Genomic DNA, 70,771 nt, shown 5'->3' on the forward strand with positions numbered 1-70,771 from the left:
AAGTTCTCTAGCCAGGTAATACTGGCCCCATCAATTCTAGATGATACCGAATTGGACAAAAATGTTATTTTTCAGAACTCTTTTCAATAATTAAAAGCCCAATTTTCCTGTGACATTGTCCTGGTAGTTTTTTGAACAATGTTATGTAAGTGGCATGGAATTATACTAATTAGTTGGTTATGTATATATATAATATTCTTTTATGAGGAGTATAAATTATAATTTTAACTTGATTGTGTGTACTGAATGCTACATATAAGAGTGTATTGAGCAAACATGCAAGATTGTAGCATTTTGGCTTGTTTGAAAATAATAAAATAATGAAAAGGTAAAATAGCATAATTTGTTAGAAATCTGACGAATCGGGATAGGATTTGGTCAGATGAAGATCTTAGGCAATATTGGACAGGAAAAGGCTACTTTTATGCCTTTGATGATACTCTCCCTTTAATTAAACTTAGGACCGTGAGGTTTATAATTGTTTTCCCAGTAGTATATAGTCTAAGTTTTTATGTGCTGTACTTGTTTATATCACCAAACCTTCAGAAAATTTGTATTGGCATTTTCCCAATTTTCACTGCTAATCTCTTTAATTGCAGTTTGTGAATAAATTGCGGTATGCCAAAGAAGGTGCAAGAGATATCGTGGACAGAACTTGTGCTGGTTTACCATGGGAAGTGAGCCTTCAAGTTGATGGCAATGACATTAAAATCCCAGAGGTGAAAATTCTTCTCTTTTTCCTTCTCTCTCTAACATATAATTTATATTAAAATCACCATGGACTTTTCGTTAATCAGGACGCAGAAGGTGTCCTCGTGCTGAACATTGGCAGTTACATGGGAGGTGTCAATCTCTGGCAAAACGAGTATGAGCACAATGATGATTTTGAGCTACAGTCAATGCATGATAAAGTGCTTGAAGTTGTTTGCATATTCGGAACATGGCACCTTGGTAAACTTCAGGTTTGTTTCTTTTTCTTTTTCTTATAAACGTCATGTTTCATTTAATTTGACTTAACGTTCTGGTATAATTTGCAAAATTTAGGATTATGTTGGTTTAGTTTAGCACCATGAAAGGAATTGAAATGTAATGCAGAAACCATTTTCGCTTTGTTTTTAATTATTTTAATGTGCTCTACATCTATTACAATGATATTAAGCTGCATAATAGAATTTAGAAGCGTTTGCTTCAGATAAACTGACATAAAAACGGTGGTAAAAGCAAACTAAATTCTCATTATCGCATTTGCCATTCTTGACAGGTAGGACTTTCACAAGCTCGAAGGTTAGCCCAAGGGAGAACAATTAAACTGCAACTTCACAGCCCATTTCCTGTTCAAGTTGATGGAGAACCATGGATCCAGCAACCTGGTTGCCTGGAAATAACACATCATGGGCAGGTAATCTTTCTTCTTTTGCATCTTAAGTTAACAATTACTACAATAGTCAATTGACAGTCAACCTTAGCACACAATAAAGCACTTGTTTGATGAGCGCTATGCAACTGAAACTTCATGGTGAAAACTGAGTTACTCTCATGTTCTGAAAACTTTTATCTCACAACAAAGAAACTACACTCTTGGATAAACCAAAAGTTTATATAGGACAGGAGACCCAAACTTATATATTCATATCATATCACGCGCGAGACTAGTTTAACTGATGATATTACAATTACAATGTTAGGTGTAAAGTAAAACATAATATTTAGGATCAATGTAACCTCAAAGTTAATTAAGCTGTCAGGATCAAAGACCCAAATTTATATATTCATATTCATACTTACTGATTTAATCGATATGAGATTAATACCTTCTCTAATATACTATTTTGACACAGTAGTAGTTTTTTTTTAGTTGGTCGTATTGCAAACAAACCAATTAACTAAGTTTTGCTACCATATTATATGCAAGTCACACATGTAATGTCTAAGCCTGACTTTTATAAGCAAGTCACACATGTAATGTCTAAGCCTGACTTTTATAAGTACTGATGTGGGACTATTAGTTATTCTAATGCGCACAATCTAATCGGTACATGATTTTATAACTGAATGCAGACATTTATGTTAAGGAGGGCATCTGAGGAGCCTACTGGGCATGCTGCTGCTATAATGACAGAGGTTCTTGTCAATGCTGAATGCAGTGGCCTGATCAATGCTGGTCAGAAGAGAGAGCTCCTCCAACAAATGGCGCTTCGTCTCACCTGATTGCAATGTAACTAAACCAAACATGAGAAGATCAATACACATTCTTCTCCTCTTGAGTCAAGAGATTGCTTGGAGTAACACAAAACACAGTATGTATATGAAAGAAGAGGTTCTTGCTCACTGTTTGTATTTTTGTTGCTGTTGATTGTATATTAGAACTTAAGTTTTTGTTTTTTTCTTTTCTTTTTTATTCAATTTTAAAGAGGTTTTTGTAGATCTGTGGAGATAAAATAAAACAGAAAGAGGAATATCTGGCTTCTGTACATGTGAAGGAACAAAATTATACAGAAAGAAAAAGAAAAAGAAAAAGGAATAGAATCTTGTTGTTGTTATGCCTTGTCAGCCTTCTGTTTTTTTGCTAATTGGATCTTGTGCATTTTGATATTTTTATTTCAGCCTGCTCTGGTTTTGCTGTCTAATGTCCTATTGTGGAAGTTTTAGCTTTTAAAAAAAAAAGTTTTTACAATTTCATCATTATTTTTTAAAGTTTTTAGGAAGAAAATTTTCTGCATTTTCCCTTTGAAGACAATACATCCTATATATATATATATTATGTATAGTGATAAAAATACAACAAGTAATTCTATAAGGAAAGAAAGAATAATTTATAAAAATAAATAAATAAATAATCATTTCTACAAATTCCAAAATATTATAACAAAATCAGGAATAGCTTAAAATCTCTCTAATTAAATCTCCCAAAAATAGAAATCTTCCAACATTTTTTAACTAAAAGATCTATTTAAAATATGAATACTTTTAAAGTTAAATTTACCAAAAAGAAAAAGAAAAAAAGGAAAGAAAAATAAAGAAGAAGAAGACCCAATTTTAATCATTAAAAATAAAATTAAAAAAAAAAATCTCATCAACAAGACAGTGAAATGAAATAAGGAATTCCTCTAAACTTGAGGGTCATTCATACACCTCTAAATCAATCATCAATCAATCTCCAAAACTCGATGTTCCATAATCCCAATCAAAATTATAAACACATTAAATTGCAATCAATCAATTATATATATTCATTTATATTTATATAAGCTCAAATTAACTTCAAGAGCTCATGAAACTGATGAAACATTTTTTTCCATCAAACTGAAACAAATTATAAAACATCTTCAATTCATAAAACATAAAACCTACCACCTTTTACCTTCAACGTCCTACAATTAAGCATCACCTCCCATGCATGCAAACACACGTTCACGGTAACTACGAAAGCCGAAATCCTTCTCCGGCCGCCGTTGCTGCCGCCGTAGCTTATAATCACCTAATTCAATCGAACACAAGTCATCGGCGATCTCCGGCATCGACATACGTCTCCGGTGAATCTTCTCCTCCTTTAAACCTCCTCCAAGTTTCTCTATTGGCTCAGTGAACACCATACTTCCATTTGTATCATCAGTACTGTTTGACACGTTAAACATCTTTGCATGGTCTGTTGAAAGACACTCATATGATCTTTGAGTATTCTTTCTTTTGATGACTTTGATAACAAATGGAATCAATCCTTCCATCTTTGCATGCATATCATATAAAAAAAATTAACAAGCACAAGAACAACAACAAGAAGATCAAGAAGGATTTATTTGTAGGATTTATTTATATATATATAAATATAAATATAGAAAGAGAAAGGAGTAGAAGAAGAAGGAGAAGAAGAGGAAGGAGATGGTTTTTGGATAGAAGTAACAAAGATTAGATCATGGTTTTCTTATAGAAAAGGATGATGAATGTAAGTTGACTTGATTATTTTTATTTAAATTTATAAAGTTTTTCTTTTTTTAAAAAAAATTTGTTTAGTGATGAATATTTTAATATGATTATTTTTGTTGGTTTTAAAAAGAGTGATATTTGATAGTGATGCTTGTTGGAGTGGGTGATCAATCAAATGAAGAAAGACATCCTGAAAAAAACTCTAACCTAACCTTAGTACGTTTCTTTGAATCATTGGAGAGGATTAGAACCTCTTGTTCTTATGATTTTTGTAGGTATTGCTCAATAATAAATAAATAATATTTTTTTTTTTAATCTTGAATTTGTTATTGAACAACAGCTTAGGTATAAAATTTATAGAATAATTTTGGAATAAAGTAATGAGAAATTTGTCTCCATTTCTTTTTTAGCTTCTCATAATTTTGTTAAATTGTTAAAAATTTTAATGTGAATATAAACAAAAATTTTATTTGATTTTAAATTAATAATTTTAATTTTAATTTTTGTTTTTAGATATTGAAAAAATTAACATAAATAAGAGATTATAAGTTCGACGATTATTTTTTAGGTGCCATTATCATCATTCATTTGTGTGTGGGGTAAAACCTTATTTTGATTTGTGATTTTGTTATTTTTTTATTTTTTATTTTTTGTATGTAATGCCGTTTTTCTATTTAATAACGTTATTAAAAAAATATAAATAAAATAAAACTTCGTTTATACAATTTTTTATTAATATCATTTTACCCATATGTTTTTGGTTTTATAAGCTCAATTTACACACATAATAATATAGTTAAATAATTAAGTTGGTTAAATGGCGGCTGAGAAAGATTCAAAGCATGACTTGGTTTTCCATACCTAAAACACCACTCACATAAACAAGTGTATAATTATAATCCAATATAACAAACAAGGTCTTCTCTACAATGATATTCTTGCCTACAATTCCAGCACTTCACCTACTCCCCTTGAAATTTTATCACTACATTCCATGTTTTTATCAAAATTAAAAAAGTGGTTTTATTATTATTTTTATTTTATTTTTTTTGAAAAAAAAATAATATAGGGATCAAAATACAGAGATATATATCGAAGAATAGAGTGATATAAAGAGAGAATTGAATACAGAGAGATCAAAGTAGAGGAGAGGAGAATAAAAACAATGGAAATAAAAAAAAAATTCCACTAGTGGTGAAATGGAAAAAGGATTTCTCCTAACATCAGTGCGCGAGATTCCAAAAACTCGAGGCTTTGTTTTAGAGTCACAATACTACTTTCTAATTTAGCTTTTTTCTATTTTCGATGTGATTCCAATATATATTGAGAGGCAGAGCATAGTGATTTTATTTTATTTTTTAAAATAATCAAATTATAATAAGATAAAAAATAATAATCTAATTATAATAAGATTTTTGTGATGCAAACTCATCTTCATTCATATTTATTCAATTAAATTAAGAAAGGTCATTAGCCACCTTTGACTAATCACAGTGAAGCTTTGGGACCGTTGTTTAGTTTTGTTCACAATCTTTTCACAAATTCACAAATTCACATATGTTTTAATAATGCTAAGGGTATATATGTAATTTACATTTTTAAAATGGTGTATATGATTTTTATTTAACCTAATTGGTCTTTTCATTAATTTCATACATTTTCATATTTGAAATTAAAAATTTAGATTTTGGGAATAAATCATAATCTTGTGATGAATTTTTTATTCATAACAATTAAATTTTGTAACATGTGAGACAGATTTGTGAAATTGCTGCACATATCATGCCAAATCACACACAAAGACCAAAGTCTTTAAAAAATAATCATTATTAAATGAGAACAAAGATAAAATCATAAAATACATCAAAAATAAGAACTTTGATGCATGACACTATGATTAAATAAACATGAGTAATGCTATATCGTGCGAATAACTTGGCCGAATTCTTGACACGAATGAGGTGGCAGCCAGGTGTCATCTATTATTATCTCTCCTAATCAGTAATTTTTTAAAAATCAAACCCTACATCCTCTTTTCTCTCTTCATCTTCACACCGTCGCCATCACACACCCCCCTACCGAACTGGTCACCCGCAGTCGCTGCCGCCACCGACTCCGACGAACCCCCATAACTATAACTAGTCGCCGGTAAAAAAATATGGTCACCCAGCCATCCCGTCTTCGCTCTCACCCACAAACGAACTTGTCGCTCTCACCCACAAACGAACTTGTCGCTCTCACCCACAAACGAACTTGTCGCTGCCATTACCAACGCCGACGAACTCCATCACTAGTCCGCAAACAAACTTTATTGCTCACGCCATCCCATATGTTTCTACAAGTTTTTTTTTTCCATTGAGAATTATTTTTCTTTTGTCTCTAATTCACAAATTGATAGAGAACATGCTGAACTAACAAGGACAAATCTAACCTTGTTGAGGAAAGAGACTCTTACTTCTTTCATTGAAGTGTTCTTTTCTTTAAATCACGATTCTTAAATTCAATAGATAATTATTAACGAAATTATGTAAATCATACATCATCTGCAAACAAATCCCAGAATTTATTGAAAATTCATTCAAAATACTGATGTCAACGGAGGAACCAGTGGATCCAATTGCAAGCAATATCATCAGAACAATTTCTATCGCCATCCCCAAGAGGATGGTCTACATTATTTTACCCCACTGTAAACACTTTGACATCAACTTTCGGTGTGAGTGAGTATGTCTTTGAGAGAGATCAGAGAGAGTGACAGGGTGTGTTGGCTGGTGAAGATGCAGACGCAGACGAAGAAGAGGAAGAAGAATATGGGATGGCGCGTGCGATGGGGTTTGTTGGCGGCGGCTAGTGATGGAGTTTGTCGGTGTTAGTGACGGCAGCAACAGGTTCGTTTGCGGGTGAGAATGAAGACAGGATGGCTGGGTGCTCATTCGTCGGTGTCGGTAACGGCAACAATATGTTCGTTTGCGGGATGGCATGGGTGAGTGACCATATTTTTTTTGTGGTGATGGTGGTTCGTCGGAGTCGATGGAGGCAGCGACGGCGGGTGACGAGTTTGGTAGGGGAGGGTGTGAGATGGCGGCGGTGTGAAGACGAAGAGAGAAAAGTAGATGTAGGGTTTGATTTGTTTTTTTTTTTAAAAAAAAATATTAATTAGGAGAGATAATAATGGATGACACCTGGTTGCCACCTCATTCGTGTCATGAATTCGGCCAAGTTATTCGCACGATATAGCATTACTCAATAAACATTGCCTCTTAAATAGCAATGTTGTTAATTATTTTAATATGTCACAGAACTTGTGGCCAAGGGCCAAGCATAAATAAACAATATTGTTATAAACAAATATTCTTTTAATAGATGCCTACTGTAGCAATATTACTGTAGCATCATCTAGAGAACACTGTAACAGCCGCCCATGTGGTTCTGTAGCAGCCGCCGGTACTGTTACTATTCCACCAACTAGGGTATTTTGGACCGTCGGATCAAATCGATCCTGACCGTTCATTCAACTCTTGTAACCCTATAAATACCCCCTCATTTGTATAATTTGAGATATAGAGAAGAGAAGAAAAAGAGAGAAATAAAAGAAGAAGAAGAAGTCAGGGTTTTTTGAGTTTTTGGTAAATACTCTGGCTCTCTATTCTTATTACTATCTTTACATTTATAACATATATTTTTAACACGTTATCAGCACGAATTTGCTCATATGATTTTAATTTTCTTTGGCTCATCTAATATATATGTTATATATGTGGAATCCATTTCTAACACTGAATGCAGGAAGGTTCGACGGGTAAATATAATACTAGCAAACCATACATTTTATTTAATACATAATTTCAGTCAACCATACATAAGATTTTCTTAGAAGCATACATTAAAAAAAAAAACATACAGTACTAAAGCCACTAAGGCTAATATTACCAGTACTTTTAAAATAAACAAGAAAAACAATAATATTATTATTACAATGAGGTTTTCCATCAAATCCAAATTATCAAGCATCATCTTTTCCTAAGTTTTCGCGGCGACCCTCCGATCCCGGCAATCGTTGACAAAATCAGGTAAAAATCGGTCGGGCCCTTTTTCTCTTCTCCGTCGCTTTCTCTCTACTCCGCCGGCCCCTTCGAGTTTCTCTGTCGGCAACTAGGCCGGCTTTTCTCCTTCGGCCCCCTACTTTCTTCTCTCCCTTATCTTTACTTCTTCTTCCCTTTTAACTTATAATCAGTTTCAAACAAATTTTAATTCCCAATGCTGCAATAATTGAGCGTATGAACAGTACCGTATATATGAATAGTACCATATATATATATGAATAGTGTCGTACATGAACAATACCGTATATATGAACAGTATAAATGCTTTATATTTTATTCTGTACTCTCTATTCTAATTACATGCTATATTATTATTTTGAAGAAAATGGCAAATATTGCAAAAACAGAATTCGATGCCCTTCAAATCTCGGGGAGGAATTATATATCCTGGAGCCTCGATATCAAGCTCCATCTGAAAGCAAGAAACCTGAGTATAACTATTGAGGCTAATAACAATGAGCCTAGTGATAATAAGGCGAAGGACTTAATATTTATAAGGCATCATATTGATGATGGCCTGAAGAATGAATACTTGACTATTGAGAATCCACAGGAATTGTGGTTATCCCTGAAAGAAAGATTTGAGCATCTCAGAATGGTCTACTTGCCCAAAGCACGTAATGATTGGTCAAGCCTTAGGTTTCAAGATTTTAAAAGCGTGCAAGAATATAATTCCGAGCTATTTAAAATTGTTTCAGTACTACGTCTCTGTGGAGAAACAGTGACAGAAGGAATGATGCTCGAGAAAACATTTACAACATTTCACGCACGAAATATTATATTACAACAACAATATAGAGAAAAGAATTTTACAAAATTCTCTGAATTAATTTCTTGTCTCTTTGTGGCGGAGCAAAACAATGAATTGTTGATGCAGGATCATCAATCTCGACCATCTGGATCAGCACCACTGCCAGAAATTAATTTTGGGCAAAGAAGATGGCGTGGTCGCGGTGCTAGTTTTAAAAACCGCGCGATAACAGAATTGATGTACATCAACAAAAACAACAAAGCCACAAGATGGGATCAGAGACAAAGAAGGATACATGCTATCGTTGTGGCCTGGAAGGTCATTGGTCCAGAATTTGTAGGACCCCTAAACATTTTGTCCATCTTTACCAAGAATCACTTAAAAATAAGAAAGGTAAAGATATTGAGACAAATTTTGCTGACAACCCCATAGTTGATCCAATAGAGAATAATTCTATAAATAATTCAAATGTAACTGAAAATACATATTTAGATATGTTAGATTTCATTATAAACTAGTTTGTAATATGTCTTTATGTTTTATTAAATTATGTTTTTCTTTTGTTTTGTTAGAATATGGCTGATGATGAATGCATTATTGATTGCGGGACAACGCATACTATTTTGACAAGAAAAATATATTTTATATCCTTATTAATGAGAAAGGCATGTATAGCCACAATAGCAGGGTCATCAGACCTGGTTGAAGGTTCTGGAGAAGCAGCATTGATGTTGCCAAATGGAACATCCTTGCAGATGAAAAATGCTCTCTATTCCCCTAAGTCTAGGAGGAACCTTTTAAGTTTTAAAGATATACGTCTCAATGGATATCATTTAGAGACGGTTGATAAGGAAGGAAAAGAATATCTTTATATTACACAAGTTATTTCATGCCAAAAACGTGTACTTGAAATCTTTCCCTGTATATCTTCAGGATTATATTTTACACGTATTAAAGTGATGGAATCACATACAGTATTAACCCGGAAGGTTAATGACCCAGAGATATTTAAAATATGACATGAAAGACTTGGACATCCGGGTGCTATTATGTTGCGCCGGATTATTACTAGTTCTCATGGACACCCACTGAAGGATTATAAAATCCTAACACATAATGAATATGCATGTTCAGCATGCTCAATGGGAAAGCTAATAACCAAACCTTATATAACTAAGGTGACTGGTGAATCTCCTAAATTTTTAGAAAGAATACAAGGAGACATATATGGACCAATACATCCATCATGTGGACCATTTAGGTATTTTATAGTTGTAATCGATGCATCGACTAGATGGTCCCATGTTTCACTTCTGTCTACAAGGAATGTAGCATTTGCAAGGTTATTGGCACAAATTATCAGGCTTAAAGCACAATTTCCAGATTATCCAATAAAGACAATTCGCCTTCATAATACTGGTGAATTTTCATCAAAATCAATTTATGATTATTGTATGGCAGTTGGAATACATGTTGAGCATCAATAGCTCATGTACATACCCAAAATGGATTGGTGGAGTCATTAATTAAAAGACTCCAGATTATTGCCCGTCCAATGTTATTAAGGGACTGAAACCGCCTACAAGTGCGTGAGGGTCATGCTATTTTTGCATCTGCGAGCTTTTAATACTGGATCCGACCCACTACATGTAATTCATATTCACCACACCAACTTGTTATGGGTAAAGAGCCTGATATTTCATATATAAGAATATTTGGTTGTGCAGTATATGTGTCAATACCACCACCAAATCTTACAAAAATGGGTCCACAACGAAGACTTGGTATATATGTTTGTTTTGATTTTCCTTCAATTATACGATATTTAGAACCATTAACAGGGGATGTATTTACTGCAAGATTTGCAGATTGTCATTTTGATGAATATGTCTTCCCCGCATTAGGGGAGAAATGATTACTCAAAATGAGCCAAAAAGAAATTGATTGGAATGCATCACGATTACATACATATGATCCTCGTACTCAATGAATGTGAACTTGAAGTTCAAAGGATCATTAAATTGCAAAATATTGCAAATGAAATACCGATGCATTCATCGATACTAAAATGATAACCAAATCATATATACCGACTGCCAATGCTCCCGCAAGAATTGAGATTCCTAAGAATCCATTGAAAGAAAATCAAGTAGAAAAATAAACCACGACAAAAAGCGTGGAAGACCAATTGGTGCCAAAGATTCGAGCTCCTAGAAAAAGGAAGCGGAAAAAAATAAAGATAAGGATCTCCCATATGAAAAGGGAGAGGAAATTATAAAACCCTCGTAACAAGTTAATGAAGAATCGATGGGGGATGATATTTACGAAAAATGTTGAAAATTCAATTTGCTATGTAGATGATGGTCGAAAGATTGAATCGGCATGAGACCGAAAATAAATGATATATTCATCTACAATGTGGCTATAGATATAGAAATAAATCATCGATAATGATCCGAGCCACGATCCATCGAAGAATGTCGACAAAAGAAATGATTGGCCAAAATGGAAAAAAAGCTATCCATGCTCGAGCTAAATTCCCTATCAAAAGCGTGAGGTGTTTGGGGTGATAGTGCCAACACGGAAGGGATAAAACCGATCGGTTATAAATGGGTGTTTGTGAGAAAAAGAAATGAAAAATAATTAAATTATGAGATACAAAGCAAGACCTGGTTGCTCAAGGTTTTTTCTCAAATGCCCGGTATTGATTATGAAGAGACATATTCTCCTAGTAATGGATGGAATTACTTTTTTTGATTTTTTTAATTGCCATGGCAAAGAATAATAAATTAGATATGCGATTGATGGATGTTGTCACAAAGATATCCGTATGGATTACTTGAAAATGACATATATATGAAAATCCCTGAAGAATATAGAAAAATAAACATTACAAATAATCATCATTTATACTCTATTAAATTACAGAGATCTCTTTATGGGTTAAAACAATCTGGGTTTATTTTATCGACAAGAATCTTCATCCAACCTCACAGGTTTTGCTGGTGCTGGGTATCTGTCTGATCCTCACAAATGGCGATCTCAAACTGGATACATGTTTTCTTACAATGGTACAGCTATCTCATGGCGTTCCACAAAACAAACTCTTACAGCTACTTCATCAAATCATGCTGAAATTCTAGCTCTCCATGAAGCAAGTCGTGAATGCCAATGGTTACGATCTATGATTGGGCATATACAGTCATCCTGCAAATTACCATCAGTAACAACAAATGCTACAGTAATTTATGAAGACAACAGTGCTTGTATTTCTCAAATACAAGGAGGTTATATTAAAGGTGATAGAATGAAGCATATATCACCAAAATTCTTCTACACTCATGATCTCCAGAAAGAAGGTGTTATAGAAGTTCAAAAGATTCAATCCAGTGAGAATCAAGCTGATCTATTCACAAAATCACTTCCTAAGTGCATTCACCAAAGACTTATACACAAAATCGGGATAAGAAGACTTAAGGATGTAAGTACTTCTGATATAAGTTAAAAGTTATTTATTTGAGGGGGAGACTGTACTCTTTTTCCCTTCGCCAAGGTTTTTGTCCCAATGGGTTTTTCCGAGGCAAGGTTTTTAATGAGACAGTAACTCTCAAATGTACCAAGGATAGTGTACTCTTTTCCTTAGCTAGGTTTTTATCCCACTGGGTTTTTTCTAGCAAGGTTTTAACGAGGCATATCATCTAGAGAACACTGCAGCAGCCGCCAGTACTGTTACTATTCCACCAACCAGGGTATTTTGGACCGTCGGATCAAATCAATCCTAACCGTTCATTCAACTCTTGTAACCCTATAAATACCCCCTCATTTGTATAATTTGAGATATAGAGAAGAGAAGGAAAAGAGAGAAATAAAAGAAGAAGAAGAAGAAGTTAATTCTTCAGGGGTTTTTGGGTTTTTGGTAAATACTCTGGTTCTCTATTCTTATTACTATCTTTACATTTATAATATATATTTTTAACAAATATAAAATTTTAAAATAAGGATATCTTTGAATTGTTCTTAAATTATGTTTCATTTCCATATAATTTTTTTTTCTTGATGAAATCAATGTGTTTTGGTATCGGTTTCCTTCAAAGCATTATTTATTACTTCAAATAAGTCATATATTGTTCAAGCACCCAATCACTTGGTTTCACTTAACTAATGGGTTCCTTTGTTTAATTTTATAAAAACCCTTGACAATATTACGTTCTTTATTTTTTTTTTAATTAATTTTAAATAATTCCCATAAATGAGCAAACAACCCAACTCTGATAAGAAAGGTCATGCTCTTATGCCAATTCTAAATAATAAATATATTAATACTCAAACATATTTCTTTTTTTTTCTCAAATTTAATTTAAATCTCAATTTGTTCTAAAAAAAAAAAAATGGACATAGCTTTAAAAAAAAAAGGAATTATGAGAATGAAAATGAAGAGAATAAAATAGTAAAAACCCGTGTTTGGTCGGAAAAAAAAAAAGAGTGAAATGAAAAAAATATAAGAAAGAAATGCAGTGAGGTCATTATTATGTCCCTTAATATAAACAAATGATATTGTATATAATAATAGATGATGTTTACTAATAACTAAATGTGCTAGATTATAAAATAATTTAAATAATGATTATAATTAAATAATTTATTTTAATTATCTTTTTTAATTTATTTCAAAGATAATATATTTGCCATAAATATTTTAGTTAGCTATTTTAATTAATAATTTTTATTTAATTACATATCAACCAAAGTAAAAATATCATTTTCACTTTAATTATTATAATGAATTGTATATATTAAATAGTTCTTATTAATTATTATAATTAATTATTTAAATTAATGATTATTATTTAATTAAATCTTAATTATGGGGAAAATTATCATTTCATTATTAATAGTATTTATTCCTCCCTATTCTCCCAATTTTGGGGTAATAAACTTTTTTTTCCCATTGACAATACTACCTTTTTCCAATCAATAGCTAATATCCAAACATGGGTATTGATTACTATTAATAATCAATCCCATTCTAATAGTCACAGGTGAGCAAAACCGGGTGATTTTGAAAACATATTGTTTACCTGATTTTTCAGATTGACAAAAATTTGGCCTATATCCAACCTGGTTTAAACCGAATCCCAAAAATTGGGTACCAGGTGGATCCAAATTTAAGTTTTATCAGTCTTATGAAATTTTTTTATAACATTATATAAACAATAAATATATCAAACTTATAATTTAAAAAAAAAATTAAAATCTTATATTATTTTCAACACAATAAAAATAATAAAAACTTTTATCGATCTTAAACAATAATAAAAGAAAACAAATATTTGCATAAATGTGTTATCAATAATGAAGCTAGGGAAAATGAGAGAGCAATGAAGCTTAGAAGAGAGGAATTAGAAAAAAAAAATATATATATTAAAGGGGTCCGATTAGAAAATTGGATTTTGTTTTTCACCTTTTGCCCTGAAAAATTTAAAAATATATATATACTAAAACCTTATCAGAAGATTCAGATTCGGGAACTTAGTTTTTATTTTCTCTTTGACTTGAATCCGATCCGATTTTCATGTGAAAAGTACAAATTAGATACCCAATTTTTTTTTTGAATCCAATATTCCCAAAATTCGGGTTCAAAATTGAATACCGATCATCTAATCAGGTTTTTTTTACTCACCCCTATTAATAGTGCCTAATCCTTTAAATCAAACACCCTCTAAAGAAAGTGAACCATTAACCTATTGCATCGGAGTTAAATGTTTTAATCGCTTAGCTATTGCAACGATCACCCACTCTAGTCACACATTTGAAATACTCAACACATTTACTCACTTTCTGGTAAAAAAAAAAAACATTAAAACAACAAAATATTATATTGAACAAGTACCAAATTAAAACCAAGCTTAATTCAAATCAAACAAGTTATAAGACTAGAATCATTTGGCAAGAACACCAACATAAATGAAACAAAAAGTTTCGATAAATCGAAACCATTAAATCCCCTACAAGAAATCACAACAAGACTTGAAATCTGCATTTTATTCTTCTCACATTTAGTTCTAGAATTGAAACCAAAAGGCATACAGTAACAGTAATGCAGACACTTAAATCATCTAATAAGTAGCCTTATCATGAGCATAATGAGTGAGGTAGTACCAAGCTCCAAATGCAACTGCAAGAATGAACAGAGGCAAAATGTAGTCCAGGAAGTTGGATGATGGTGGCCCTCTTTCCTGCATTGCCCTCGCTCTCATTGCCCCGCCTTCTCTGGCCTTCGGCGCGCCACCGCTGCCGCCGTTGTAGCCTTCCACCACCCCAATCAAGTAGCCTTCCATCAGACTGGTTGCGGCCGAGCTGTGACCGACATCCTCGAATGATTGTGTTGCATCTCCAGAGGCTTCACATTCCAAAGCAACATCGAAAAATCACAGATCATTTGAGAACATACTATTTATTTTCTTATCACTTTTAATCAAGTATAGGCTTGAAGATGAATTTAAATCAACAAGTAACATCCCAAACCAAACACTGAATAGCAGGAATTCTAAGAAATAAATTGTTTACAGAATCACTCAATTATTTCCATTAGAAAAGATACATTCTCTCCATGTTTTCTCTCATATATGTGTATATTATATATCTTGAGAACATGTTATTTGGTTTACCCTTTCTACAGTACACTGTTATTGAAGTCTTTGCATCCAATCTAAATCAATTATGAACTAATTAATTCATCACATTGTCTCATTTATCATTGTTCTGAATCATCTAGCACTGAAATTTATAGTGTAACTGATGTGAATCATTTGGGAGCAACAAGCAAGCATATATTATATATACACAAACACAATCTTCATCAGGATTACTGAAACTTAAGAACATGAATTAGATCAGTTGTGAACTAAGTTGAGAAGTGAAAATGGAGATGAACCTGAAGCATGGAGGAGCACATCTTCCCCTCCAGGATGATCTTCCAAGAAAGTGGTCACATCATAAACCTGCAAAAAGATTGAGTTGAGATATACAAAGATGAACTAAAGAAACACTGAACAAGATACAAAAAGAAAACAAGAAAAAAAGAGGAGGAAAAGAGAGAAAAACTGAACCTTGCCATGAATGACCAGCCAGCAATCTTTCTTGGAGGTGTGCAGGGTGATCTCAGAGTGTGAATACTTGTTAGAGATCTGCATGTTTGGTTGAGATTCAACAAGTAGAAGAAGAAGAAGATGTAGAAGAAGAATGGGGAGGAAGTGGGACAAGGTGAGAGGAATAGTTTAGTGGTGGTTGGGAAATGGAGCAACAGCAGAAGTAAATACTCATGTGGTCAGCTCAGAACTTTAGAAAAATACACAAAACTTGAATTCAAAGATATTTTAAAAGATTTTTTTTTATTTTTTTATTTTTTAATTACCGTACATGTCTTTATGATGATGTAGTTTCTATTTTTTAGTCTTTTTAATACTTTTAAATATAATTAAGTACTCATATTTGGTTGAGTTGGATCGTTCTGCTCCACAGTAATATTTTTAGGTACAATTAAGTCCTTATAATTTACACTTGCCAATCTACACCACGGACTAAAATGACCCAATTCGACTAAATATGAGTACTTAATTATACCTAAAAATATTATAATGACTAAAAAGGCAAAAAATATATAATTACAGGGACTTGTATAGCAATTAAACCTTTTTTTTTCAATAATGAAGACATGCCACACCTGTTCTATTATGTCTTAATCATATCAAGGAAGTTAAAATTTCAATCTTCTAATCAAATAGTCACCGCCGCTGTAATAGATGAGCGGTGAGACATTCGATTTATGGGGTGTTTGTTTGGTAGTAATTAAAAATGCAGTGGATTTGTATTTATAAATCCTTGTATTTGAAAAACCAGGAGAGTCAAATCCAGTGTTTGGTTGGATGTATTTGTAATGCTGGATCATAGAATTTTGTGTTTGGTTGGAGGTATTTGTAAATTTGGATTTAGAAAACTGGTTTGATGTAATAATTAATATAAATTATTTTTATTTTATGTAAATATGAATTTAAATATTAAATATTAAATATTAAATATTATGAGTAATTAATATAATTAATATATACTTAATTTATTATAATAAAATATAATATATTAATTATTTTATAATTAATATAATATAATATATCAATTATATACCACAAAAATATCATTTATCAAATTAATTAATTAATTAATTAATTATATAATTTTATTTGTTTGTATTCTAACTATATTTTAGTTTTTTAAAAAATAATTTTAATTGGAATTCCAAATCCACCAAAATCCAATCAAAGAGGATTTGCAACTCCAGTTGATTTTTTAAATCCACCAAACCAAACAACTTACTCCAAAAAATTTTGTAATTTCAACTACAAAGAGTTTTAAATACTACCAAACAAACACCCCATAAATCAAATGTCTCACCGCTCATCTATTACAACGGCAGTGACTATTTGATTAGTGATTATCATCAATACTATTGGGAATCATTGAACAATACTTGAGATATTCAAGAAAGTTACAGTTCATAATATTGTAATAATTACTATTCACAACATTATTTACGGGAGTAGCATGTATATGACTATTATTACAAGAGTAAACTTGTTCATAAGTCTCTCATGTTGTGGTATACGACCACTTATACATGCGTAATTGTTCATACAGCTAAGTTTATGGGTGTAATTTTACAGGTGATCACCTATACTTTTAAACATTACTCCAAACAATTTCAATCCCCTTTTATTTTATTAAATGAGATGAAAATAAGAAACTAAACCAACGAAGAGTTTTTTTTTTATGAAAAATCTCTTCAAATAGAGGGCAGGAGAACCACTAAACACAGTAGAGCTCACTAAATTGGGGAACCCAACAAATAGTTATAATCAATTTAAAACCTATTTAAATATATTTTAAAATTTTATCATCATAAAATAATTTTTACATAATGAGTCACCATTATACTCAATTTTTAACATAATACATCATCTTTTTTTCATAGTTTTTTTTTTAATTTTCAAGTTTTTTTATGTAAATATTTAATCATCTTTTTGCTTACTATTCATCAGTTTAACAAAAAATGTTTCATAAAAATATAAATTGAAAATTTTTATTAAATTGGAGAATTTTTTTATTAGATTAAAATTTGCTAAAATTGGTGAAATCATTTTGAAGTGTTTGATTCAACAGCTAAAAATGTAAAATAAATATAAAAAGTTTATAAAAGCATGTCATTTTTTACTCTGAATGATTTAATTATTTAAAAAAACTTATTTACTTTTTTTTTTAATATTTAATCTTGAGATCTACATCATAGGTCTAAATAAAACAAGGTTGATGTTGAATTTAAATTTTTAACATTTAAATTTCTGTTTATCTTAAAATGTTTTAATTTTAATTTTTATGTAAGATGGAGAAAGTTTTCCTCAACAATCAATGGAAGGTGGGGCTAATGATCATTGAATTGTCTATTGAAATTTGAAATAAATGGTTTTTAAAAAATGACATATTAAAGTTAAAGTAAATTTTTGAGTTATAATTGGCGCATTGTGAATAGTTCAGATTTTTATTTGATAAATATAAATAAATTATGATTTATTGAAAAAAAAAAAAGCACAGAACAAGAAGAGACCGATGAACGGTCGAGTTTCAATTATTTGTTGACAGATTCACCCACACAAATTACCCAACCTTTGATCTATTCCAAGCCCTTATTTTAACACATTACAAAATTTTTATTTTCAAAATTATTAATCTTTAATTTAATTAATAATTTTTAGAGTTGTCATTATATTTTTTTATCTTCACCATCTCCATCCTACGTGAATGTATTATAAAATAGCCACTTTTTTCTTCATCGGAAAAGATATTTTGTTTCTTCTTATATTTTCTTTAGATATATATAAGTGTGTAACTCCTAATGGAGGAGGAGGAGGAAGGCTGGGACCCTCCTAGTTTCATCGAGGAATGCGACATCATTGATACCAACGTGCTCAATTTTGATGTCGATTATAACCTGCCTCCCTCGCAAACACTCTTGAACACTAGATTAGTGTTCACAGAAGACGAAAAAATTGTCTACAAACCTTTGTCCTACCTTGGTAGTGGTGAAGAGTGGTTGAGCCATACAAGCTGCGCTTAGGGGCACTCGCAATCTTTAAGTCTTGTAACAAAGGACACTCGGTCCTTAGCGTCGGGGAACAGCTAACAACACACCAACGAGATTCCTTGGGAGCTAAAGGAAAAGCATGTGGTTAAAGATGTTGCGTGTGTGGCCGGCTTGTCAAAAAATGACCGCCTTAAGCGTCGCTCGGTGGAGATGTCGAACTCCCGAGTTGATCAACCCCAACAAGGTTTCTACAACTCTTGGGCTTAGAAAGATCCTCTGGCAACAAGCTCAAATATAGTTAAGTTTCATACGATTATTGGTAACGAGGTTCCGATAGCTCCTCGCTACACTCACAACATTTTGAAGACAAGGAAGCATCCAATGCTCGACTAGTCTGCCATCAATTAGATCGGGTTCTGATTTGGGGGTGGTGGAGCGAAGCTCCCGACCCAACGGCAAAGATCCGAATGATGCATAGTAGGGGCGATGAGCTAGAGTGCAAGCCGCGACGGTGGATTCCGACTCTAGGTTTGGAGACAGGCAAAGATAGTGACGTTAATTTGTTGAGGAGGAAGGGAAGGCTTTATGTTGAAACTCCAACTGTGATCGTGGAGTTTTCTCTTGTAATAGTGGTAATAATGGGGTTCCAGCGTGGCGGTTTACTCTTGCCAAGCTGGTCGATCGGCGGTGGAGACTGTCTCCCGCCATGACGAAGGAGCTTGACATTTAAGACCAGTGAGCCAAAGAATTGTTGGACACTCAGAGAAAGATGCTGGGGACCGTTGGATGAGCGTCTCCCTATTTTGAGGCTACTCAGATGGACATAGGAGGGTTCACTTCTGGAAAGCATGGTTAGGCTTACTGACTTGACCAATGTGTCGAACGACCCCTAGTATAGCGTGATGAGAATTCTTATAATTTGCATGGGGATCTAGGCATGCACCCATGTAGTGGAGGGACATGTGCCGCTGCTAGAGCGGTTGTAGTTTCACAACATGTGGCTAAGTCCTCACAGCATGCGTTGTGGGATATGGGCTCCACCCAGTTTGACCGAGGGGGTGGACTCAACTCATAAGCTTTTTAAGAATGAGGTGAGACCTTTAGTGAAGGGGAATATGAAGGATTGTGGGTCAGGCCAAGCAATCTGCATGTTTTTACATCAGGACGTGATAGGCTATCTAGGTTTGGTGGTGGGTCAACTGTCAGAAGCTGAGTCCATGAATATTCTATAGCAATTAGAGGAATCCCAGTTGAGGATTGGGCAAGACTTGACGATTTCATCTCCATTATATGATGCAACTAGTTGTTGGGACATCATGTAGGGACTGGGATCGCAGAGTTGTGAACATAGGTAAGGAGCCCACTCAGACCATGGGATAGCTCCAAGGTGATGTGGAATCTTTTTGTTTCATCCTTAGTTAATAAATTTCGTGTTTTGTGTTTCTCTCTTTTTATTAATAAATCTAGTTTATTCAATTTTTTTAACATGTAACTCATATATGTAAATATCGACAATATCCACCATGATAATCCATTCCAATGCTTTTTTTTTTTAAATTACTTAAATACACATTTTTATAAATATTTACTAAAATACATAAAAAGTATTATGTATAGTTTTTTTTTGTATTGTACTTTTTTATATAAAAAATTAGTAAGATTTAAACGTAAAATATTATATAAAAATCTCATTATAAAATTTAAATAGAATTACAAGAAAAAATTTAAATTAAAAAATTTATAAAGACTTAAACATAAAATATTATATAAAAAATTTATTATAAAATTTTTAAAAAACTGAAAAAGTATCCCGTGTAAAAAATACCAGGTACTTTTTACGTATTTTGGTAAATATTTATAAAATTGCGCATTTAAGTAAATATTTTAAAAAAGTTAGTATATAAAAAAAAAACCAATTAAAAATCTTAAAGCTTAAAGAGAGACAGAGAGAGAGAGAGAGAGAGGCAGTGACCGCAGTCTCAGCTTTGGAGGAGAGCATGAGCGCCCCTATCTCGGGGGCCTTCGCCCTCTCCGCCTCCTTGGCCTCTCCGTTGTGCCGGCGTTTTCAGCGTATGGACACCTTTCTGCTCGTTTCTCTCCTTCTTTTCTGCAATCCCGCTTGTCCTCGTTGATGCATTGGGGCCTTTTTTTTTCGGTTTTTTTTCTTCTTTCATTTGTGCTATTTTTTTTGGTTAATTTTATGTGTTGATTTGATTTAATGTATGATTTGAAGTCGTAATTGTATAAAAAGATTCGATTTTTGAAACTCATATAATGTTTAGGTTTTGTTTTTGGTTCAATTGTTTGATTTCGCTTCTTAATCTCGATTTCCTTTGATGGTCATCTTATTTTCTCTTGCCGATAAAGCTTGCAGTTTCCTTCTGTTTTTTTTTAAAGAAATATATTTGGTGTAAATTTGCCTGTTTTGTAGTTTTTAGGAAGTTATTTATGTGTTTTTGTGGTTCTGTAGTGAAATGGACCAGTTTCCTTCTGTTTTTTTTTTAAATAAATATATTTGGTGTAAATTTGCCTGTTTTGTAGTTTTTAGGAAGTTATTTATGTGTTTTTGTGGTTTTGTAGTGAAATGGACCAGTTTTCAAGCACACTCGTGTCGTGTGAGAGCGTTCTCAGCTGCAAAATCAGATAGAGTTCCTTTGCCGAAGAAGTATGTGTCACTTGTTAATTGCTATTCTCACTTCATTATCGCTGGAATTAATTTTTATGATGAATATGAGTTTCATGTTGTTTGGCTCTTGATGGTATATGGGTAATGGATTATTATAGATATATATTATGGTTATGAACCTTATATGCAAATAGAAATGCGTGCTTAATATATGCAAAACTGAAACATGCTAATCGTTGAGATGAATGCAGCACCTTCTGACAAGTTTTGACTAGTTGAAAAAACAAAAAAAGCAGAAAAAGGAAAAAGATGACATCTTAATTGATCCTTTGATCACTAGAAAAAGAGAGTAAAGCTAGTTCAATTTCTGATATCTTTGTAATGTTTTCATTTCTGTTTGGCAATAAACACACTAATTTGATTGTAATTTACAAGCGAAGTCTTCCTTATTTTCTCTTGAGGGTGTCTTTTTGTGCTAAGGTAGTATATAACTGATGTCATTAACTTATTATTATACAATTATGACTCTTTAGAAGAAAAACACCCATTTAGTGGGTTTCTTGGTACAGCAAAGTGCTCCTTATTTTCTTTTGAAGATGTCTTTTAGTTAATTTTATGTCATTATAACTGATGTCTCCTGCATTTTTTTAGAAAAAGGAGGTTGGATGAGATATGCCTTGAAAGGTTTCAGCAATATAGCAGGACGTACATTCAGTCATGGATTCTGCAAGGTTAGTTTCAGTGTGAGCTTAATGCCTTTTTTTTCTTGCTGAATAGCGTGATTGGGTAGTGGAGATGTGATGCTTCATTCTATAGTATATATAATCATGTTTTGTCTTCTTCTCTCATGTCTTAGCTGGGGTGTGAGATAATTCTTTTATGAGACATCATGTACTTTGCAGTGAATTTGCATAATTTTTGTGTACTGTAGTCTAAGATGGTTTCTTGTGGACCAATGCTTGATCAAGATCATTGGCTTAATGGGGTTCATCTTGTTGCAATTTTTCATTACAAAGAACTAGCCAATATGGGTTATCTTTAAGGTGGTTGGAGGGAGTTTACAGCGGTTGTTTCCTGTCTTGTGTGCAGCCACTGAAAACTTACAGCACTCTAGCAGCCTAGCTTATATGTCACAGTACTGTTTACAATTGTTCATGTTGTTGCATGTCTGTTTGCCAATCTCTTCTGTCAAAGCTCTTGGATTATATCTATAATGTTTATACAGATACAAAAGCAGTTTGTGTGCATGTGCGTGTGTGAATATTATGCTTCATCCTTAGGGATAGAAGATGCAGCATATTTCCTTTGATCCTATCTTATTGTTACTTCATTTGCAGGCAAAGTGCTTGTTGATGGAAGAGTTGTGAGCAAAGCTGGAACTCCTGTATCTGATAAATCAACTGTAGAAATAAAGGCTGAAATTCCAAAATATGTATGTAGGTGATGTTTCTGGAAGAACCACCCATTTAGTTAGTTCGTTAAACTCTTTTTTTTTTCCACTTTTATGGTGTTCTCTTTTCAGAGTTTCTGTAGATATCATTATCTTGTGGAGAAAAAAATATGCTTTTGTTGCAGCTATGAATGCCTTGTGATGAGATTATGAAAAATTTCTCAGTTGTCCATTCTCTGCTTCATGTTCCTTAAATCCAGAGCAGGATATAAGTTAGAGGCTGCTATAGAACAACTTGGTGTCGATGTTGTTGGGAAAGTTGCACTTGATTCCGGATTGTCTACTGGAGGATTTACAGATTGTCTACTGCAGCATGGTGCATCATTTGTTTATGGTGTTGATGTGGGTTATGGACAGGTATGATTATTTCTATTCAAGACTCCCTGGTTAAACATCAGTTTATTTTAATATATTTCAATTGCTTCACTTATCAGCAGTTGCAAAGTACCACTGATTATATTCTCAGTATAATCTCACTAATAAGCATACAAAATTCCGAGTTTTATTTTATTATTTATTTATTTATTATTAATTTTTTATCCCCAGTGAAACATTGTTCATTACTGATGTATGGGTCAGAGGCCGTATAGCAACCTATAAGAAGATATTATATGCCCTTTATATGTTATTTGTTTTTGTTACTCCAAGGTGTTTGGCTTTCTTTGAGGAATGCCTAAATGGAAAATTTTACCAGAATTAATATATGACTTTTACACTCTTGTGTAATTATGTCCAAGTTAGCGTGTTTAGTTGCTAGCCCTCTTCTTTATCAGGGATGATTTTGTATTGACTTTTAGGTGGCTGAAAAAATTCGTCGAGATGAACGTGTTTGTGTGGTTGAACGCACAAATTTAAGATATCTCTCTGCTCTACCGCAACAAGTTGACTTGGTGACTCTCGACCTGTCATTCATTTCTATTCTTTTGGTAAGCTCCCTTGATATCTTGTCATTTATACTTGTTTAATTTGCACCAAGGATTTTTATTGAAGTTAGCATTAATTTTGGTGCATAGATTTTATTTATAGAAATACATAATAATAGAATGCTGGATTTCCATGTTCTACAAATATTTTGTGTTATTGTTGAATCTATTCAGGATTGAACAAGATCACCTTCTTTTTCTTTTTTGGTATCATCTTTGCATTCTCGTAACCTTATTTTAATTTGTTATATTTCAAGTACAAGACCAGCTATTGTGTTTTTCTAAATTGTGTTTTTTCTCTTCATACATCTTTGGAAGTTGTAGGAACTTTTTTTCCATTGAGGCCTAGCTAGTTTTGCAGAATTTTGCCTGTTTTCTCCAATTTTTTTTTTACAGAACTTAAACAGATGTATACAACTCTCATGTTTACAACTATAGGTGATGCCTGCAGTGGTGAAAGTCATGAAGACAGAGTCAACATTAGTGACACTGGTTAAACCTCAATTTGAGGCTCATCGGTCCCAGGTTTGCAGTTTTGAATCTGCTTGTATTCTTGTGCAAGTTTATTGGTTTATAATGAGTATAAAAAAATAGAGCTTTTACCGGACTGTAATCAAACAGCATCACATCAAAAGCTCTTGAACTTTTTGCCTTGATAAATAGATTTATGGTTTAAGCCATCAATGCAAATTTCGACACTTATCCCCTTTGGGAGAGGACCAATTCTCTCCCCTGGTTAAAGCTGCTTAAATCTTGGACAGGCTCACTTGTTTAGTACTTGCACTAATCTCTCTTAACTGTTCTTTAACTGTTTATTTGCTACTTTCCCTATTTATTCAGGTCGGAGGAGGTGGAATTGTAAGAGATCCACAAGTGCATCAAGAAGTATGTTTTCTCATTCAAAACTATGGAAAGAGCCTAAACAATTCCTTCTTGAAAACAAGAAATAAGATGTTTTAATGTGATCACACAGAAAACCAAGTCTTAATGAAGTAAATATCATTCCATTTTTTTTTTCCCGGGCCGGTTTCTTCTACCATGCAAATAACAATCTCTGTGCCTTGAAATATTGTCTTCAATAGATTGGGATATAATTATTTGCAATTGCTATGTAGTATCAATTCTTCTTGATAGGAGTTACTACTTACTAGTGGCTCCTAATGGCTTTCTATTTACTGCAGCTCTGTGTTATTACATTGGTCGAAACCTGAATGTTCATGATTTGATCTATCATATGTTTCGTGAAGAAATAGTAGGAAAGTTGTTAATCATATTTCTTTGTACTATTGATTCACTTCGATTTCTTCGTGCAGGTTCTTGATAGAATAATCAAAGGTGTTGAAGGTTTCGGCTTCCAAAACAAGGGGTGGATCGAATCCCCTCTCAAGGGCGCCGAAGGGAACACCGAGTTCCTGATTTGCTTTGTTAGAAACCCGGGAGAAGTGTCATGATCTTTTACATGATGACTATATGTAAAACTACTGAATCATGAAAAATCACAAGCAGGATGGTCATAATTTTTTTGCCTTTGTGAGTGTACTACTGTCTTGTTGGTAAATTTTGATGACTTATCAGTTTGTATTCTTATGGAAATTTAACAATGTGTACTCTATGAGAATTTTGTGTTTATGATGATGTTATTGTCCTCTAACATTTGTTTTTTATGTGAAATTTTAATTTTGAATTAAAGCATTGGAAGGGTATGACTTTTAGTTGTAAGTGATCCAATGGTTCTTAGATTATACCTATGTAAAAATGTGTTTTGATCCCTGAATATATATATATATATATATATTGTTTATTTTGAATTTATTTAACTTATACAAAAAAATCCATTCGTTATTATCCTGGTAAAATAAATAATTTTATTGAACATCCAGTCCACTTGAGCGGAACTTCCCATCAAAAGATAAGATTTATTTATTAAATCCACTAAAGTACCCAACTATGTGCGTAATAAATTATTATTAAATAAACAAAAAAGGCAGCCCAATTACAATTCCGAAATCTTATTGGGGTTAAATGCAAAATTATCATGATAAATTAATGTTGCTTTTGAACTCGGCGCTTGGATCTCTGGAATGCGTGTTGCACTATGGGAATGGTTGAGAAGAAGAAGATCATCATCGACACCGACCCTGGCGTTGGTGAGGAACCCTAACCCTAACCCTAACTTGGTTTGCTTGTTTATTGATTGATTTTGAATCTCGTGATGACTCTGTGGATTACTTTTCCAGATGATGCCATGGCGATCTTTGTGGCGCTGAGGTCGCCGGAGGTGGAGGTTATTGGGCTTACCACGATCTTCGGGAATGTTTACACTACTCTGGCCACCAGGAATGCTTTGCATCTGGTAATAATTCTTTGTTGCTCTTGTTGGATTTGTGAGGGTTGGTGTTCTGTTGTTGTTTTTTCATGAATTCTTTCTTGTTCTTATTTGGAGTCTGGATGTATAATTGGAAGTAGGAGAGTGGAAAGGAGTTGAGATCACATCAAATTCATCTGTTGATTTTTGATAGAAGTATGAATTTTGCTTCTTGAGCATCAAAGAGGAAGAAAAAAAAGATCTTTTGATAGTATTCAATTAAGTACTAATAGAAAAAAAAAAAACTATTGGTGACTTCCTGAAGGCATGAATTTCCATATTATAATTTAACTTATTTATTGCTCTAGTTGGAGTGAAATACAGATTGGCATATGCATATGTGAATGTTTCTATATTACTATGTTGTTCCTTGGCTGAAGTATTACTGTGATGTTCTTTAGTTTTGATGTGTTATGGTGTTACCTCCTTGTTTCAATGACAATTGCAGTTGGAGTTTGCAGAGCGGACTGATATTCCAGTGGCTGAGGGTTCTCATGTAACCATCAATGTATGTATTTACTTTTGATTTTAATTTCCTGATGACTGTATGAATATTGTTTTTGTCTTAGAACCAGTATTTCCACTGAAGCATGATAGGAAGCTAAAATTTGAACAACCTCAGTTGGGTAACTATTAATAATTCATATTTTCTTATATATGAATTGTTCATGAGTTCAAGCAACAAAGGGCTTTAGTACGAAATTTGTCTTTTAATTAGTTCTTTCAAGACAATGGTCCTGATTTTGCTGCTTCTAAAGTAGCATTCTTGGTTCTTTACATTCTTTGGTGGTAACAAGAATTGGAGCCCATTCAGAAGTTTTGATGTGAGATGGAATGCAATGGTTCCTAATTTTTTTGATCTATGAGTGCTTGAGCTCATCTTCAAAGTGCCTCAAGCTATAGTAGTACATGATGGTACTGTTGCTCTTATTACATTGTGATTTAGAGTTTAGACACTCATGCCTGCTTAAGTTTATTTTCTATCACATATTCATTTCTCATGTTTAGTTGCGCTGGCACTTCCACGGGCTTTCTTGTTAATGCAATCTAATCATTGGAGCCGAATTTATGCTTTCATTAATGAAATTCATGGATGAGGATGACACCTTAAGCTAATTTGGTTTGTCCGTTTGTAAAGAAAACCACAAAGCTTCGGATAGCTGATTTTGTTCATGGAGCGGATGGTCTTGGAAACCAGAACTTCCCTTCACCGAAGGGAAGGCAAATTGATCAGTCAGCTCCTGCTTTTCTTGTTGAGCAAGCAAATCTAAATCCCGGAAAGGTTACCCTTGTTGCGCTTGGCCCACTTACAAATATTGCCTTGGTAAGATTCTTCCTTGGTTGATCTCCTACTGTTTGAATGATTCTTTGACTAGTTGATGATCCCAACTTCTGTCTGATCTTGGAGCAGGCAATTCAACTTGATCCAGAGTTCTCAAAAAAGATAGGGCAAATTGTTGTCCTTGGTGGTGCATTTTTAGTTAATGGAAATGTTAATCCGGCTGCAGAGGCTAATGTATGTCTTCTCTAGATACGGTGGCCCTTTTTAATATATTATTTTTTACGCATTTCTTACATAAATCATGGTTATTCTTTATGGAAAATATCCTATTAGCTTAATTTTTTTTATCTGTTACTGATGATAGGTGAAATTGAATGGCAAGCTGTGGATGAAGTTTATCTAATTCAAAAGTTCAAAATCTGTTTAGACAGGTCTAAAACATTGTTATAAATGGAATTAATTTCAAGAAATATTATTTGTTTAATAAATTACATTCACTTAGAAAAAAAAAATAAAAATAAGAAAAGAAGTAAAAATGAAATCCTTGGTATTTGAAAGAGAAAATTCCCTCAAAAGTTTGGCAAGCAAAGAAGAAAGAACAACTCATTATTTTTAGGAACTTATTTTCTAGTCGCACTAATATAGAGCCATGTAGTAGTTCTTGTAGATGCTGCCAGGGACTTTTAACCACATATCATGTTTTCTTATCCTTTTCATATACAACCTTTATTAGCCGTGGGGTACAAATGTTTAATGACTATTATTATTTTGAAGTTATTTATTTATTTTTTTTTCCAATTATGCAATGATAGATAAATCTTTAGAAATGATAAACTTTTAACCGTATGTCTGATGGATGGGTTAGGCATGATCAAACTTGTAAAACAACAAGAAGTGTCAAATGATCAATAAGCCAAAAGAGAGTCCGGGTTGCTTTTAGTTCTTAAAACGCTTGTTTCTATGAAGCTGATAAGACTACGCTTAACTAACACAATCGTAAACTTAGCCAGTGGTTCTTACAAGCAACAGGATGTATCTTGGTGGCAGAAATACTTCCCTTGCTTTTCTACATTAAACTTGGTATTATATCTTATACTACTCTTTAAACTTTAAAGAACAAAATGACTTGTCAAACCTTACTTCATTTGCATATCACTTGCTTGTGGATGTCAAAATTAGTCTTAGTTTTTATGGTGCTCTCAAGTATCAACCCATGTAAGTTCTGACTCAGCATAAATATTGCAAGACACTAATATCATTGGCTCATCACCCACTTTTGCATGTAAAAACTAGTTTCTATTTTCTAGTCTTTACCCATCTAAGTTCTACTCAACATAAATATTGCAAGAGGAAAGCATTTTTTAAACTGTTGTTCCTTACATATGCGCAGTCTAGATGAGGGAATATTTAAACTAGAGTTGTCTTGGTTCAAAGCAATTTACGTTAAAAATAACACTCTGATTTTTTGTAGGCCTGTTAGTCTATTGTGCCATTATATTTAATTGAACTGCATATTATTGTCTTATCAAAAGATGATTTTATCAACATATTGTTGTTTGTTTGCTTAAATGGATATACAGATCTTTGGTGACCCAGAGGCTGCTGACATGGTGTTCACCAGTGGTGCTGATGTGCTAGCTGTGGGCTTAAATGTTACACACCAAGTTCTTCTGACAGGTACCCTGATCATATTTCACAGAAATTATGAGGCTTTCTCTCTAGCACATAGTTTTGGTATCTGAATTTGAAATACTATATCCTTGCTTGGAACTAACTTGTCTACAGTTATTTATTATTATGTCTCGTTCCATACTGAGTAATGATAATATAGTTGTGATGACTATTTGGAATCAATCTGGAAGTTGTTTCAAACTTGTGAAGAACATGTGTCTTGTCTCCACATAATATCGATATAAGACCTTAATTGGATTGAAACTTTTCTATAAATGGAGTTATTAAACCCAAATGTGATGATTGTTATAAATCCCAGATGTGAGTTCTGCTGCATGAAGAGAGAAAGCTGATTTCAAGTTAACTACGAATTAAATGTATTATTGTTGAGGATGCCATTTGACAACTATTGCCTTACAACTAATTTTACTGCTAGTAGTTGGATACTTAAAAATCTGTTTGAAAATAATATCTTTGCCCACCCTTCATCTTTGCGTTATCTGAAGCGTTGTTGTTGACAAACTTTCGTGCTTGTTCATTTTATGGTCTGCAAAAACTATTGCTTTGTGTAACATATAATCAAATTTTTTAAGCGAAATGGTTTTCTGTAGTGTGCCATGAGATTCAAAGGTCTATTCAGTACGAGATATCATTTAATTTTGTTATTATAAAACTCAAAAATATCAACCTTCATAGAGGAATTTGTGTTTCACAGAATAACCTTTTCCTGACTTGCTAGGCAATTCCGAAGTCTCTATTCTATAACTAGCATACTTATGTTTAACATCATTCAAGCTGAGTATACACATTGCAGATGCTGATCGTGACACACTTGCACAATCTGGCCGGAAGTTTGGTCAATACATGTCCAAGATTTTAGGATTCTATTACTCATACCACCATGATTCCTATGGAGTGCAAGGTTTGCACTAGAAAATGTTTGCGACAAGTAAGAAGTTAGCAAACATTCATCCTATTTATATCATGTCATTTGGTGGATGCAGGTGTTTACCTTCATGACCCAACAACTCTTCTTGCTGCTGTTAATCCATCATTATTAACTTATACAGAGGGGGTTGTACGAGTTCAGACAACCGGCATCATGAGAGGACTCACAATGTTTCATAACAGCAATAGAAGGTTAGAGAATTTCATATAGTATGCTTATTTTTGTCTAATTTCTACCTTTTATGGTATGGGCATCATGATTCTTTTATCAATGTTTAAAAGTAGCTTTAAATTGCCCACCTCATATAAGATAATAGATTTCTTAAACTTTCTCCGGCTAAAGTGAGATTATTGCAGATGGTACCCTATTAAAGTTGGAACAAATACTCTAGAATATTGACTACCGATGATTTAGTATCAAATTAAAGCTTTTCGCTTTCTAAAACTATAGCTTTCTGCTTTTCTTTACTCACCCCACTTTCATCGACCATCCAGGTTTGAAGAACTAACCGAATGGTCTAATAAACCAATAGTTAAAGTTGCTGTCACAGTTGATGCAGCCGCGGTTGTCAAGCTGGTTATGGAAAGACTGATGAACTCGTAAGACCGACATTATTTATCATTGATACGAGCTGAGTTATCTTCGAACTCTCCTCGCACTTATGTTGGTGGAAAATGCTTATTGTCAGGCTAAACTCATTGCACTGGGCATTAGTTAAAAGTTATAACCAATGCTGGCTATGTAATCTTCAGACTTCACTTGCATAAAATGCTGTATAATGTAATTTTAATTGATAATGTTGGATAAACATATAACTGCATCTGATTTAATAACCCAAAGTTGGAATTCTAATTTTGATTTTATGTTTTTTTTTTTAATTTTATTTGATTGTATATTTGCCACTCAGGTTTACATATACTTTCAATGATTAAATCAAATCATTTACCTACCTCTCCCCTAGTTTACATTTTCTTGAATTATAATTGAAGATAAAAACAAGAAAAATTAAAAAGAAATAAAGGGTGATATATAAGTGATAACCAATCCTAGACCGACAAATAATAGCATTGGGTTTTCTGTCCACTCACAGACTGCCACGTACACAGATCACTAAATCTTTCCCGTACTCCATCCCACCATAACTGTCTGAAGAGCGCTCAATTCATTGAATGGCATTGCTGACATAAACGTAATATTTACTAAAATTTAAGGGCTTTTCCGTCATTTTAACTTCACTGGAGAATCACCCTATAAATTGGACTTCCCTTCGATCCCGTGAAATCTCGAGAATTACCCCTCCGCTATTCTCCGCCCTGTTGGGGCTTTTCTATCTATCAAATCATCTCAAAACCCTAACCCTATTTTTCCCCTCCGATCAATGGAGCAAGAAGCCGTCGATGCCGCCGTTGAGATCCCCGCCGATCCTTCTCCGGCGCCGCCGAATGATCCGGCGCTCACGTGGAGTTTGTCATCCAGCCGGCTTAATGCTCGGGCGCCGGAGTTCGTGCCCCGGTCAGCGCCGCCGATGGTGAAGATTCATCATCATGGCCCGCCGCCGCCTCCTCAAGCGATGATCCATGTTTACCATGCTCCTGCGTCGAGTCCACCGCCGTTTATTGCGCCGGTGGTCAATCCTGGAACTTTTGAATATTTTGTTGGAGGGGGCTTTGGTGGTGAGCAGGAAGTGGTGCAGTCAGCGGCTTCGGCAGATCCAGATCCGCCTCCGTCGGTCAGAGATGGGCTTTCAGATGAGGCTGTTCAGAAGATCACTAAGCAGGTTGTTTGGCTTTTTCAAATTGGTTTATATAGTGTTTATGAAGTTGTTTCAGTTTGGAATTTAGTTTTTCGAAGTTGGTATGGTAAGTGGAAAAGGTAGTTCAATTTGTAGGGCATTTATTTTTATTATAAAGGCATGAGATTTATGATGGATAATATGGTTTTCTTAAAAATGTGTATTTGTTTCATCTAAATGAAGATTATCTTTTTGGATATAACAGGTTGAATACTACTTCAGTGATGCAAATCTAGCGACAACTGAGCATTTGATGAGATTCATTAGTAAAGATCCAGAGGGATTTGGTAATATACGTGATATTGTCTACCAGTTTCAGCATTTTTTTGGTCTGTTTGTGATATTTGATACCTTACTTTTATTTAGTTTTGATTGTATATTACAAAGGCAGCTATATTCAACCAGTGGTAGTAAAACATTTTTATAACCATTCATATTTATGTCTCTTGTGAGAAAGGTATTTTATAAATTACAGCATGATTTTGTGTTTATAAATTTAAACAGTTTGCAGATACAACCTTAGTTTGTTTGTTAAATGTCATGAAATTATTTTCTTAAAGTAATATGGCCACAATTTATTTTTATTTATTTTGCTTGCACTTGCAATCTCTAGACCTTTCCTTATATGTGAAATAGTTGGTTTCTATGAAGCGCCCAAGAATAGAACCTCAGAATAAATATTTTTATTTCATGCTTAACTTGCGTTTTAACAAGAAAAGTCAAGACAAAGGATTTTTTTTGTTGTTGTTGTTTTCTATGTTGTCTCGTGGTCCAATTACTGTACTAATTTTAGTGAATCCTCTTTATAGTTTTTATTTCTTTTGTTACTTGTCCATCTTATAGTATTAAAGGTACTGTCTATTTCTTTGTTTGTCTTGGATTGGAGGTCACCATAAATGACAATTTTGGCTGAGCAGGTTGTTATAGTTTTAGTTGGATGGGTCATGGGTGCAATGAATAAGAACCAATTCATGGATGAAGAACTTAAGAAATCCCCGTCTATTATGACTAGTGCCTGTCCTGGCCAGTTGGCCTTCAGTCAATGTAGTGTTGCTATGATCTATAGATATTAATGATATAACAATTTACTGGCAGTTATATTGTTGGCAGTGTTGGGCCTCGTGGTTGATTTCATAACTTTGATCCTTTGAGAACATAAATCACTAGATATTAGTTTTAAATTTATCATGGTAACAAGGCATCTTGAATTAATCATGCTATGGGCCATGGGAAGCCTCTTAATGATTTTAAAAAAAATCTAGGTAGCCCTTAGATTTTGTTGAAAAACCAAGTTATTTTTGGAAAATGAAGAATTTCATTAGGAATTGGATATTCATTTTTCCACAGTGGAAAATAATTCTTTAATATTAGTATAGGTAATTTTTTATTAATGGGTGAAGGGTCTGGTGAATAATTGTTTGATAAATGTCTGGTGAATAATTGTTTGATAAATGTCATGCCTGCTAAATTTTATATGCTAGTAGGCCAAATGGGAACTAGGCTTGAAAGTTATGCATATAATGTGTTCTGACTTTGTGCCTAATGTACATTTTAAACTCTTCAAGCATTAAGACATGTCAGTCTGCTGTTGTCTCTAGTCAATATCATGAACAAGGTCTAAGATTATTTTTATCTTCTCTTTGTGCAGTGCCAATGCCTGTTATTGCATCTTTTAAGAAGATAAAAGCTTTGGTTCATAACAATTCCCTACTTGCTGATGCGCTCCGTAAGTCATTAAAGCTGGTAAGTCCCTCGGGACCTGTTGTTTGCCATCTAGCTCCCATGAACCCATTACATTATCATATTTTTGTTACAGGTTGTTAGTGAAGATGGAAAGAAAGTAAGAAGGCAACAGCCAATTACTGAGACAGATGTGGAAGAATTACAGGTTACATGATGATTTCTCTGTAAGAACATTCTGCCAGCCATTCATTTTGTGTCTGCTGACTCATCTGTTTCTTTAGTCACGAATTGTTGTTGCTGAAAACCTACCTGAGGATCATTGTTATCAAAGCCTTATGAAGATTTTCTCTGCTGTAGGAAGGTATAAAGTTGTAGACAATTTATAAGCTGGGATGCTTCCCCATTAATGATTGGACCATTATACGAGATATTATTCTGTTTTATTCTATTCTATTGCAGTGTGAAGTCTATTCGTACTTGTTATCCTCAAACTTCAAATGGTACAAGTGCTCCAGCTAATAGAGCAACAAAGATGGATATGCTTTTTGGTAACAGGGTAACCTTTTGTTTTTTCCTTCTAACTCTGCTTGTGTTGATTGTATAGTCAAAACTGACTTAATTATTCATTTTCCAGGGGAACTTGTTCTAGTATAAGTCTTGCATTTCTTTTACTTTGAACCCCATGGCTTCTGTTTTAGGAAATATATTTAATTCAATTTTTTATTACTCAGAGATCTAGTTTTTATTTTTCCATTTTGTTAATCTGGTTGTTATTATTCAACACATTGACAATTGATTAAGAATATAACTGGTTCATGATGCAAACAAATTTTAAAGGGAAGGTGGGTATACCACTACTTGAAACTAAAAGCTTTGATACGATAGAACATAGAAATCTGTTCCCTATGTAAATTAGATAACCTAGTTAACTTGATTGAATCTTTTTATTTCAAATCATGTTTTGCAATTTTACCATAAGAATGATGGATCGATATAATTAGATTTTACATTAAGTTGTTCCTATAATAGTTTTAAGATTTAATATTGGTTTCTGGATCTGCATTAAGTTATATCATGTAATCTATTTAATATTCTGCTTAAATAATACTTTTTAACTTGCTCAAGAGAGTTTAAATTTTTCACTTTGCTGCTGAATTTCTTATTCTGCTTTAGAATTTTGCTGCACCGAACATTGATTGGCAGGTGTCTCTTGTGTTGATTGCTTCAGCAAAACATTTGATTGTGCATTCATATTTGAATTAAAATTGTTATCCTTTTATTCTCTTTGCAGATTTCTAATGGTCTCGGACTCTTCATTTTTAGAAGTCTATTTACAATCCACAAAACTTAAAGATGTAGAATATAAAAGGCGTGTTTTATCCATAAGTGTTGTATTTCCCAAACCAATCTGAAGAAAACAATCAGAAATTAGCATGAGAACTTCCTAGGTTCCTGTAAATTAGCAAAGTCTTGGTCATAGTATACAAGATGGTTATATAGAAATGGATTTAATTTAATTGTGAGGGTACTAAGACTTTTATCTCCTGGTATATCTGCACAAAGAGCTGAAATTGTACAATTGACAGAAAGCTCTACAATATGTACACTTTGGTTAAATGTGGGTTGAACTTATGTGGTTTTCCATTGAATTAATACTTATGGATATGATCGTTCCTTGTTCATGTGTAGTTGCATGCTTTTGTGGAGTATGAGACTAGTGAGGATGCGGAAAAAGCTGTAAGTGCCAAACTTTTAGCCCATAAAAATGTGGTTGTGTCTTCTATTTATCTGGCTTTAAATATCTGTATGTTGTACAGGTTTCTGAACTCAATGATGAAAGGAACTGGAGGAGTGGGCTCAGAGTTCGTCTGTTGCATAGATGCATGGTATTGGCCACACTGTTCAACATTCTTGCACTTTATCTTCTTAGCTCGTGCTCTAACAGATTTTTCTTTGTTTTCACATTTGCAAGATCCACCAAATATTCCATGCCCTTTGTTTTTACTTCTTGGTATCTTTGGCACAATGATCTTGATTATTTGACAGGCAATATGCTTGATTTTGCAAATTCATGACTTCAAGTAGCTGAAAAGTTTGTGGTGATTGCATGACATCCGAAAATAGACTAGATGATGCAATAGTGACCTAACCACTGTACTTGCTTTATCTGTAAATTAGTAAGGATAAAGAACTAGCTTCTAGAGAGCTACTTGTTTTGCTTGGGCCATTTTAATTCTTTAGCAATTAATTTCTTTCAAATTACATGAAGTGCCTGCTTCTGGTTCTAAAACAAAGTTTTGTTGCTTCCGAGAATTAGAGTAAGCACGGAACAGTTCGAGGAAGAAAAGGAGGGCATGAAGGTGATGGGAATGGTGAGGAGGAGGACGTTTCCACATCTAACCAGGCTCAGGAGAAACAGACTGATGATTTATCCCTGCCTTCTGATACTACAACAGAACATGTGGTAGGCATTGTTGATGCTACTTACCCAAATCATTCCATTCTAATTAACTATAACACAATTTAGTTTCTCTTGTATTGCATTTAAATCGGAAATAAATACGCCATGCTAGTCACTAGAAGCAAGTCAATGGGTTTTGTGTTTTCAACTGTTTTGTGAATTCCCATTTGACAGGGTGAGGAGGTTAATGATAAGGAGGACGTGGTTAGGCGGGCCAAGGGCCGTGGCAGGGGAGGAAGGGGGCGGGGACGGGGCCACCACCACAATAACCACCACCACAATAATAACAAGACCGGAGGCCACGCAATCGGCACTCCACCTTCAAGTCATCCAATCCAACCTGAGCAGCCGGCCATTGCCAAGCAACCTCCCGGGCCCCGAATGCCAGATGGTACTAGGGGATTTACCATCGGCCGTGGGAAGCCCGTCGCCCCTCCTACTTGCGGTTGATGGCTTACCAACCCTAAAATCTATACGGCTTCTACGCTGTGTAAGGTGAAGTTTATTTTTTTGTGGGCATTATTGTTTAAAATAGATTGCCGATGAAATCTTGGTGTTCTTGTACTCAGTGGGACTTTACATAATCTTCAATGCTTAAAAAAGTTTTGATGTAAAGAACTATGGTGAGCTACTTTTGTGTGTATGTAAACAAAGTTGTCAAGACTCATGTGTTGATTCCTGTTATTACCATGCAGGTGGCTTTGTACTTGTCATATATATTTTTTGGTTTTGATTGATTGTTCTTTTGTGTGAATATTGTTTCTCTTGTTTGCCTTCTCTGATCCTTATGTTCTTTATTTAATTTCGATTTCACATTTTATGATGGTTTTTTTTATTATTTAAACACAAAAATTGCATTTGGAGATGTGACGTGACATTGGAATTGCGGATTTCCCTGGTATCATCCAAATCAAGGTATTTCCGATGTATTTTTTCGTATTTTTTTTTATCTGTTCTAGTTAACCGAATATTATATACTAAAAAATTTTAATTATTGTATAAAATTTTATTAAAAAGTAGTTATTTTTTAAAATTTATCCCTAATTTATATTTTTATATTTCTTAAATGTTTGTTATTTATTTGTTATTTTAATATTAAAAAGTATTAATTATTTTTTTTAAATTACTGTTAATATTTTATTCAATTTTTTATTAGAATTAGATATAAAAAAAATATAAAAATATTAATTATGGGTAATTTTAAAAAAATAATTTTTTATAAAAATTGATATATGAGATTTGGTTAATCACGACAGATAAAATAAAAAATAATCACGATAACAAATAAAAAATAACGAAAGTGTAATTTATTATATGAAAAAATATAAAATATTTTTAATAATAATAATAATTTTTTATATATATAATTTATACATAAAAAATGTGCCACAGTAGTACACAGAGTCTGACATCTGGAAAGCCTTATCTCTCCAACAAACACTCTGTTTTTATCATTTTTTTTTTTTTAAATTTCACAAAAATAACCTCCATTCTCTTCTGAGTGCTTTCTCCCACTCCCTCCATTTCAAGACAAACCCTTTCAAGCACTCTCTCTCTCTCTCTCTCTCCGCTGATGGGGCAGCCAGAGCCTGCTCCTCTAAACCCTAACCCTAAACCTAGCCCTCCTCCTCCTCCTCCTCCGCCGGCTCTTTTGGGGCCGCCACCGCTGCGCCAAGATGGAGGAAGGTTCCTCAAATTCCCAAGACCTGCGCTCAGGGTCACGTCGGAGTTTGATAGCGAGGCGGATGTGTGGTTCCACAAGGTTTCTTGCCGCCTTTTCGACCGATTGGCGAAGCTTAAGCTCTCTTTCCAGAATGATAAACGCGGTGAGGTCTCGTCCCCGCAGATTGGATTTCTCACCAAGAATCTCTCCGTCCTTTACGATGTTGAGTCCCGGAACGCGCTTCTCAAGGGTTCCCTTGATCTCGCCGGGTGTCTTCAGCTCCGTGCCACTCACGATGTCAAGGTCCTCGATATTTCCGTTTCCCTTGTCTCCTTATTATTTTTTTTTTCTTGGCTTTCTGCGATAATTGAGTGAATCTTTGATACTGTTGGTTGGAATTTTTGCTAGGGTGAGTAAAGTTATTTTGGAAATTGATGGTTAATATTGTTCTAACTTGAAGCTGTTTGGACTTTATATTGCTTGTATATTTTAGATTTTAGTTTCCTTATTGAAATTTGTTGCTAAATTAGGCTGAAATTGGTTGGAAAGATTTGACTTGGTGGAGGTAGGCCTTCTTGTTGGTGATATTGTTTTTTTGATTCCAAGAACCAAGAAATTAGATGTTTTATTCATTTATCTATTTATTTATTTTTGTATGTGAAGTGAGGAATGAGTGTTGTAGTAACTTAAGTGATAGCTTGTTAATGTCACTGGCCTTTTGCTTCTTTCTGATCACATTGAACTGGAATAGAAGACTAGGACATTGCTACTTGGGTTTAAGTCCATTCCTTTTGGAAGATATTGTTAGGACATTTAATTGTCAAAGATATGGATGATTTCAAAAATTCAACTTTTGATCATCTAGTCAAGATTTGAAATCCAAGTACATCACCACCATCTTGGTTTTTTCTTTTGTAATTTTTGTAGCGTCATCATATTGTTGATATATGCATGGGTATTTTGGTCTCAATCCTTAAAGGGATGATACTATAAGAACATTTAAAATTTAGGTTTTTGTTATTTGAATCATGCTTGTCTAAACTTTTTTGCATTTGTCAAATTGATGTTTCACCAGTGTGGAAGTGTTGTGCTCCTTGGCATTTTACTTTTGTTGTTTTTTGTGCTATCAAAATCATAATGAACTGGTTTATGTGTCTCTGGGATGGTATTCTGTTGGGGTTGTACTCTTTTTTCAATGTTAAGTTGGTTGCTCTTTATGCCATCAAAATCAGAATGAACTAGTTTATTGTTCACTAGAGTGATGCTTGTCTGGGGTTGTGCTTCTTTTTCAATTTTGTTTTGGTTGCTTTTTGTGCTATGAGTACTGTAATGAACTACTTTATGATTAACTCAGGTGGTGTTTGGTTGGGGTTAGGATAGGTTGGAGTGATTTAGTGTTTGGTTCTTGATGTTTAAATTTGTTTTGGTGGAAGCTAGTAAAGTAAGTTGACCCTAATTGGTATTTATTTAAATTAAATTTATTTATATGAAAGCTTGATTTTTATTGACAATTAATTGATCTTTTATTATAAAATATGATTTTTTAATAAATTAATATAGATTTGGGAAAAAATATATTCTTGTTTATAATATTATTAGTAGACATTTAGTTGGATGTAGTGGCGCCGAGGCTATCATAGAACCAAACAGCAGATAAGGTGTTATAGAAAGTCTTATATATAAGTAACAAGCGATGAAATTAGAAATTGACTTGTGTATTATTTACTCCTTAGCTCTGCCTTTTTAAGGAAGTTCTACACTAACTTTGACTGCTGCTGTATTAAAAATGGTCATATTTCGCACAGTCAACTGGATGGATGAATTTGATAAATTAAAAAGAGGCTGTTAACTGAGCTTTAGCTACTATTGTTATTTGCTCTACACAGTGCCATTTGCTCTATTGTTATTAGAACTTTTGGTTACTTTGTATATGATTATCTTGTTGTGCTATTAAATCATCATAATTGCCTGTACAACTTTTTAAATTTACAGAAATGAACTTCCATCAGTTTCCATTACCAGCTTTCTTTCTTTAAATTGTGTGCAACATCTTGAACTAGCACATCTAACTAAAGTTTTTGATGCACAGAATGAGAGCTGGCCTATTATGCAGTAATTCTCTTCTAGTCCGTTTAGTTAATTGCCTTGCTAATAATATGTAAATGTCAAAAAAAAAAAAAGTAACAGTTATCCATTGACACGCCTTGTTCTTATTCACGTTAGCATTTAATTTGCGAATCAAATTACAAAGAAGTAATCGTGTATTTTGTTCTCATCATCATGCTGATGTTTCTTGAATATTTACTGGGGTGTATTTTCTACAAATTGCTATTCAATTGTTCCATCATTCAAATATCATCTTCTGCATTAGGCTTGCATTTTTAGTACCTTAATATTCTTTTCTGTTGGGTTGTTAGTGTTTTCTAGAACACATTCGTCAAGTTCATTCATCTAAGATTGTTTTTCAGAGTGGTCAAATTGGAGAGTCAAATTTTGTTCAATTAGGCTGTACAACGAAGAGTTTTTCTTTCTCATGCTCTTGCGAAAGTAGCAAGTCAATTCTTTCTTGCATTAACTTGGCTAGTGTCTTACTTTTCAAGTATCATTATAAGAAGGTGCGTCTTTGTTTACTATATTTTTTTTTCTAGTGTGTTTTAAATTCAATTGCTTTACTAAAAATTGGAAGCATCTTCTTGCTCACATTGAAATCATGCCCGTAAAAATGGAAAGACATTAATTATTATTGTGGGTTTGCTTAGTCTACTCTTAACTTCAAAGTGATGAATAATGGTATTCTTTGCTTAGTCTACTGTTATTGTATTGGGTTTGCTTGTATTTATATTTTACGCATGTCTATTTTTGGTTTAATGGAGATAGTTCTCAGTTTTTGACCAAACATGGGCAGTAGTTGTGCAACATGGACCAGATGTTTGTAGTTTTTTCTTGTGTCATGCTTAATACCCCATTGAGGAAGAATGTTATGCGAAACCTTCTGAGAAAATAAATGGTGCCTATTGTTTACTATAAAGGTCAAATATAGTTTATAGTTTGACTTGAGATGGATGTAATTCCCTTCATTTGTCTCTTGAGTGCCATTGAAGATTTATATATTTTCCTTGTGTGTGTTGAGTAATTTTGACCTGATTGCATAATTATGCATGTATTATTTCATTATGAAATTACATGTGATCTCTTTTTATGGCATTGTGTTATGTCAGAGGCATTTTTACTTGTTTTTGAGCACTTATATCCCCACATGTGTTTCTTGGGAAATGGGGTCGTTTGTCTAATGATGAAATATGAAATAGGTGAAAGAGGTTCCCGGATGAGGAGCAACTAGATACATTTTGATGAGAAGCAATTAGATAAAATTGGAAGTAGAGATGTCAAAGATTTTGATGTTGGTTGGCAAATCTTTAAAGACAACCAAATTAACCATGAGCCTCATTTTAAACATAAAGATAAGCAATTGCTGTTATACTCGGGTAAAACCAATTTTGCTTGTATATACCTAAAAATCATTGTCATTTCTTTATACACCCCTGTGGCCAGAAGTCAATTAAACAACTTTTATTAAAAAATAAACTACACCATTCTCCTCTCCATCCATCTTGGGAGCGGAAGAGAACAAGAAGGTTAAGGGTGAATCTGTCTCTTTACGAGGTTTTGAGTTGACTTTTAACCATAGAGGTACATATCCAATTATAAGTGTTTTCACAAGGATGCAAAGCAATTTCTCACTTTTATAAAGGTTGACTTTTAAGCATAGAGTTTTATATCCAAGTATAAGTGTTTTAAGCAAGGGTGTAAAGCAACAATTTCTCACTTTTATAAAGGTATACAAACAGTTTTTTCATGCGGGTACAAATTGGAAAACAGCTTCATCTGAAGTGGGGGAAAGTTAGTCCGCTTCAGTAACTTCCCCACCACTTCCCCAAATGAACGTCCCCTATAATATTCCCCATAAATGCAATTAAATCTTCATTCCTTGTTTAGGGCATTTAGGTTTAATACATATTCCTTGTTTTTAGTAGGTTTGTTAGTAATATGAGGATTTTTCTATTTGGAGAAGATTCTGAACTGAATATAGATCTTCTCCAAGTCACAGTTTACGGAGCATGCTTGTAGCTTGCTCTTGAGCCATTTGGGCTAATGAATTGACTTTCCAATGTGGTGGGTAGAGGTTCTTGCCTGGCAGAGTCGGCTTGCCTGTAAGTAGGTATCCTTGTAGAAAAGTATCATCTTTGGATGTTTGTATAATAGCCTGAAGGTTTTCTCCCTGCAATACCGCATGTTTTAAATCTTTATGTGTTTTCTTACATTAAGGTTCTGTTCCTCAGGAGCAACAAGGAGAAGTGTCACTAATTGCGAACTTGGTTGACCCATCGTACAAATTTGAATTGGCATCTGCTGTTCCATTTAGTGGATTGGTAAGTAGCATCAGAGTGCACATTTTATTTGTGAATTTATCAATTATCAGGCAAGTTGAAGTATTTGGTCATAACAAATATCAGATCAACTACATTAATCATCCTTCGTTATAGTTTGGATTATATTTGTATCCACTATACGAGTCTATCTTTCTTTCAATGTAAATGTGAATGTGTCGTCTTCTTGATTCAATTATATGCTCACTCGAAAAGAAAACACCTAGATTATGCTTTCATTAGTTAGAGCAATCCAGACTGCACATACTAATTGTTCTGTTTCCTATATTGTAAAAGATTTACATTCTAACTCCAGCCTTTACTCTGCATTTACACACTAGTTGTCTTCAAGAATATTATGGGTCCTCAAGCCCTGAAGAGTAATCCAGTGTCAAATTTATTTAGATTTGACCTGCATCATTGTAAATGGTAATGATTTCTATTATTTTAAGTGTGAGGACAAGGAAAAGAAAATTTGTGCTATCCCATGTCACAAATAAACAGATGGACAATTGTTTATGTAGCCACGGGCAACTTTACGATTTCCCCAAGGTGAACTGTCGGTGGAGGAAAGGGAAAATGAGGAAGCTCAAAGAGAACTTTCATGGAGCGGGATCTTGAAGGGTCAAATTCTAAATGGAGTTTGTACTGCTGTGTACAAGGAAAATGATGTGAACCTAAGATACTGCTATAAGGTCATATCCCTATCCTTTTCTTTGCTAGTTTTATACTCCCAATTTTTTTATGCCTTGATATGTATATTTTGAATTTTGCTAACAAAGACTTGCATGTTATGGTAGGATGAGGAGATATCATTCATTCCCAGTATAACTTTGCCTTCTAATGCACCATCTTTTGCATTTAAGCGTCGTTTCTCTCCTTCAGACAAGTTGAGGTCAGTAAGTTTTGTGGTTTTACCATGCTCTTTTTGAGCTGGTTAATTAACAAGCGTGAATATACTTGGACACTCCTTTCTGTTGTAAAATTCAAATTAATATTTTTGGAATTTGTTTTTGATTTTTCAGCTACATTTTACTGGAAGTTTTATAGCTAAATATTTATACCATCAATAAAGCTTGGTCAGTATTGACTTGAAAACTTATTTGCCATAACATTTGATTTGGCAATCAGTGGTATTTTTACAAATTAGATTTCCTAACTGAGATGTTATCATTAGAAAATCTCATGATGTGGTTTTGTGCATCTTGAGAAAAAAAATGTGATTATTAATTTGGAAAGCCTAGTGGGGAATTTTAGTTTACGAGAGTATTACCAATAGTGAAACAATAATAGTATCCAAGTTTTCTTCATATGTTATGTCTAAATCTTTGTGCTATCATTTGACCATTCGAAGGTGTATGGCATGGCAAATATGAGTAATATTTGTCATCATCATTACCTATTGGTGCCAAAAAGGTCACGATATTTTGAATAAATCATATATATATATATCACCATCTCCGATGGGGGTTTGGTTTACAATATGAATATCAATAAATTATTTTTCTCCATAACACCATACTAATGTCTTCTTGATTATCTGGTTGATTGTCATTGTATGCTTCAAATTCATTCCTTTCCTCTGCAGCTACTGGTACCACTTTGACTCTGATGAATGGAGTGCTGTTTATAAGCACACTATGGGCAAAGATTTCAAGTTCAAAGCTGGTTATGATTCAGAGGTGCGGCTTGGTTGGGCATCCCTCTGGGTAAGTTATTATTTCTCATAACTCATAGCCAAGTTTTGCATGTATAAATTCCTTATTGCTTGTGAATGATTGACGTCTTAGTTCATTTGCAACCATAGATTATATATATACACACATACGTTATGTATTCACCGAGAAAGCAAAAAAGAACTTTATATATATATATATATATGTATATATGCTGATACATGTGGTTCTTTCTTGAGTAGACTATTGGATTAGCTTGCTGCAACTGACTTGTAATATAGACATGGTCTTATATTTGGGTATCCTGATTTAAGGTTGGAGATGAAGATGGGAAAACGAAGACAGCGCCAAAGAAGGTGAAGGTTCAATTTATGGTCCAGGTTCCTCGAGATGAAATCCGGAACTCAGTCTTCATGGTTCGTGTCAAGAAAAGGTGGGACATTTAGGTCATTGCTCTTGCTCTTTCTCTCTTTATGTGCTTTCATTTTTCTTCCATTTTGTTATTTATGTGTTGGGAGACAGCCATCAATATTTCATTTTATTTGTTCGTGAATTAAGTAATCTTAATTTAAAAATTAACCGAATTACCAAAAAGAAAGAAAGGAAAAAAACTGAAATGGCCCTTTGGGGAAATATTATAAACATTTTCAAACTTTTATTTTATTTTTTTATATGTATTTTTGTATTTTGACAATGATTTTTTATTTTTTTTATTAAAGGTTTAGCTTGATCGGAATTTTTGGGAAAAAAATAATCTGAAAAATTTGCTGAACTGTTTTGGACACGCCATTCTTGTTATATGTCAGCCTTTAGTCAAACGAAGATGTTTCTTTAAAATATTAAAAAAAAATAATTAAATTTTTTTTTATCAAAACAAAGTTACCGTTTGACCGTATCTCTATTTTTTTTACTATTTAGAAACTCAAACAAAGATGTTTCCTTAAAACATTAAAAAAAAACAATTTATTTTTATTAAAACAAAATTAAAAATAGAAAATAGAATATATTCTCAAAGCCAACCAATATCTAAAAATTTTCAGAATTGTAGTCATTTATTCTTACTCAAGTCTTGCTTAACCATATTTTGGAAACATAAAGTTCGAGAAATTAATTTAACCTCTTAAATAACACTAATTATATATGATATTTGGCGTCTATTTGCAGGGAGTAATTTGTAGTTTGGCAAAATAAACTTGTTTTTTCCTTAAAATTGGCATCTAGGGCTTTATATATATATATTTATATATATAAAGGTTGCAAAAATAGCTGTGTAATTCGCTAGTTAATAAAATCACAAAGTTCCCTTTTAAGTTGCAATACCAGTTGCATGTCAGCCAAGTGGCACAAATTGCTTATATATATATATATATATATATATATATAGCTGTGATGCCAAAAAAAAAAAAATAATAATAACTAGGTATTTTTTCCGGTTTCACATCAGAGTTTTTAAAATTTAGTGAGAAATTTTGAGACAATATCATATATAAAATAATATAATTAAATAACTCTTATCATAGAAATTATTTTTATATTTTGAATTTCAAAAGTATTATAGGCATTTATTATATAAATAATTAAATATAATTAATATTTTTTTAATTATTAATAAAATAAGTAATATAAATAAAAATTTAAATATTATAAAAAAAATTAAAATGGTTCTTTGAAATGCTCTCGGAGTAGAATCACAGCAGCATTTGTATGCATGGTCTCACCTGGCCACATAAAGATTTCACTAATAAATGAAAAGGTAAGGTTGGATATACATTAGTTCCATCCTCATCATGTTGGGACTTAATTGGGATGATAAACTTATGAAATTCATAGACTTGTGACTCCTTGTAATAATTAAGACCTTTTTGCATTAATTTAAATTTGAAAGATAGGAAGGAATTACAGCAATTCACAAATAAGTACTATCCGGTTAAAAATTTCCCCCCAACAAAAAAGCATATGGACAAGGAGAACTGACACCAGCAAAGAATAAATTGAAAACAGGTACTCAAAAAGCCATTTGGAAAGAAAAAGAAAATAATGAAAAATAATAGTAATTAATGATTAGGAATCATCAACATTAATTTAATTTACTAGACACATTTAATTAAGGATGATGAGAAGGAGGGCTCATGAGTAAGGCTGACAAACAATCAAACTGTTTGCGAGCAGCTCGAGTTCGATTCGATCATTTTAATAACAAATTGAATTTGAACTTAAATTTGAGCTCAAACAATAAACGAGTTGAACTCAAGTTAGAGTTAGCTCTTCGAATATATATTTTTTAATTTATTTTTTAATTTATTTTTTAATTTTTAAAATTAAAATAGAAATTAATTTAAATTACAATAGTTTTTTAAATTATTTTTTCTTAATTTGATCTAGGTTGAAATTTGTTAGCATATTTACAGTTTTTTGAATCGAACACGAACCGAACTAGAGCTAAAGATTAAAATTTCAAACTAAACCGAATTCGAACAAAGATTATAATTTCAAATCTGAATCGAATTCGAGTTAAAAATTAGAATTTCGAACCGAACTCGAGCTGAACTCAGCTCGTTCAGGTTCGGTTTGTTGCTAGCCCTACTCATGAGTGTCTGATTAAAAAAAAAATTAATTACATTTATTTATTTATTTGCCCAATAAATATTCTTTAAAACCAAAGTTATGCAATTTTTTTTTTGGCTAATAACTTCATGAGGAGATAAACAGATTATGGTATGACGGGACCAACCATTCCATCTTTGATGACGTTGAAAAGATATTGGACGGATTGAAGATGGTGAACTCCAGCAGGGGCCTTAAATGATATTTTAAATAAGCTAGGGTTTTTATTGTTAAACTGTGAATTTAGAGAAGTCAAATGAAATTTCCAAAATATTAGAATTAGAGGCGGTTTTTAGAAGATAAATTAAAATTATTCAGTTTTTTTTTTAAGATGAGCGACTAGACTGCTAAGAAAGGCAAAAGTGAGCATAAATCTTAATGGAGTAAGTAGGGGTGGAACCAGTGCATATATAGGCATTGAGACTACTTGCACAAGCATTACTCACATTTTCAGAAAATGTGTTTTTACACATAATTTGAAATTTTACCATTTATGAAGAATTTTAATGGGATTTTTTTGTGTGTACGTACATTTTTGTTTAATTGCTTACCAGAATAATCATAGGCTAAATGAAATTTTTGATAAATTAGTGGTGTTTATGTTAAATTGAGAAATCGAATAAGCTAAATGAAATTTCTGATAAAATAAGAGCTGCATTTGATATTAGAAGGGATAGTAATTATTTAATAAGGTGGTTTATTTTTTTTATTTATTTATTTTTGTTGAAAAGTGGGGTGGGAATTTTTTGGTGAGAAGTGTAGGATTTTACCTTTTCCCACTCCACTCTGATAAAAATTATATATATATATTTCCTTTAGGTTTTTTCAATCTGTAAATCAAAATAAGTAAGATTATAATCATTATATCAACTTGATTATAATAATTGTGTGATTCGATTATACTTGTGCATTTGTAATGGTTTAATTAAAAAATATATATAATATTTAAAAATTCATTTATTGAAAATTTAAATTTATTAATAAATATTCTATATTATAGGGGTTTGATGAAATCTTTTTTCTTAATTTAAAAAACCTAACAATACATTCATAAATATACAGGAAAAGAAAAATGGCAGGGCGGAACAAGGAATGAAAAATACCACTATTGGGACTTAGTAATATTGAAACTTTTATTGAATGATAAATGAAATTCCCAAAAAGTTGGGGGATTTTAGTTAAAGCAAGAATAGAATGAATACAAGACAAATGACATTTCTAAAAATATTAGGGGTGTTATTGTAAATCCAAGAACTCATAAAACAACAATGAATAAGACTAGCCAGGCCATGCTCCAGGTTGATTAAAACCTAACCGAATATGTTTTTATTTCTAAATATGATTTAATTTATTTTATAATACAGAAGTGATTTATTTAATGGATATATGAGTAATTTGAATATTTGCAATTTTCTTATGAATATATATATATATATATATATATGAAAATTTTATTTTACTTCTAAATAAATTTATCTTGTAATTATTTTTATATTATTAATAATTTGGCAGGTTGTCTATAAAACAATTTTTTTTAGAAAAATAGGTAAACTATAAATATATTTTTTTTTTAAAATATAAACAAACCTAGAAAAAATAGAAGCTTACAAAGAAAAGCCAAAGAACAAGAACAATAACAAAAAGTAGCAATAATCCGGAGTGAGGCCAACCAAAAGAACTAACAACCAAACAAAACACAAAACAATGGCTAAGAAGGCGAGGGTTACCATCCGATGTTTGAGGCTTTCTTAAGCTGAGAAGGGAGTAGATCAATCACTCTTGGGTGGTAGGGGGAGTCACCGCACCTGTAGAATCGTTCTGTCCAGTGCTTATGAAGTCAAGAGAGCATCGAAGGGTCTGTGTAGAGTCACCTGTGGTAGGGGGAGTCTCTATATATCTACGGTCTCATGATGTTTGTGACACACAAGTCTCTACAGTGCAATGAATATTACAATCTTCTATTATTATTTTTTTTTGGGCAAGATTTGTAAATATTCGGATTTTGTTACCACAAATAAAATAACAGAACAGTATAATAAATTTGCTATAACACTGTACTTTTCCAAAAGCCAACAGCACAGTCAATAAAACAAATTATTAAATATTCTTCAATATATATATAATATTTATTTATTGATTTTTGGAAAGAAACTTTTGTCTGGTAGTGGCGTAGAGGCTATATTAATTATTAAAATGAACGTACTACTCTCTCTCTCTCTCTCTGTGGAGAAAAAGAAGACGTCATACCTGTGCATCGTCCTCCTCTGCAACTGCAAGACAAGTTAAGGGTTTGTTTTCTTTTTCCCCAATCTTTGTTTGTTGTTTAGGGTTTAGTAGCTCTTCTAAAACAATTTGTTTTTTTTTTCTCTAAAGATCATGAAGAGCCTCACTGATCGAGTTGTGATGAGTCTCATCATCGGCGTTACCAGTGGAGTTTGCTCTATCATCGGAGACACCATCATCAGGCAACGGAGGACACCGCCGATTTACCTCTGTAGTCCGGACAATGACTGTGATGGTTGTGAGAATGAAGGTCGATGCAATGGCATCACGTATCGGTGTGTTGAGATTCCTCCTAAACCTAAAGAAACGTCAATCTGATTTTGCTGCTGTTGCTGCTGAAGAATCAGTCAGGGAATGTTGATGCTGAACACGAACACTGAATGAATATAGTTTCTTTTCTCATGCTTTTTCTTTCTCTAAAGTGTGAATGTTTGCTGCTTGAATGCTATGGATGATGAATGAATGATGGACTGGTTAAGTAGTTATTAATGTTTTTGTTTTAATGGTTTTGTTCACTGAATGTTTACTGTTTTAATATTCATGCTTGAAACGCTCTAGAGGATGATGATGATGGACTGGTTGAGTGGTTATTAATGTTTTTTTTTTATTTATTTATAATGCTTTTGTTTACTGATTGATTGCTTATTGTTTTCATATTCCTTTCTTCTTTTTCTTCTTCTTTTTATTTTTTTATTAAAAAAAAATAAAAATAAAAATAAAAAATAAAGCCACATATTATAGTATTCAATGCTCAGAAACTAGATAACCTTTTCTTATTTTTTTTCCCTTTTTTATTTTTCTGAAGAAAACTGAATTAGAATGCAAATCGTTTAAACGGGACAAACGCTGCATTCAAACAATGAAATAAAAAACCACAACCCTAAAACCCCTAATCAAAAACCATATATATATATATATATATATATTTTGTTAGTTTATTTTACGAAAAAAAAAGCTCAGCTTTTCAATAATACATTACTAGCCTTGGCCAAATAAACGTTTGCCATAACATTATCTCTTTGTTAGACATGAAACACAACAGTCCAATGTTTATACAAGGAATTTTCTGGCCAGAACTTTCTTCCATCATGTATAAGATTACAGAAAAGAAAAAAATCATAACACCAATAAATAATGCTGTAACATGTTACCAAGAGACCCATATCACTTTCATAAGAGGTACCAATAAAAGGATATGGTACCGAGAGCAGTTGATGATACCTTCAATGAGCTCGGCCGCCGACATATTTAAAATTTTAAGCAGTGATAGGATGAGAACCTTGATTTATAACTAAAACTGAAGGATGTTATCTGGTCACAAGCCAACCCTGCTTGAAAACAGGATCTTGCTGGAAATCACGACCTCGGGCTGACACTGATTCTCCTAGACGACGGTAACACTGTGACATTGAATATTGATGAGAAACATCAACAAACATCGGACGACAAGATATTAAAAAATAATTCTCATACTAGGCATGAATAAGCGGGTACAAGCATGCCGGCTTCAAATGGTAAAGGCAACCAGCTTGTAATGCTAGACAAACCCTTTGCCTTGACCTCGAGCTAGGATTACTACTACCAGAGACATATCTTGGTGCACAAAACCAGTTGTGAGAACATTAACCAACTTATCAGCTAAGTAAAATGTGGGTGAGGTTCAGATAACTGAGCACATGTGAGAACAATAACAAATTGCTGCCTGAAACTGTTATTTAAATCTATGTTAAGTTACAAATTCCTGCCTGCATTACTCACATGGCATTGTCTCGTACATGCTAATATACATATATCTGCCGTGTTTTATTCAACATAAATTCTGATGTGTTGATTAAGAAACAAAAAAGATCAGACACAAAATGATGTGCACATACCTTGTAACAAACTATTGAATCATCTGGATACATTGCAAAGAGCTTAGTTCCAAGGCGGGCGTGACAGGAATCACAAATGCTTTCATCACTTATTTGGACATACCTTGATCTCTCCTCTATTCTAGCTAACTGGGCATCAAGATTCATAGCTTTTGAGATGTTATGAACAATCTAAGCCAAAATAAAGAGCATAGTCAATTTCATGAATATGATGGCAGTCATTTAACACACCAAATTCAGATACATTGATTAATGAAAGTGTGGTGTCATTTGAGTTCAAATACTTCAGACTACAACTTGACAGTTTCAAGGAAATGTCATCTAACAAGAACATGCACTATTACACTTTAAAAATGAACACTCATGATATAAATATGAAAATCAAAAGGTTTATGATTGCTATGTAAACAAGTGAAGAGAATTTCTTTTATCATTTTGTCAGACAAACTTTTACCTGTCCTTGGTGACTATGATGAACTCGAGCTCTCAGCATTCTTAATATTGTATTTGAGGCAAGCTGAAGAGGCATCTCAGGAGATAGTTTCTGCATTGCACAAGTAAAGACCTTGTCACATCAGAAAAATAAATTTAAAGTATTTTAAAGACAAATTTTATTTGATATGGCTGATGGTTTTCACACAAGGCTTCAAATTTCATATGATTTTTTAGCATAGCATATGAGAGTAAGTAAAGCATCAGAGAGTGATACTACCAGAAAGATCCATTTCTTCAAGGACTTCACTAACAACTGGCAACAAACTTGTATAATAAGTACAAAGAATACACATAATTTTATTTTTATTTTTTATTTTATTTTTGAAAAAAAAACTTATAATTTGCAAAAGGATTATACCCAAAACCAATTTGCAAGCTACTTAAGGACTTGAAAACTGCCACCTTGCAAACCATAACTAAACTAACTAAAAAAATGATAAGGAATAACTTTGACTTTTCCTGACTAATACAACTTTTATTACATTAATTAAACAAGGAAGAGCACTTTCAAGCGCAAAAAACTATCAGTTTGATACCTCTAACACTTGTAGAGGATCAAGGAATTCTCCATGATTGTGGAGAAGACGAACTGCAGCATCTAACATGGGTGCCTTTCCATCTTCTGGATCCAAATACAAATCCAGTAACCTGGCATGTGAAAATTTTTAACTCCAAATAAGAATCTTCAATTGTCATGCACCATGAATGCAGTACAATGTTAAAAATTAATAATAACAATAACAAAACAGAGAAAGACCCACCGCATGTAGGCATCATCTCTACCAATCTCAGCACAATACTGTTCAGCAGCTTCACAATCCTCCAGTTTCCTTGAAACACATAAAGATAAAAAACACGGCATAAGTATCAGCCATTATAACTCTCAAGAGTGACATTATTCCCCATAAATGAAAACAGTATCACTTATTTGGTAAAATACAGTATAATAGAAAATGAATTTACATAAAGAATTTGGTCTTACAAAGCCAAAATTTCCAGTACCAATGTTTCTTGGCCCATCTTCTTGCACAAGATTGCCTGTTATACAGTCAAAACAAAGTTTAAATAAAGAATTCACAAAGCATCAAAGAACAACCACAGGTGAACCATGCCCCAACAGAAAACCTAGTCTTGTACTGACTGATCAAAAGTTAAAGAAAGCAGTCAGACAAAAAAAAATCATAACTAAAAACAAAAACATACAAAACTATGCCAAATGAATCATAACAAAAGAATCATTCCAACTAGTGTGACTGAAAAAGCATTGAAAAAACAATTATGCAAAACGCAATTGGCAAGTGTCCATATTAAGGTAAAATGTAGTAGATTAACAAAGTCAAGTGGTTCAAGAGCAACTTATTCAAATCCCAGTTAGTTGCCTAAAACAGTCAAGCAGGCGCTCGATTTCATCTTTATTTTACCAAAACAAGATAAGTTAAACTTATAGAAACTTGGTCTGTGAACCCACCCACATACATGCAACATTTTTACAGGTTTAATATTTTTTTATTTTTTGTGATAAACCATAATTTGTAGCAATATCCCAAAAAAAAAATGAAGGGTCAGTGCACAAGTAGAACCTTTTCCAGCCACAATTCTGATCTGCCTATCAAATCAAGCACTTCTTCAGGATCATATAAGTCTGAAACCTGCAAAAATACTTGCAATTTTTCCCTGATTGAATTTCCAGGTCCGCTATCAACATCAGAAACTTTCTTCTCATGATCAGCTTTGGAGTCAACATTCCCACTTGTGCTTTCAATAGCTTCAATAGCAGATTTGGCAAGAGAAAGAGCATATAACGTATGGAAACGGATGTCTTCAGAGTCTTGATCCTCAATCAACCACTGCAAAAATCTACAAAATTTACAGATCATGATCACAAATAGGATCAAAAGGTGCCCACAGTACTAACTGAGAAAGAATGACCACACATAAATGTCAACTCAGACTATAGTCAGTATCAGAATAATCCGCAGAGTTTTTCTTTAGAGGTACAAACGCAGAGAAGTAATAATTAAAAATAAATTTGCATGATATCAAGAACATGGGAAAATATAAGCAAAAAATGATAGCAAAAAATGAACATTGCACAAAAATAAAGACGCCACTTGAATCTAAAGGGGCAACACAGCCTACCAGTTCCCATTCCAAAAATGACAAGACAAATATGCCATGGTGATTAATAGTATCTTAAAGGTCATAGAAAAAAGAACTGAAATAAAGAGACAATCAGAACATATCTCAAACAACTATATTCGCTTTCATTAATAAAGGTGCAGGTAACATGAATGATAATGATATCTCACCCAAAAACAATCACAAACATCAGAACATAGATGGATAACTCTTTATAGTAGAATGTTCAAGAATATCCAAAAGGTATATGCACTAGTGACAAGAAGCCCAAACAACATAAAAAGTGTAATCAGACATTGATATATCAAAAATAAATAAATAAAAGCAAATACCACTTTAGGGGGAAAAAATATAGGACAGCTAACTGCAGTTTCAAAAAAAGGTTAAATCGGGTTATGATTTATCACAAATAAATAAATAACACTCTAGGGGTCGTTGTAGTTAGGATCATTGGCATGAATATTTGACTGAATGAGCTAGCAATTACCTCTGCTGAATCTCAACTTTTTTTGGGTCAATTGCTTTGAGGACCTCCTCTGTATGAAAATAAAGAATTGAGTTAGTTATTTGGCAGTGAAGGATCATTTGCAAGCTATAATGATCAGCAAACATGGAAAACAAGTCCATGATTACCAAGAATAGAGCAACATCCTTTTCAAAACAGACAAGTTGAGAGCACAATAGTAATACAATCTATCAAGTAAATGTCAAGCAAGTTAAACTGTAGAACTCCACAGATTTAAAAGAATGCCCATTTACTTGATAACTACTTTCATAAAGATATCATTCTGATTGATAGATCAGGCAAATAAACAAGGTCATTCTCATTGCACCCTCAAAAAAGAAGTTCGTCCTCAATATTTACCAATTTTCTAATCAAGAAATGATAACCATTTAAGTTCATTTGAAAAATGTTTTTCTTTTGGTAAACAGAATATGAGAACTCCTAGAGGCTAAGTGTAACTGATTCTTACATGTGTGTACAATAGGAAGAATTTTTAACAAGTTGGGTGAAAAATGTTGCTAACATCAATAGAACTGGAAGAAGATTTGCCTTACTTCAGATTTCCAGGCAAGACTAAAAATTAGATAATGAAGATATAAAGAAATAGATGAGTTCGCAGATCTTGTGTTACCAGGTGGAAGCTGATTCACCCTTTTGTCGGATGTCAATATCAGGACTGCAAGATCTTGGTCAATCTCTGCAATCTGAAGCATGCACCAGAACCTTGTCAGTAGGAAATAAATGAAAATCAAAAGCATCTTCAAGTTAGAAAAAAGTTATGAAGAAATAAACATACCCATCCGAGATGTTCAAGGACCAGATCTTCATCAGCTGACTCCTCAAGAAGCTTTGATGCTTCAATGGCAGCAGCTTTCTGCCCTGAGATTGAATCTATAGAAACATCTGGTAAGTCATGCTCTACAGAAATTGAGGTGTCTTTCCATAATCCAGTTGAATAATTTCTTGCTAATATATGCCAGATAGATAAAGCTTTTGAAGATATCCCCTTGCTAGCATACAGGAATGCAAGCGTCCGCAAATGCCCAGAGTCACCTAACAAACTTTCCAATTCCTCCTGCTCTGCCAACACAAGTTGCAGGAAATTCTTCAATGAGTGTTCTAAGAACAGCATTCATAATTAAAATTCATGACTAATTTACAATCCAAGGCTTATAAATAGGTACATTTCATAGGTTTCTTTAAAGTAAATTTGATTTAGCATTAATAAAGGAAATTTACACGTTGATCAATGGTTAAGAATTGTGAAATTTTATACAATGCACTAAAACATACCACCACACAGCTGTTTTCAGATGATGCTAGTTGCTCCATATCATCTACATGATTGAGGGCTCTATAGAGATACATAAGAAGGGTATCAACACCCTCCCGAACAGAAGGAATTAAATCCTTATTCCGTGAGACACATAGATACCTACAACAAGAAATATATTTTATTATTACCGCAGAAAGAAAAATATATGTGCAAATTACTAGGGTTTGCCTTCATGATACAAGGATTACGTTGATCAAAGCACATAGGGTTGCAGGACCTTATAATGTTTTTGATGCCCGACTCCAATAGCTCAGCCTTACTTGGTAGGTTTGAAAGAAAATCCTCATCTGCAGATGTGTCTACACCTGCTTTTCTAAGAAACATACCGCGTTGAATGGCCATCAGTCCATCATCAACAACATCTTCAAGAGGTACAGGAGGAGGATGCAACCCCCAATATCGATTCCTTGGAACCTAAAAGACATATTTCTTTTGAGGCATTCAACAATCATTAAAAGGAAAAAGAATTTAGGCCATGCTGCATACCAGATGAGACCAACGATTTGGGTCCCGCATTATAAAAGGAAAAACTTCCGAGGGTTGCATAGTCTTTGAGAGCAAGAAATGAATTACAGCTTCTTCAAAATGCAGATCAAAAAGCAATAGGAACCCAAGTTGTGCATGGATGAATGAAAGCATTTCCTCTGTTATCTCACCCTCTGATTCCACCTCTTCAAGCAAACTGATGGCTTCCTTAAAGTTATTTTTCCTCAATAAATCTTTAATTTGCTCTTCAGTGGACACTTTATGTAAAAAAATAGCCTGAAAACATCAATATGAGTAAAATTACAAGTGAGAGCAAGGAATAAATAAGTAAATAAATAAAATGAAACTAAAAAATCTAAAGTACAAAGAAACTGCAACTTAATAGACATCACATCTTTAAAAGGCAGCATAGCTGGCGTCTACAGATTTGTGAAAAATGCATGCTTAACATAAGATAAAGGATAAATCTTAGATGAAAACAAACGTATAAGATAAACACACGTGAACCATTTGATGAAATGTTAACACAGGAAGTATTTGTCCAAGGAACTGCTCAAACTGTAAGTATTCTTACTCTTGAAGACATGATGACATTCATGGTACAGCAAGAGTTGCAAATCAAACCGAGAAAGAGTGAAATCAAAATCAACAGCACATTTAAGTAGCAAGGTTCCATGCCGCAGAAACATTTTAAGCTGCAGATAATGCAAAAGCAGCTTTTGGCATAACAAGTTCATCAATTTTTTATGTCTATGATCTGATTTACCCCGGAAGATTATGTCCCAGTGCCATAATGAACATGGTCAAAACAAGATCAAGAAGTAACATTATAAAACAAGCGCTAATGCTTTCTTAGAATGACAAAAAACTTGTATTTGATGGATAACTTCCATTATTTTTTAGTTGATAACATGCCCTCGGAAATCTTGAGGAACACATGCTAACTAGTATTTGATGGATGACGTCGTCTATAATCTGATTTACCCTGGAAGATTATTTCCCAATGTCATAATGAGCATGGTCAAAACAAGATCTAGAAGTAACATAATAAAACAAGCGCTAATGCTTTCTTAGAACGACAAAAAACTTGTATTTGATGGATAACTATCATTATTTTTGAGTTGACAACATGCCCTCAGAAATCTTGAGGAACACATGCTTACTAGTATTTGATGGATGACGTCAGTTGTTTTTGAGGTGATAACAGGCCATTGGAGATCTTAGGTAGCACATGACTATTTGTCTCAATACCAAATCAAGTGACTACTAATTCATTATTCAGAAACACCTCAATAAATAGGACAAAAAGATAAAAGTCTTACCTACCTTATGAGATGTCGCAACCACAACAGTTTCTCCACTTCGTTGCTCATCACTTGCCACAACACAAGGGCCACTACCACTCTTTGTAAAATTTAGTGACTGAATGCTGGTACCCGTCTTCCTTCTATACAATTCCATCTTACTGTCCCTTGCAACAATCACATGTGAAGACATCTCAACAATGGAGTCTGGAACATACTGGAAAACCAAGCTCCCTCCCACTGGTTGTCCAACATCATTTACAATCACACCCACATTGTCCACCAACAAAAGCACTTCCTTGCTCCTCAACAAAGGCAGCAACTTTGGAGGTCCTGAAGATTCTGGGAGTGAAAAAATAGGGGTGCATTTCCCTGAGCTTGCAGAAAACAACATATAACCATCCAAACTTCCCACTATTACAGAGTCTCCAATCCAAGCCATTGTCTTTACCCCCTCAACACCTTGCATCTCCTTCAAACGCACTAAAATACCCCCATAATCAATGTCCACATCAATGGTCGCAGACACTGTCAGCTCAACCAATACCAACCTTTTCAATGCCGCAACCGCAATGAGACAATTGGATTCCTTGTCCCTATGCGATTCTGAAGCTCTCAGCTGCTTCAAACCATTGGCTCGAATCCCTGAGCCCAATTTTTGCAGCAGCCTCTGCCCCGCACTCGAGACATCAGCTTTCAAAAGCCCATCACCTGAAAAATCCAAATTTAAGAAGTCCCCAAAACCCAATCTTTTCACCACCGCAGTCACATCCTTAATAAACCCCAGCTTCCGCGCGGCTTGCAGCAAAAGCCGATCAACAAGAAACAAGAACCCATCCGAGAGAACTAGTATCCTATCAATTTCCGTCAAGATCTCGATGGACTCAATTGGAAGATTACTAATGGACACGGATCGCAAAAGCTCAATGGATTTAGATGAAGAATCAAGGGATAGGAGGAGAAGCTTGCCTCCACCGGTGCCAATCAAGACTAATGTTTGATGAGAATCGGAAAAGAGCGAAACGGAGCGGATCGAGAGTAGGGTAGCAGAGGAGAGGCCAGCAATCTCTGCCAGGTCGATCTCCGCAAACGGCTCCAGCACCGTGCGATCCCAGGACCGCCGAGACGATCCCTCCATGGCAGAGAGACTAGGGTTTGCCGGAGTACCGCATCGCCATGGAATCACCAAAGTTAGGGTTTTGTAGTCTTCGATCAGAGACGAAGAAAGACTGTCAGATTTTACCAAGCTGGGAAACGAGTTTCATAAATCCGATTTCCAAGTTATATTTTAATTAATAAATAATTAATTATTATTCATGATTTTAACTTTTTTTTATTTTTCATATCTGTTAAATTATAAAAATTTTAAAAAAAAAGCGCAAATAATTATCTAGGGATGAGTACAATAGGAAAAACAGGAAAAAAAAATTAAAATATCTTTCTTCAGGAAATTTGCATGGATGCCCAAGAAAACTAGATATTTATGCTTATATGTAAAAAAATTCAATTTATTTTAATTAATTTGTTTTCTTGTGTAAGCTTTAAAGTTTCATCTAATGATCTATATATCTCTCGTAAAAGATACTCTTCAAAATTTGATATGTGCATATATATATATATATATATACACCCTTTACCCTCTGCTCCATGTACATTATTAAAATATATTATTTTTATTTTTCAAATGATAAAAAATTTGATTTTATTTAAATTCCTAGTAATATTAATTTTTATTTATGCAATGCATAAAACTAGTTTATTTTTTAATATATATATATATATATAAATTTAATGATACTCAAGAATAAAAAATACACTTCTCTTGATGCACACGTCAAGCTTGCTCCCATGGCGTGGGAAAGAGGTCGAGGACGAAAGCTGGTGATTCAAAGAGATGTCATTGTTGCTGATCGTGATCAATTGATGGAGAACTACTTGGTGCTTGATCATGATGAAGTAAATGATGTAGAGGCGATGGAGGACTAGAGTTTTGAAAATGAACGAACCCTAATCGTGGATTCATCACAGAATTTTACTGGTAACCTCTATGTCAATGAAAATCTAAATGCAAATGAGAGTTTGGTGAAATCTGATTGCAGGGTTAATGTTGATTCTGGTTCTTTGGGGGAGTATAAAAAAGATGGATCTAAGCCATGGGTTTCTTTATTTGCTGACAATCAGATCAAGGAAAGAGGCAGTGAATTAAAATTCATATCTCCATCTGTTTTCAATGGCCAAAGAGTAGTTTGATTTCATTCGGATGAGGTTGCTCAGGAGGAGAAACGATGGAGAAATGCGTTGGTGGGATGTGTCTATGGGATGCAACCAAGGATTGAGAGATTCAATGCTTTCATTCAAGCAAGGTGGAAGAAACTTGGGGTGTTGAATGTATCTAGAGTGAATCCTGATTTGTTTCTAATCCAATTTCTTGATGAAGAGGGATGTGATCAAGTCTTGAGGAATGGCCCATTTACTTTTGATAATCATCCATTGGTGTTGAAGAAATGGCGCCCAAGGATGACTATGGACATAGCAAAATAGAAAGAAATAGTAAAAGGCAAGAAAATATATTCCGAGGATATAAATCAGACTACTTCTCAAGTGCACACTCAAAGGATCAGTGATAAAAATTATGCAACAGAGATAAATGGAGATAGGGGAATGCTTTAAATCAAGGCAACAGACCTCCAAATAAATAGAAAATTGATCAAGTGAGTAGACCTTATGATCCCGGTACTAGTAATAACTTTGGCATTTTGGAGGAATCAGAGGTTTTGAAACAGAATGAAAAAGGTAGTAATGATGGTAGGAAAGCAGGAATGCTAGCCTACTAGCAATGTTGAAGAATGATTATGTCATGGAATATTAGAGGACTTAGTAGTCCTCTTAAGCAATAAGAAGTAAGATCTATGATTGCTAAGTATAAAATTGTACTCATAGGGATATTGGAAACTAGAGTAAAAAAGGAGCATTGGGTAGGTGTCTGGCCTAAGATGAAACTAAATCAATGGAATATGGAGCACAATTATACGATGTGTGACCAAGGGAGAATATGGGTATTGTATGATGATCGAGCTGTGAATCTACAAATGTTAGAAGTGCATACACAATTTATTCATTGTCAAATTACATGGGGTAGTGAAAAGTTTTTATGGACCTGTGTATATGGTTCATATAATCCAAATGAGAAAAGGGACATGTGGAGAAGTTTGTTAAGGATTGGGCACAATCTGAATAAACCATGGCTTATACAAGGAGATTTTAATGCAGTAAGCTGCAATGAAGATAGGATTGGAGGTATTCCTGTAAATGAGGAAGCTGCCATTAAGTTTCAGAATTGGATAGTGGACTTAAATTTGATAGAAATTCAAAGAAGTGGTCCTAATTTCACATGGACCAACTACCAAGAAAGGGATAGAAGGATATACAGTAAGTTTCACTGGTGTTTTGCAAATCAAGAATGGTATTCCAAAATGAAGGAAGCTGTATGTAATGTGGTTAGTTGCAACATATCAGATAATTGTGGGATGTTGGTGAATGTACAAAGCTCAAAGAAAATTATAAAAACACCATTCAGATTATTTAATATGTGGTGTGATCACCCTGAGGTTTTCAAGAAAGTTGATTGAATTTGGAAATTACCAATGAGGGAACTCACATGTATAATATATACCAGATATTGAAAATGCTTCGGGTTGAAACGAGAGGTTTAAATAAGAAAGATTTTGAAGGAGTATCAAAGAAGGTATCATAGTGCAGAAATAAATTGGAAGAAATCAGTAGGAGGAAAAGAGAAAGATTATTCAAATGCATGAATTAATTAAATGGGAATAAAGTTTTTTAAAACAAAAGGCTAGATGTAATTGGGTTCAAGCAGGTGACTAGAATTCAAAGTATTTCTTCAGGATGCTACAACAGAGGAAAGCTAGAAACAATGTTGATCATTTGCAATTACCAAATGGAGAAATGTGCAGTGACAAACTAAATATAAAGGATACTATTTTGAATCACTTCAGACTTTTCCTGGGCACTGAAAAAGCAAGGATTGAAATTTTTGAAATTCCTATGTCTCAGGAAAAAGTACTCCCTGATGAAGCATATGAACCATTATGTAAAGAGGTTACAGAGAAAGAAATTAAAGATGCTTTTGTGGAGTATAAAAGAGGATAAAAGTCCTGGAGCAGATGAATTTAATAGCTATTTTTTCAAAAAATCCTGGAGCATAGTGGGGAATGAAGTTTGTTATGTTGTTAAGGATTTTTTTTCTCCAATGGAAGCATGTTGAAACAGGCTAATTCTATTGTGATTACACTCATTCCCAAAGTTCTCAATCCACAATTGATTACAGATTTCAGACCCATCTCATGCTATAATGTGATTTACAAGATCATATCTAAAATCCTGGTAGGCAGATTGAAAGAAATTTTGAATGAAATTATCCATCTAAACCAATCTGCTTTTATACTGGGCCGAATGATATCAGATAATATCATGCTAGCTCATGAGTTGATTAGCTTTACAGCAATAAACTCTCTTTAATTCATCTCCTCTTGACCTCTAAGCTCACTTCCCTCCTCCTGACTAGCTGGATGGTCCCGCCGGGGCCTTCAGCTCCTCCTCGGCCAGGGATTAGGCCTGGCACTTCTTGGGCTAATGTTGTTTCCTCTGGTCCGAAGGATGATCCCTTCACTATCCCTCTCCATCTCCAGAAAGATCATTTCATCAAACTTAAAAACTCTTCTGTTTCTTTAGTTGTGATTAACCCTCATCTCTGGACCAAAGCGAGAGAGGGTATGAAATCTTCGCTTTACGCCAAGTTCCTTGGAAAAACTCTCCCTCTTGATCAAGCCAAGCTTGCTTTGGATGATGCGTGGAGGGGACTGGGTTCTTTCACGGTGGCGGACCTTCCTAATGGCTTCTATTATATCAACTGTGAAACTGAGGAAATGCAACGTCGCCTTCTGTATGATGGACCGTGGTCGGTAGCTGGGAGGATCCTGCAACTCTCTCCATGGTCTGAAAGCTTTCAGCCAGCCTTTAAGAAGCTTTCCTTTGCTGCTGTTTGGATTCAAATATATCACTTGCCTATGGAGCTCTGGACCGGTGAGATCCTCGAAGCGGTCGCTTCCCAGTTTGGCCGAGTTGTTAAAGTTGATAATCTTACTCTAGATCGAACCAGGGCCAAATTTGCTAGAGTATGTATTGAGCTTGACCTTGAACAACCTCTCTAGCAAGGAACATGGGTCAAATATGGTGGTTTTTCTGTCTTTGTGCTTGTTCTTTATGAAAAATTACCTGTGTTTTGCTATAAGTGTGGCAAGGTGGGTCACGGCGAAGCACACTGCCCTTTTGTTAGCAGTCATCGGCGATTAGACCAACCTGTGCCCTCTGTCCCTGTTGAGACTGAGATGGTGCAAGATGATCCAGAGTCACTGGTTGATGAGGTAGATAAAATGTAGGATGTCTTTGCTGAGGAGTCTGTGCCCTTGCCGGATTCGGAGACGGTGGAATTCGGTCCCTGGTTAAAGCCTTGTCGTCGGTAGCTTGCCTCAAGAGGACGGGTGGTGGCCGGGGAGGAACAAGAAACCCTATTCCCAGGGACCACTCGGGGGACGACGATGGAGGGCTTGACAGGTGGCCTACTGCTTGGGCTTCAGGCCAACACGTGGCGGATTCCTCTCGTTTGCAGGAGACACGTGGCAAACAATTAAATTTGGAGGGGGCTTCTCGTAATTTCCCTTCTTGCCCTAATCCTTCGGTTGACAATCTCGAGGCTCTTCCTCCCGTTGAGAACAATCTGAAAGGTGATGGTGGTGTTTCTGGTCCCGAGGTGGCGCCTTCTGGGCTATCCGTTGACAGGAGCGCCATTATCCCTAGTTCCAAGGAGACCTTCGCGCCTCCCGCTCTGGTCATCCCCGTTGTCACTTCTAACAGGACTTCGCCAGCTCCCAATGCTCCTCATCACCTAGGAAATCCGGAAAATCACCCGTTGGATCCGCCTCCCTTTTTTGAGACCCCTCTCTGAGTTTTTCAAGAGACCCTAACCTTCCTCAACCTATGCTCTTGACTTCAGTTAGCCTTCAAACCTCCTCTTCGCAGTTACCTCCCGAAGACAGTCATCTAATGGTAGTTGAAAAGATGGTGCAAGTTTTGGCTGATTCTTCCCATAGCGACAGCTCAATGGAAGACTTTTCCTCTGATGATCCTGCCTCATCGCAGGAGGTCGACGATGACATGACTCTTTCTCTTTACCAGAAGGATGCTAAATCCGCAGCCATTGCTCACAGAGCTCCATCCAAAAGGAGCACGAAACCGAAAAAAGGGAGAAGATCCCCATAGATGATTTACTCGTTCTTCTTTTTCATTATTTTCTTCGAAATGATTTTCATGGATTTACAAATTCTCTTGGAATTGCAGAGGCCTCTCTAACCTTAATACGATGAATAGAATCAAAGATTTGATGGAGAAAAAGCACCCCGACTTCATCTGCCTAGTTGAAACCAAAACTGACCCTCTTAGAATCCAACGTTATTGCTCTCGGTTGAAATTGGGAATGGGCTGCTATTCCCTCTTCCGGTCTCTCCGGAGATATCTTGGTTCTTTGGAACACTTCGGTGGGCACTGTTACTCCGGTTGCAGTTTCTCGTATGGCCCTCCATCTGGTGATCTCGACAAATAATGAAACCTGGATCCTCTCCACCATCTACAATTCCCAGGTGATCTCTGAACATAAGTGCCTTTGGCGCTCCCTTAATAAAATTTCTCTGCTTGACTACCCCTGGCTTCTTAATGGTGATTTCAATGCCATTACCAATTCTGAGGAGCATAGGGGGGGGGGGAGTTTAGGAACTATGCCAGTAAAGCTAAGTTGTTTTCTAATTTCATTTTGGATAATAACATTCATGATTTAAGTTTCTCTGGTCCTCAGTTTACTTGGTGTAATGGTCAACAGGGTCTTGCACGCCGTTGGGCCAGACTTGATCGTTTTCTTGCCAGCACTAAGTGGATTATCAATTTCAAAAACTTCACTATTCATCATCTCCCCCGCACAAACTCGGATCATTCCCTTCTTTATTTAAATGCCCGTAACTCCACTAAATTTTCCAATAATGTTTTCAGGTTCGACAACTACTGGCTTGACTACGAGGGTTGCCACAATAGTGTGATTAAAGCTTGGAATACTGATCCTTCTACCTCTACCTTGCAATCCTTTATGAGTTGTATTTCTAACACCAAACTAAATATCCTCAGGTGGAAACATTTTGGCCTGGGCTACATTGATGCTGAACTTAACAACATTTAGGCTGAGATAAAGAAAATTGAGGAGGAAGACATGAATCAGTTTGACAACTGGAAGGGGGTCTGGTTGCGGGCCCTCTACAATAGGCAAAACGCTCTGTTAAGACAACAAAACATATATTGGGGGCAAAGAGCTAAATTGCAATGGATGAACTTGGGTGACTCCAATACTAGATACTTCCACAACACGGTCAAAGTCCGTCGGCATAAAAACAGGATCAATGCGATCAAAGACCTCTCGGGTAATATCTTTACTGAGCATCCTGATATCGATAGCTTTTTTCTTCATTATTATAAAGATCTCTGGTCTTCCTCTTCTTCTAAGTCTCTTGATTTCTATAAGCATGCCTTACCAGACGACTTACCTGCCCTTTCGGACATAGACCGTGAGTCCTTAATTAGACCCATTACTATGGGAGAAGTTTTTCGTAATCTCAAGTCTATGTCCCGGGGCAAAAGTCCTGGTCCTGACGGCATGAATGTGGAATTTTATCTTTTTTACTGGAATTTAATTGGGCCTCACCTCTTCAATGCTATCTCTTGCTTTTTTAACAATGGTGCCCTTCCCCAATCTTGGGGCAAAACCTATATTGTGTTAATTCCAAAAATCAGCCACCCTATTTCTGTTAAAGAGTTTAGACCAATCTCTCTTTGCAATGTCTGTTACAAACTGATTTCTAAAATCCTAGCCAATCGTCTCAAACTTGTCATTCATAATATTATTGGCCCTGAGCAGTGTGGTTTCATTCCTGGGCGGGGCGCTATTGATAACATCATGGCAGCCCAAGAAATCGTGCATAGCTTAGAAACTGATTCCCATGTCTCCCCTAGTAGGATTTGTAAAATCGATATTGAAAAGGCCTTTGATACTGTTGAATGGCCAGCCATTATTGTTACCCTCCAGAGAATGAATTTTCCTGATAAGTGGATCTCTTGGGTCCAGGCTTGTCTTTCTTCTGCTTCTTTCTCCTTTATTATTAATGGTCGGCACACTGCTTGGTTTAATAGCAATAGAGGTGTTAGATAGGGGGATCCTCTTTCCCCCTTACTTTTCCTGTTAGTCTCCCAAAACCTCTCGGCCATTTTTAATAAAGCTCTCTCATTGGGAATGGTTCAGGGTTTCAACTCTAATCTTCCTAGAAATTTTAAGCATCTTATGTTTGCTGACGATCTCATTCTTATTTCTAATGCATCTAGGAAATCTGCGCAGAATTGTCTTCTTTGCCTCAATATTTACCAGGAGATCTTTGGTCAAAAGCCCAATCCTCTTAAATCAGCCATTTATGTCCCATCTTGGTGTAACAATAGGCTTGCCAACTCGATTTCTCGAATTCTTGGGATTAAATTAGGGAGCTTCCCTTTCACCTATCTTGGGGTGCCCATCTCTCCTTGGAGACTGCTCTCTAACCAGCTCACCCACATTTCTAACAGAGTTAAAAATACTTTGAATTCTTGCAACCACTCTTCTCTTACTACTGCGGGCAGAACCATCCTTATTAATAGCACAATTTTTGCGATCCCTAATTACATCCTTTCGGTTATGAACCTCCCAAATTCCATTATGGACAACATCTCCAAACTGGCTAGGAATTTTCTCTGGGGTAGAAATGGCAGCAATCATGGATTTCATTCGGTTGGGTGGGCAGTTACTACACTTAAAAAGTATGAGGGGGGCTTGGGAATTCAGAATCTGAGATATGTTAAGCACTCGCTCATGGCCAAGAATGTTTTCTCCCTTCTCAATTCTGATAACAAAATTTGGGTCGATATTTTTAAATCTAAGTACAGGGGTTGGCATCTTTGGAACCCGAAGCATGTCTCTAATTCCTCGTGGTTTTACAAATCAATCTGTAACTCTGCAAACTTTCTTAGACCTAACATAAAGCTTCTTTCCTGTAACCCTGAGACCATTGATCTTTGGCATGATCCCTGTATTTTCGACCTTCCTATTGCCAAAAAACCTACTTTTTTAAACATGTCTTTTGAAAATCGTGAGGATTTAATGTTCCCTAATCTCTTAGAGTCTAATGGGTTTTGTTCTGCTTCCATCAGAAGCTTATTTGGTAATAATTTTAATTGGAATAATATTGAGAATTTCAATATCATTGAGGATGGTTCTAATCTTTGGGTCTAGAGATTTCATTCTTGCAAAGCTTCTATTACCTCTTCAGTCTATGACCATGCTTCAAGTTCTAATATTACTGAAACCTCTTGGATGGGCTGGTCGATTATTTGGAAACTTCCTACCCTTCCTCGTGTCAAGGTCTTTCTTTGGAAGCTTGCGCACGGGAGACTTTCCACAGGGGATTACTTATACCAGCTCAACATTAGCCCCAGAACTACTTGCCCTTTGTGTGGACTTACTGACGAAACTACTGAGCATTTGATTTGGAATTGCACCAAAATCAGTCAATGTTGGCATGACGTGTTTGCTAGGATTGGTTGGAATCAGAATGATATTCTTACTCTTAGCTCTGGCAGCTGGCTTTTAAAGAATGTCCATGGGAGAGATCTTGACCTGCGTGCTAAGGCTCTTATTGCTGCTGTAGCCTGGTTCATCTGGAAATCCAAATGTAAACTTATTTTCAGCGATCAACCTATCAACTTCAGTTTGATTGTTCCTAATGCGTGGAATATGTACTACATTCGCCCCACATACACTTTTAGGGAGTTTCCCAGAACTTCTCAATTAAACAAATCCATTAAAATTTTCACTGATGCATCGTGGTGTATGGAATCTAGGCCTGCGGGCTTAGGTTTCATCATCATTTCTAACATGAATCACATTCTGATTGCAAGTGCCAATGCTGCGGTTGCTACTTCCCCCATCATGGCTGAAATCGCTGCGATCAACCTTGCTTTGCAACTCTGTATCTCGAACGATTGGCTCCCTTCTAGTCTTCTTTGTGACTGTACTGGTGTTGCTCAACTCCTGAAAAACTTCAACGTTTGTACCGCTTGGCATATCAAAGAGGAGTACCAGTTGCTGAAACGGAACCTGGGTTTCTTCCCTCACCTATTCATTGAGACTATTCCAAGGGAGGATAATGAAATTGCGGATGCGCTGGCTTCTTTTGGCAGAAACTGCACTCAGCTTTCTCTGTTCTTCCAAGGCTTAGACCGGCCGCATTGGCTTGAAGATTTGTGTGCTCGGCGCCATCTTATCTTTTAATCCTTGTTTTGAGCTTTTGCTCTTTTTTTCCAAAAAAAAAACAGAGAAAATTTGGGCTACTAGTTGTGCACTGAAGATTGACCTCCAAAAGGCTTATGATTCTATATCTTGTGATTTCTTGGAAGAAATACTACTAGCTTTCAGATTTCCAAACCCCTTTATTAAGTTAGTAATGAATTGTGTTAGATCCAGTATGTTTTCAATTATGATAAATGGGCAAATGGAAGGATATTTTAGTGGGAAGGTTGGTTTGAGGCAAGGAGATCCCATGTCACCATTATTGTTTGTGTTATATATGGAGTACCTAACCAGAGTTTTTAATATAATGCACTTGAATAATTTCTGATTTCATAAAGGCTGTGAAGAGGTTAGATTGAATCATTTATGCTTTGCCGATGATCTATTTGTCTTTGCAAATGGTGATACACATTCCATTGGGATGATTAATCAAGCTCTTAAGCACTTACAAGGAGTTTCAAGATTGATGCCTAATCTACAGAAGAGTGAGGTGTTTTTTCTGGAATTGAGCATAATGTAAGGCAACAGATTCTCCACATTATGGTTTTGAAAGAATGAGTGTCGCCTATAAAATACCTCGGTTTGCCCCTAATCTCAACTAAATTGAAGACATAACACTGCCAGGGCCTTATCTCAAAAATTAGGGCTAGAATCTCATCCTGGGCAGCAAAAACATTGTCTTATGCAGGAAGGTTACATCTGGTAAACTCAGTATTGGCAAGTATGCATGTCTATTGGTGCTCAGTCTTTATATTACCCAAAGTTGTCATTTGTGAAGTGGAAAAGAAATGCGGAAACTTCTTATGGCATGGAGCTAAGGGATCCAGTAGAGGAGGACTTGTAGCATGAGAAGTTGCATGTCAACAGAAGGAATTAGGTGGTCTAGGTGTTAAACCAGTGAAAATATGGAATCAGATAGCACAAATAAGGCACATATGGGAGCTGATTGAGGAGAAACAAACACTTTGGGCAATATGGGTTACAAGCACTAAATTAAAGCAATTAAGTTTTTTGGGCATCACCAAAACAATTGATAGTAGCTGGAATTGGAGGAATTTACTGAAACTAAGGAAGATTGTAAAACCAATGGTCAAGTATCATCTTAGAGATGGAAAGAAAATTTTCTTTTTGGTATGATCCTTGGTGCAATGGTTATTCTATTGCAAATATCTTCCCAGAAATCAATTTCAGAGTACCTTATGTGATTAAACATGCTGTTGTAAAGGATTTTTGGATTAACGGAGGATGGGTAGTTTCGACTAGATGGAATCCCATAATGGTAAGAATCCATAATTTCCTTAATGAGCATTATGTTGTGAATGAAAGCAAACCAGATTGAATCCTATGGGAAGTGGATAGGCATGGGAAATTTTCTTCTAAGAATGTCCTGAAATTCTTACTACAACCTCAAGTGAAAATATGTTTGGGAAAAATGGTTTGGTCAGCTAGTAATGCCCCAAGGCATGCCTTTGTTCTATAGCTAGTGTAACAAAAGAAACTCCTCACAAGGGAAAGATTGTTTCAATGGAAAATAATTGACTTAGATAGATGCCCACTCTGCCAATCTGCTACGGAAAAGACTAAACACTTTTTTCTCTATTAAAATATCGAAAAGAGTCTTATGGGCAATTAATGTAAAAAGAAGACCATATACATGGGCAAGAGAGATCAGTTGGTTTACCAGGAAAGCAAGTGGGAAAACTATACTAGCAAAGATGAGAAGAACAACGCTAGCTGCAAGTGTTTATGCAATTTAGCGGGTAAGGAATGGGTTAATTTCTTAGAACAAATCAGCTATTAAAGATAAAGTATTTGGGCAAATCAGAGAAATTATGGTGTTTAAATACTTGATGCATAGTGAGAAAAAAAATTGTAGCGGAGATGATGAAGAAATGGTTTACTGAAGATGAAGACTAAATGGGAAGACTGCTGTAATGACTGGTGGAAGGCATAGAGAGGAATGGTGGAAAGTCAGAGGTAGTTTGATGTAGTGGAACCATTATAACGGTAAGAAATAGCTGATTGGAGGAGAAAAGTAATGGTGATTGGCTGAAATGGAAGTGAAAAAAGGTGGAAGATGCTGATTTACTGAAGCCTACTATTCATTCACATTTGTCAGATGGTTAGTGGAGATTGTTGATTGGGTAATGAAAAATAAACAAAGAGAATCTTTCCCTGCATTAATGGAGTTTTTAAAACATGTATTTCTCTTTTGTTAGTGTGGTAATACGGGGATATGTTTTTTTTAATGATCAGATTAACCATGTGACTGGATGCACTTAGTTTAACCATGTCTTCTAAGTTGATCTTAATAAATATAATTTGGTTTTGATTGAAAAAAAAATACCAAGGTCAAAAAAATAGATGGGAGGGGTTTTATGTTTTCTATCTTCTGACCACTATTTGTGAATCATTAATTAGTTTTGCAGAAAGAAAGACTAAATAGAAAAAAAAATTGTAATTACCATAAATATGATTAATTGCATCGAAATCTAGAATTTAGAGAAAAACTTAAATTAAAAAGTCGTAAGATTTAAATCAAAAAGTCGTAATTTTTATTTGAATTTATTTTAGGTTTGATTCACTACTTCTCTTAAAATTGGTTTTTTTTTAATCAAGACTTTATATTATTTTTATTATGATTTTTTATTGCATAGAAAAGAATATAGAATTTTAATCCTTTTTAAATTATAAATTTATCATATTTATTTTTTAATGTAATGTTGTTGTACAAAAATAAAATAAAAGTTTATAAAGTAGACAAAATTTAAATTTAGATTCGAATATACGATATTTAATCTAGTTCAAGCCAATCAATTTAAACCGAGTTGAAAACCAATTTAGTTTTTATGGATCTAAAAAAACCAAACTCTTGTTTTGGTTTTAAAAACTTTATTGACGAATTGAGTACCCAATTGTGCTCACTCTAGTAATATTCATACTAAATTGTTGGTATGAATTTTATGTGGGGTATAAACGTAATTATATACTTTATAAGGGTATACATGCAAATACTCACATTGTTTTTTTATTTTAAATAAAATAAAAAATATCTCTTCGTTTCCTCTCATTTCTCTCTCCCTCTGAGAAAAAAAAAGAAGGGAAGAAAGGGCGTGGCTTTGAGAATAGATAAAAGTTCAGGGTGTTGATTGAAAAAAGGCATGGGTTCTTCTTCTCCTCTTGGGATTCCAGCACCGCCTCCAAGCTCGGCCCTTTCTCCCGCCATTAATGCCTCCACGAACCCTAACTTTCTCTGGACTTCTGGAGCTTCATCCAATAGCAGGGGACGCGTTGGAAGCTTGAGAATTCCTTTTTCTCAACCCAAGGTTTACTATTTTTGAACAAATCTCAGTTTTGTTGTCGTTTTTAATCTAAATC

At 34.3% G+C, this 70,771-nt stretch overlaps 8 protein-coding genes across 8 annotated transcripts in view; 6 read left to right on the top strand and 2 right to left on the bottom strand.

Annotated features, from left to right (window-relative positions):
* The window catches only part of LOC120260510 (diacylglycerol kinase 2-like), a 5,440-nt gene extending 2,962 nt beyond the window's left edge, over nt 1-2,478 (top strand). The window contains exons 4-8 of the mRNA XM_039267997.1: nt 1-15; nt 600-719; nt 798-962; nt 1,262-1,399; nt 2,059-2,478. The exon at nt 1-15 is cut by the window's left edge and continues 62 nt beyond it. Of these exons, the coding sequence (XP_039123931.1) occupies nt 1-15; nt 600-719; nt 798-962; nt 1,262-1,399; nt 2,059-2,208 (588 nt within the window). The 3' untranslated portion in view covers nt 2,209-2,478. The remainder of the gene's footprint in view (nt 16-599; nt 720-797; nt 963-1,261; nt 1,400-2,058) is intronic.
* Nucleotides 2,479-14,739: 12,261 nt separating this feature from the next.
* LOC120261679 (cytochrome B5-like) lies at nt 14,740-16,095 on the bottom strand. Its single transcript, XM_039269656.1, has 3 exons — nt 15,888-16,095; nt 15,713-15,779; nt 14,740-15,178 (listed from the first exon to the last, which is right to left on the bottom strand). The coding sequence occupies exons 1-3, from the start codon at nt 15,969-15,971 to the stop codon at nt 14,895-14,897; spliced, it is 435 nt and encodes a 144-aa protein (XP_039125590.1). The 5' UTR covers nt 15,972-16,095; the 3' UTR covers nt 14,740-14,894.
* A 4,764-nt stretch (nt 16,096-20,859) lies between these two features.
* LOC120261867 (hemolysin A) lies at nt 20,860-25,560 on the top strand. Its single transcript, XM_039269875.1, has 9 exons — nt 20,860-20,980; nt 21,491-21,575; nt 22,188-22,267; nt 22,874-22,976; nt 23,187-23,343; nt 23,784-23,912; nt 24,348-24,434; nt 24,750-24,794; nt 25,223-25,560. The coding sequence occupies exons 1-9, from the start codon at nt 20,908-20,910 to the stop codon at nt 25,358-25,360; spliced, it is 897 nt and encodes a 298-aa protein (XP_039125809.1). The 5' UTR covers nt 20,860-20,907; the 3' UTR covers nt 25,361-25,560.
* Nucleotides 25,561-25,926: 366 nt separating this feature from the next.
* Nucleotides 25,927-31,028, top strand: LOC120261866 (probable uridine nucleosidase 2). The gene is made up of 9 exons (XM_039269873.1): nt 25,927-26,056; nt 26,147-26,262; nt 26,723-26,782; nt 27,413-27,598; nt 27,686-27,790; nt 29,137-29,233; nt 30,042-30,149; nt 30,232-30,367; nt 30,671-31,028. The coding sequence occupies exons 1-9, from the start codon at nt 26,005-26,007 to the stop codon at nt 30,777-30,779; spliced, it is 969 nt and encodes a 322-aa protein (XP_039125807.1). The 5' UTR covers nt 25,927-26,004; the 3' UTR covers nt 30,780-31,028.
* Nucleotides 31,029-31,467: 439 nt separating this feature from the next.
* On the top strand, nt 31,468-36,825 carry LOC120261865 (la-related protein 6B). Its single transcript, XM_039269872.1, has 10 exons — nt 31,468-31,953; nt 32,174-32,255; nt 33,617-33,711; nt 33,785-33,856; nt 33,933-34,012; nt 34,111-34,207; nt 35,341-35,388; nt 35,469-35,537; nt 35,969-36,115; nt 36,287-36,825. The coding sequence occupies exons 1-10, from the start codon at nt 31,555-31,557 to the stop codon at nt 36,560-36,562; spliced, it is 1,365 nt and encodes a 454-aa protein (XP_039125806.1). The 5' UTR covers nt 31,468-31,554; the 3' UTR covers nt 36,563-36,825.
* Nucleotides 36,826-37,585: 760 nt separating this feature from the next.
* Nucleotides 37,586-44,431, top strand: LOC120262396 (outer envelope pore protein 37, chloroplastic). Its single transcript, XM_039270498.1, has 6 exons — nt 37,586-38,078; nt 42,116-42,205; nt 42,727-42,897; nt 43,003-43,097; nt 43,791-43,911; nt 44,193-44,431. Exons 1-6 carry the CDS (start codon nt 37,686-37,688, stop codon nt 44,322-44,324), a joined length of 1,002 nt encoding a protein of 333 aa, XP_039126432.1. The 5' UTR covers nt 37,586-37,685; the 3' UTR covers nt 44,325-44,431.
* Nucleotides 44,432-49,873: 5,442 nt separating this feature from the next.
* Nucleotides 49,874-58,140, bottom strand: LOC120261226 (vacuolar sorting protein 3). The gene is made up of 14 exons (XM_039269019.1): nt 56,927-58,140; nt 55,601-55,876; nt 55,332-55,528; nt 55,072-55,213; nt 54,575-54,853; nt 54,410-54,482; nt 53,761-53,809; nt 52,715-52,991; nt 52,117-52,172; nt 51,896-51,964; nt 51,671-51,782; nt 51,094-51,183; nt 50,640-50,810; nt 49,874-50,165 (listed from the first exon to the last, which is right to left on the bottom strand). Exons 1-14 carry the CDS (start codon nt 58,040-58,042, stop codon nt 50,073-50,075), a joined length of 3,000 nt encoding a protein of 999 aa, XP_039124953.1. The 5' UTR covers nt 58,043-58,140; the 3' UTR covers nt 49,874-50,072.
* A 12,346-nt stretch (nt 58,141-70,486) lies between these two features.
* Nucleotides 70,487-70,771, top strand: part of LOC120260586 — a 2,873-nt gene continuing 2,588 nt past the window's right edge. The window contains exon 1 of the mRNA XM_039268097.1: nt 70,487-70,719. Within this exon, the coding sequence (XP_039124031.1) occupies nt 70,555-70,719 (165 nt within the window). The 5' untranslated portion in view covers nt 70,487-70,554. The remainder of the gene's footprint in view (nt 70,720-70,771) is intronic.

Source organism: Dioscorea cayenensis, chromosome 5 (assembly GCF_009730915.1).
Source record: "Dioscorea cayenensis subsp. rotundata cultivar TDr96_F1 chromosome 5, TDr96_F1_v2_PseudoChromosome.rev07_lg8_w22 25.fasta, whole genome shotgun sequence".
In the NCBI taxonomy this organism is placed as follows: domain Eukaryota; kingdom Viridiplantae; phylum Streptophyta; class Magnoliopsida; order Dioscoreales; family Dioscoreaceae; genus Dioscorea; species Dioscorea cayenensis.

Bases quoted from the DNA above. Each gene is read 5' to 3' on its own strand.
- LOC120261866 (XM_039269873.1), top strand. From the start codon at position 26,005: ATGGGAATGGTTGAGAAGAAGAAGATCATCATCGACACCGACCCTGGC. The intron at 27,599-27,685 runs GTAAGATTCTTC...ATCTTGGAGCAG, and splicing joins CACTTACAAATATTGCCTTG to GCAATTCAACTTGATCCAGA. The intron at 30,368-30,670 runs GTTAGAGAATTT...TCGACCATCCAG, and splicing joins TTTCATAACAGCAATAGAAG to GTTTGAAGAACTAACCGAAT.
- LOC120261865 (XM_039269872.1), top strand. From the start codon at position 31,555: ATGGAGCAAGAAGCCGTCGATGCCGCCGTTGAGATCCCCGCCGATCCT. The intron at 35,538-35,968 runs GTATTGGCCACA...TCCGAGAATTAG, and splicing joins GTCTGTTGCATAGATGCATG to AGTAAGCACGGAACAGTTCG. The intron at 36,116-36,286 runs GTAGGCATTGTT...CCCATTTGACAG, and splicing joins ATACTACAACAGAACATGTG to GGTGAGGAGGTTAATGATAA.
- LOC120261867 (XM_039269875.1), top strand. From the start codon at position 20,908: ATGAGCGCCCCTATCTCGGGGGCCTTCGCCCTCTCCGCCTCCTTGGCC. The intron at 20,981-21,490 runs GTATGGACACCT...GTGGTTTTGTAG, and splicing joins GTTGTGCCGGCGTTTTCAGC to TGAAATGGACCAGTTTTCAA. The intron at 23,913-24,347 runs GTAAGCTCCCTT...TTACAACTATAG, and splicing joins CATTCATTTCTATTCTTTTG to GTGATGCCTGCAGTGGTGAA.
- LOC120262396 (XM_039270498.1), top strand. From the start codon at position 37,686: ATGGGGCAGCCAGAGCCTGCTCCTCTAAACCCTAACCCTAAACCTAGC. The intron at 42,898-43,002 runs GTCATATCCCTA...ATGTTATGGTAG, and splicing joins ACCTAAGATACTGCTATAAG to GATGAGGAGATATCATTCAT. The intron at 43,912-44,192 runs GTAAGTTATTAT...TCCTGATTTAAG, and splicing joins TTGGTTGGGCATCCCTCTGG to GTTGGAGATGAAGATGGGAA.
- LOC120261679 (XM_039269656.1), bottom strand. From the start codon at position 15,971: ATGCAGATCTCTAACAAGTATTCACACTCTGAGATCACCCTGCACACC. The intron at 15,780-15,887 runs GTTCAGTTTTTC...ATCTTTTTGCAG, and splicing joins GGCTGGTCATTCATGGCAAG to GTTTATGATGTGACCACTTT. The intron at 15,179-15,712 runs GTTCATCTCCAT...TGGAATGTGAAG, and splicing joins TGTGCTCCTCCATGCTTCAG to CCTCTGGAGATGCAACACAA.
- LOC120261226 (XM_039269019.1), bottom strand. From the start codon at position 58,042: ATGGAGGGATCGTCTCGGCGGTCCTGGGATCGCACGGTGCTGGAGCCG. The intron at 52,992-53,760 runs GTAATTGCTAGC...TAAATTTTGTAG, and splicing joins AAAGTTGAGATTCAGCAGAG to ATTTTTGCAGTGGTTGATTG. The intron at 50,811-51,093 runs GTAAAAGTTTGT...ATTTTGGCTTAG, and splicing joins ATCATAGTCACCAAGGACAG to ATTGTTCATAACATCTCAAA.